The sequence below is a fragment of the Carassius auratus genome, chromosome 9 (assembly GCF_003368295.1).
Source record: "Carassius auratus strain Wakin chromosome 9, ASM336829v1, whole genome shotgun sequence".
In the NCBI taxonomy this organism is placed as follows: domain Eukaryota; kingdom Metazoa; phylum Chordata; class Actinopteri; order Cypriniformes; family Cyprinidae; genus Carassius; species Carassius auratus.
In genome coordinates, this window is record NC_039251.1 from 30,277,173 (window position 1) to 30,349,261 (window position 72,089).

Sequence of the window (72,089 nt, forward strand, 5' to 3'; positions counted from 1 at the left end):
TTTTTCTTGTAAAATAATAATAAGTAAATAAACATCAAAATAACTTCGCTGAGAATGAAACACTACTTACCAGCTGCTGCGGTGTTGAAAATATCCTCTAGCAACTAATAAAATTTTATTTTACTACTATTAATAGTTAAAACTGGTTCGTATATAATAATTAATATGATCGTTATTAAGTTCTCTGTTGCACTTCTGTTATGGCTAGGCTATATCCCAAACTGTGAAACATTGTTGTAGTCCAAATTAGGCCTTTTGTTGTAGGCCCATGTTATGCGCTAAAAAGCGCATCACTCGATTGTTTTAAATAAATCGCCCCCTGAATGTACAGAGGTAATGAGATGCTAAAACAACAAGCCGCACGCGAGTAAACAGATGAACTAGGGGCGTGGCGCGTCACTGAAACACGCCCCGCCCCCTCCTCCCCCGAGAGAACGTCAGTCGATTATGACGTCACACGGTATAAACTGTATACCCGCGCGCTCTGAAGATCACTTCAGTTCATTGAGACTTCAAGCAGAAGCGAAGACGTTCACCTGAGCAGAGACTCGAAGTGGATCCAGGCTGATAGTTCACAAAAATTCAGCAAGTTTGACAGCGATATACAGTCAACACGCGTTTCTCCTGCGTTAGAGTCAGAGGAGCTCTACTTCAGCAGCTCAGTGTCAGCAGATGTTCAGCTGATGTTGAGTGAGTCTCCACAGATAACTGGAGGAAAAAGCTCTTCAGAACAACAGGCTTCTCCCACAGCAGCCGCTATGGAGAACCGCCCAACAGGTTAGGAATAACGATAGTATAAAATATAAATGAAAACTCTAGTCTAAATATATAGAATAGTAAAAACTGTTGGAAAAACAGACTTGTACATATAGTAATTCCATATAATACAGCACACCTGTAAGTGTCACACTTCATTAACTTTGTTGTATTCATCCAGTGTTTTTCTTTCTATGGTTTATGCCTCAGAATTTGTCTTCCATTTTCTGGTAACATAGTAATTTCTTTTTACCCTTTTATTTCTTTGTTTCTTCTTGTCTTAGAAAAACAAACCAGAAAGAGGAAGACAAAATGCATCCATGCATTCTTCCAGCGAATTGGGAAGACTTTAAAGCTTTGCACCCTACACTGCTACAGGGAAGAAATATTGTCCCCATTTCCATCCGATGATCCAGCAGATCTCCAGCCAGGTTTATCTGGCCTTGAATGGGCGTTATCAATCGATCCATGTCCATCTGGTTTGGAGCTGACAGTTAACACCAATCCGGCTGATCCTGATGGGTCATTGGTCTCAGAACCATCCAGTCTTGAGGTGATATCTGACAGTGATCAGGCTGATCCAGAGCCATCACCTGTCCCAGGTCCATCCAGCCTCGATTTAAAGTTAACACTGGATCCAGGTCTATCCAAACTGGTTTCTGAGACAATGAATGTCCCAGGACTATCTAGTCTTGATGTAACACCTGTACCAAGTCTATCCAGTATTGAGATGAAACCGGACATGGATCTAACCGAGCCCAAGCCATCATCTGTCCCAGGTCCATCTGGTTTTGAGGCAGCTGTTGGTAAGTCTACTGTCATTTTTCGTCTCCATTTGGGATTTTCATTTCACCTACTTGTCTGCTCTTTTACACTTATGCCCAATTAATAATATGCTCCTAACTTAATGTATAATACCTTTTATACTATTCAACATGTAGCATGGGGAATTGATGGATATAGTTCTAGTTTAATTCTAGTTTAGGATGTGGTTTTACTAGTATTCAGTATATTTATCTTGTATTGTACTTTTAAAGGACAAGTGAAATTTAGTGTCAAGATTGCACGAATAACCACAAGTTTTTTTTGCATCATCCCTTGTAATTTAGATTGAACTTTATGTATATTCTTTCATTATGAGAAAGTCACAAGATGATTAATCACACAGTACATGTCCATTTTAGCAGTTGTCTCATCTAACATCTGTATTTACCCAGTGTTCTTCCTTCTTCATGATGTCTATACTCAGTATTTGACTTACGGTTTCTAATTTTCATTTACGTTTCTATTTCTTTCTTCTTCTTTTTTTTTGTTTAATTTTTTATTTGTTGTAGAACAACAATCAACAAAGAGGAAGAAGAAAGGCATCTGTGCATTCTTCCGCCGAACATGGAGGGCTGTTAAGTGTGCTGCTCTCTGTGGCCAAAGAGACAACAAAGTGGCTCCAGATCCATTTGCCATTGACCCAGTGGCTCAACAGGAAAATTCAGATCACCAGCCAGATTTATTCAGCCTTGAGAGGCTGACACTTAATGCTGAGCCAACATATCTGGAGCCATCACCTGTCCCAGGCCCATCCAAACTGAATAATGAGCCAATGCCTGCCCCACATCAGTCTGGTTATGAGCCACCTGTTGGTAAGTCTACTGTCATTATTAGTCTACTGTCTACTTGTATTTTTACTAGTGCTGTCAAATGATTAATCGCAATAAATCACAACCAAAATAAAAGTTTTTGTTTACATAATATAATATATGTATGTAGTGTACACTGTGTATATCATGTATACAAACACAAGCATGTATATATTCAAGAAAAATGTTGTTTATATATTAAATGTATTTATATAAAATAAGAATATACATGTATATATATGGACATATTTTCAAAATACATACTGTATGTGTGTGTATTTATATATACATAATTAATATACACAGTACACAAACATATACTATGTAAATATATATATACATATTGGATGTGATTAATCGTTTGACAGCACTTATTTGTAACTTTTTTTTTTTTCTGTCAAATCTTACAAATTTTTCCATTTCTGTCTAGTTTGTATTTATGTTCATGAAATTGATCAGTATTTGCATGTACAGTAGGATGTGAGGATCTAGTACTGCTTTTATAATTAAATTAATAGAGCCTGATGTTTATTTCTAAGGGACAAAATACAAAAACATAGTATGACATGCCACCAATGTCAGAGCTTAAACATCCCATACAAGTTTAGAATTAATTTAATGTGGATCTTTAGCAAAATGATCGAGTTAAAGTGTACAACTTTACCAAGGTTCCCACCGAACTTTATTCACCCAGTGTTCTTCTTTGTTCATGATGTCTAACCTCAGTAATGGACGTACAGTTTCTGGTGGAAATTTCTTGTTCTTTTTCTTTTTTCTTTGTATTCAGAAAAACAAAGAAAAATCAGGATGAAGAAAGAGATTCAAGCATTCTTTCAGCGAACATGGAGGACTGTTAAGTTTCCCTCCTTGGCCCCAGATTCATGTCGAGTTGAGCCAGTAGTTCATTGGGATCAAGTGGACCTCAAGCCAGGTCTATCTGGTCCCTTGTGGTTGTCAAGGAATGATCCAGGTCCATCTTGTTTCGAGGTGACAGTCATGGCCAACCAAAATCCACCTGATTCTAAGCCAGATCCATTCAGCCTTCAGTCACACTCAACACTTGACCCAGGCCCAGCTGGTCTTGTAGTAGAGTTGACGTCTGTCCCGGGACCATCCAGTCAGGAGATAATGCCAGTCTATGGGTCTGACATGGGTCTGGATGTTCCTGGGCTAAAACCCATTCCAGGTTCCAGTCTCGTTCTGACAGCTGCTGTGGATCTGATTGATCCCGAGCCGTCATCTGCCTCTGGTTCATCCAGCTGCAGGCGGACACCTGACACTGATCTGGACAATTCTAAACAAAAACATGTCCCAGTCCTATCTGGTTTTTGGCCAACTGCAGGTGAGTCTACTGTCATTACTTCTATAATAGCTGTAGTTTTATTTGTTGTATTTTTGTAAAATTTTTATTTTCCATTACTTTTTCATATTTGTTCCTACTGAACGTATAAATTATTTATGCTCCTGACATGTATCTTAATTCCTTGTTTGGTATTCAAAATTAATCCTGTGGCATTCTAGTGGACAGAGTTTGTTTTGAACCACATACTTCGTTGTATGTCATTATTTTCCTGGTTCCCTGATTGCCTTTATAGTCTGCTCTTAGCTAATGCATGGAATACAGTTTATAAAAGCCACATTATCTGAATAACTTCTCTGTCTGCTGAGTTAGTGTAAGATAATCAAAACAAAGTAGTTCTCATCTTTTCTTTCTGCATGTTTTCTTTTTCAGCATCATTTTCCTCCCGTTATGATATGGGAGTGAAGTTGGGACAGGGAGCCTTTGGTTCTGTGTATAAGGGGACTCACAGATTTAGTGGCCAGAAGGTAAACTACTCCTGATTTTTTTTTTTTTTTTTTACCATTTTGTGTATTTTAGTTTTGTCTTTGTCTCTTTACTTCATCTTTATTTTGTACTCATTTTATATTCCATATTTTTATTTTTAAGGAAAAATTAACAGAGATAATTGCAGATTATTTTGATCAAACATGTTTAAAACGATTTTGTCTCTTTGCAGGTTGCTATCAAATGCATACGTAAGAAGCCATGGAACAGCTTTATTAATGTGGTAAGTTGGCAAGACAATATATTAATAAGTACTGTATACTTACATTTATTGCACATTTGGGTTAAAAAACTCTGTGAACAGATTGAAACAAATTTTTTTTTTTGAAAAACTGTTGACTATAGTGTAGTTTATAATGGGAAATAGTGACAAGAAGAAGCATTTTCAATGGTGTTCTCAGACTTTTAGACTCTGCTGTATCTCAATGTGAATATTACACACAGAAGTGAAAGGTCAAGCTAACTTTTTGTCAAAATTCGTTTTTCCAGCCTGGATCTACAGAACGTCTGCTGTCAGAAGTGGTTATGAATGTGATGGTGTGCGCACCTCCGAAAAGCCCCTACATTGTACAAATGATCGAGTGGTTTGATCAGCCACATCAGTTCATCATAGTTATGGAATATCCACATCCATGTCAGACCTTGCTGGAATTTACCATGTGCCATGAAAGACATCTGGATGAATCTGTGGCACGTGGTTTAATGCGGCAAGCGGTGCTTGCAGCCAAACACTGCATTGAACGGGGCATCTTACACAATGACATCAAGACGGACAACATGCTGGTCAACACAGAGACACTGCAGCTCAAACTAATAGACTTCAGCTGTAGCAAACGTATTAACATGTCTTGCTCTGAAGGTGAGTTGATGTAATGCTATAATATGTCAAAAAATGTGATTCAAAGCTTATTATCTCAAAGTAGACTAATTGCTCATAGCAAATGAAATGACAGAGCTCTGTTAATCTCTTGCTTCCTATACAGATTATCAAGAGGCGGTTGAATCAACAGTCTGGTCTTTGGCTATGGTACTTTTGGAGATAGTTAGCAGAGACCAGCCCATAAGTGTTTTTCTCTCCAAATCACGTCATCCTTTGATACCAAGTTTCTCCAGTGGTGAGACAACAGCACACAACAATAATACACACATAAATTCTTGGCACCATATCAGGGTGTTCAACTTCTCAGCTACTAAATATTAAAGGGAAAACTGATAGATAGAATACCTAAAAATTTGTATTTAAAGTGCAAAAAGTGTAACACACAGGAGATTGTCCCTGCTTAGAATTGAATACAGTATGAAATACTATGTTTTTCAGAAGCTTTTCATACATGACTACATGCCTTTGCTATGTTTTCATAAAGAGCATACATGACTAACCAGCTTTTTCCTCTTTGAAAACTTGTACAGAGTTTCAAGATCTGATAGAGCAGTGTCTGGTCTGGCATCAAACTAAGAGACCAACGTTAGAGCAGATTTTAGAACATCAGTGGTTTAAGCTGGACTGAGGGAAGCCAGAGGCTCAGGAGGCAGGTTGTGTAACAGATTGAGGGAAGGCAGATACTAATCACCTCTTCATTAAAAAACAACAACAGATCATTCATCTGTAGAGAATAGCTGGCAGACAGCACTTTACTGCAGACCGGACTTTCACCTTTCACCCATGGCATTGAATATTAAACCTACTATGTAGACTATACTATACATGTTGCCAAGACAAATTTTTCAAGATTCTAGTATTTGGTTTTTCTCAAAAATCATAGATAATTGTGCACTTTGGAGAAAAACTAAATCGAGAATAAGAGAATCTAGCAGTCTAGAGACAAATAGGCCTAATACTGAAGGTTCGGGGTGAATCCTTAGGGGCCTTTTGCCACAGATGAAATAATCCAGGCATAGCTTAATTTAAACAGTAATTTAAAGGAATTTGACAGAAAATTTCGAGGGAGGACCCAGTAAACATTTTACAGTATATTACTGGCCACCAGATGTACATTAGTTTAGGTGCTGACATTAGATCAGGTACTGAGGGTGGAGTCATTTTATTACAATAGACCACTTACCCAACAATTATTATCTTAAATATTTTGGATTCATAAACCCATGATTCTTCACATTATAAAAAGAAAAAACCTCTAGACCAACAAATCTAAACAGTATAATATATATATTAAAATTATACATGTTTAATAAAATATAATAATATTTACATTGTATTATTGTTTTAATGACTTTCCTGTGTTAAAAAATACAATGTTTTTGACTTAAACCAGAATATCATTCTCACCTAATTATCTGAAGTACAGTGAGGAGTATAAATGACAATAGATGATGAGATCTACCCACTTAGCTTATTTTGTATTGACAACTGTTTATCATTTGTGCTTGTGGGGTATGGGTAAAGATAACGAATAATCAAAATAATGTAAATGGTATGGGAATGGGAGTGTAGAGATTTGTTTCTAAATTTCTTACCGCAAGTTAGTCCTTAATCTGATTATTAGAAATAATCGCATTGTTGGTATACAAAATGCTGTTTAACATTAAACAGACTACATGAATGCACAGTATCATACTTTTTGTGTGTTTACACTATAGTGCAGTTGTAAATCAACAAGAATACCTAGAGCTAAACAATTTGTCAGTTACACTGGGCAAGGATATTTCACACATTGTGAGTAATATAATAATAAAAGGACATCAGAATTAAAAGTTCGCCACATAACACTCAGGCTATGTCAGTGTTAAGTGGGGGTACACCTCTAGGGGTCACGATGACCACAGGTCCGATGATGTGCCAGTGGTGGTAAATCACAACTTAAAACACATTTTCATAAAAAAAGTAAAAGAACCTTCTTTCACCTTATATCACAGTAAAAACTAGTAGTTGAAGACATTTTTTTGAAGTTTGAAATGTTGTTTGCCTTCAACCTTCAACCCAAAAAAAAAAAAAAAAAAAAGAGGCCCACAGCAAAGAATTGGTAATTTGAAATGAAACTGAGATGTAAACAATCTTGTTGGTTTTGTGGTCCAGGGTCACATATGGCATAAATCGGGAGTTTTTAATTCTGGTTCTACAGACCAAAATTACATATATTTATTGGGTATATGTTGTTATGTTGGTGTTTTACTACCCTGGAATGGGCAAGAAGGAGCTTTTTCTCATTATTTTCAGTGCTGAAAAAGACTTTCTCTGTCCCAGATGTTAAAAGTGAGCTATCATTTCTATTTTCAGTGTATATGAAATGCTATTTAAGTTATTTTTTTCTTTCAGAATTTTTAAAAAGTTTTTCTCATTTAGGGCCATGAACATGTCTAAATAAGTTGTGTTCCAAATTTGAAGGTGATATATAAAAAAAATGAGGTTCATATAATTTATTTTAGGCGTTATACCAAAACTAGCTGCCAGGTGCCACTCAGCAACATTGATTTTTTAATGCAATTTTCGAGTCGACAATATCAATGGATATTAAAGGGTTAGTTCACCGAAAAATGAAAATTATGTAATTAATAACTCATGTTGTTCCAAACCCGTAAAACCTCCGTTCATCTTCGGAACACAGATTAAGATATTTTAGATTTAGTCCGAGAGCTCTCAGTCCCTCCATTGAAACTGTGTGCACGGTATACTGTCCAAGTCCAGAAAGATAATAAAAACATCTTCAAAGTAGTCCATGTGACATCAGAGGGTCAGTTAGAATTTTATGAAGCATCCCAAATACATTTTGGTACAAAAATAGCAAAAACTACGACTTTATTCAGCATTGTCTTCTCTTCCATGTCTGTTGTGAGCGAGTTCAAAACACAACAGTTCAATGATATCCGGTTTGCGAACGAATCACTCGATGTAACCGGATCTTTCTTGAACCAGTTCACCAAATCAAACTGAATCGTCTGAAATGGTTCTCGTCTCCATTAAGCATTAATCCACAAATGACTTAAGCTGTTAACTGAACGAGTCAGTCTGCTTCAGAGTGCTTCAGTGCCACTGAAAGAGCTTTGTCTTTTCTGTGGTAAAGATGTCATTTCACCTGTGTGTCGATATTTGGCTCTTCGTGACGGCCATGATCGCTGTGTCACGTGTCTGGGCTTTCAGCACGCTGAGACTGTGTTCATGGATAACTCATGTTCACATTGTGGGGACATGACCATCTCTGCATTAAGATCAGGACTTGATTACCTTAAAAAGGTATAGAGTTCCCTCTACCACACCCTGCTAGCTCCTCTTCTCGTTAGAAGGCTATTTCGGCTGGTGGCCAGGGTGATCTGAGTGTTACCGTGTGGGCTTCCCCAATGAGCCAGGCTCCTCGGGCCACACCCCCTCACACGTCACAGCCCCTTGAGTTTCCTGATGAGTTTGCTAGACCCTCTCAGGCTCCTGACATCTCATTCGGGGCTTGGTAGGAAGACCTAATGTCCATCGCCACATCACAAGCCAGGCTTGAGTCCTCGAGAGATTGTTGCCCAAGTCTCGAGCTGACAGCTGCGCTTTCCTGGGCAGCAAAGAGAATCTAGCTTAAGTGGAATCCTCCACCCTGTGTCGAGCACTCAAGGCTGGATGATTGGTTCCTGGGTTCTAACCCTCTGGTTTCTTTCTTCCCGGAGGTGCACCAGGAAGTGAACAGTTCATAACTGCATGAGACCGTTCTGGTGCTTCCTTCGCCTTCACTGCCCTCGATGGCGGAGCGGCCAATGGGTATGCTGGGATACCCCCAGTTGAGCGTTCTGCTGCGATGCAACTGTGTCCACAGAGCACCTCCACATGGTGTGGTGGCCCCAAGCTTCCCTTCAAGGCCTGTAAGTTCTCATCCATGTTTGTGGCCAAGGCTTCCAGAGCTGTGGGTCAGGCCACTTCTGCCCTGCATCCATGGCCACCCTTCAGGTCTACCAGGTCAAGGTGGTGAATGAGCTCTATTGGGGCAGTGCTGACCCAGGGGTTTTGCAAGAGGCACACTCTGCTTCCGACCTCGCTCTCCGGCGACGAAGGTTACTGCGCGCTCCTTGGGTCAGGTGATGTCCACTTTGGTGGTTCAGATGCGCCACCAATGGCTAAACCTGGCAGACATGAGGGAGTCTGATCGAACTCCCAGGCTGGCCTCTTCGGCTATATGGGGGAAATTTTTGCCCAGCAGTTCTCTGCCGCTCAGAACCAGTCTGAGGCCATCAAGCAACTGGTTTTCGGGACAACTGGGAAAAGAGCAAACTCCCCTGTGCAGAGGATCTCTTTTCTCGTTATGGAAATAGACTCGGTTGCCATGTTCAGGCAGCTTACGAATTAGCATGCGCTCCACTGAAACTGTTTTTAGAGACTCCTGGGGCATATGGCATCCGCAGCGGCAGTTATATCACTTGGGTTGCTCCATAATAGACCGCTTCAGCAATAGCTTCACGACCGAGTCCTGAGATGGGCATGGCAACAATGCACGATCTGAGTGTCTGTCACTCTGGTCTGCATCCGAACCTTCACCCCATGGTTGGACCTCTCATTTCTACGGGCTGGTGTTCCCCTAGAACCAGTGTCCAGACATGTTGTGGTGTCAACAGATGCCTTTGCCACAGGCTGGGGTGCCATGTGCAACGGGCATGCTGCGTCGGGTTCCTGGACTGGCCTGCTGTGGGCCGCAAGTATGCATTTCCCCAGTGAGCCTTCTTGCACAGACATTGTGCAAGATCAGGGAGGATGAGAAGCAGGTCCACATGGTTGTGCCTTTTTGGCCCGGCCCGAACTGGTTCCCCTAGGGCTGGGTATTGTTCAAAATCTTTCGATCTGGTACCAAGTTCGATACCTCAGTTGTTTCGATACTGGTTCCTAACAATACTTTTTTTCTATACCATATGTTTTAAAATCCATTTCAACATCAACACAAATACATTAAACACAAAACTTTTATTTTTCACCTTAATTAAAAACTCACTCAGGATCAGTGATGTGGGTAACGCGTTACAAAGTAACGCGTTAGAGTACTCTAATTACTTTTTTCCTGAAATGTGTAACTTAACGCGTTAGTTTCGTGCGTAAGTAATCAGTAACTTCGTTATTTTTTTAAAAAAGTAATCCGTTATTTTAAGGAAAGGAAAATCCCGACTGCAGCCTGCTTTTTGTCAGACAGTATGCCTAGGTCTACTGTGCCACCTGCGGATGTATCAGTGGAGCCGAAGCTCTGTGATCGTAAAGTCAATGGCTGTGATGCGTCTGTGCCCTGCGCCTGACCCTGTGTGTGTCGAACTCCCGGCAAGATAGCAGAGAGGACAGCGTTTGGTTTATGGAAGTACGCACATTATTTTCAATGTGTCAACGAAAGAGAAAAGAACATAACGGTAAAATGCACACTCTGCTTTGGTGAAAAGCTTCTGTCGACCGCCAAAAATTCTACCTCAAATTTAACGCTACGTTTTAGTCACTACTTTGAAGAGTAAATGTAAGAGGACTGTGTTAAAGCGAATTTAGGCTTGTGACTGTGAGTGACACTTTAATAATAATTAGTTCAGCTATTAAGCGATTTGTCATTTGCCTGTGTGGCAGTGAAGGATTTAATTCGGTTTGTTATCATTTTTGTTTGACAGGCAGCTGTTAATTTCTGTTAGATCATTGGCTGGCTGGTTGTTCATCATTTCTAAATGGATTTAAATCTGCAAGCCTGTTTAAGGTTGTGTTTACAAGTAAGCATACGTGTACTTTGATAACTGCATTATTTAAAGTTAAAGAAAAATCAGGAGTTATCTTGGGGTGCTCATAATATACAGTAGCCTAGGCTACCCGGGCTGGGTAACGTTAGGTGCGAATTTTGATTAATAATATGTTCTGTGATAATAAATAAATAAAACGCCATGTGGAATAGCCGATTGCTGACTGTCTTTCCTGTTATTGTTATCCTGCAGTGTTAATTTAGTCGGATGACTGACGTTATTCATTGTCGGGAGTCACGACTTCTAGGTGCATTTAAAGGGGCCAGGGGCTGTGTCTGTCGTGTGTCATGTGTGAGCCGCTGCAAACGGCTTTTAATTTTTGGTAACGCATGAGTACTCTAACGCGTTACTTTTATGAATAGGTAACGCTGTATCATAACTGATTACTTTTAATTGATGGTAACGTTGTAACCTAACTAACTACTTTCCAAAGTAACTATACCCAACACTGCTCAGGATAACATTATTAATACAACTGGTTGTGTTTTTTGGATAGGGGTGCGCCATTCAGGGGCGGACTGGGACCAAAAAGTTGCCCTTGATTTTCTGTCCCTGGGCCTATTGTGTTTTCCAGTCCAATGGGCTATCGTGAGTAGTGATGTAAAATTCCTAAGTGGATTCGCGTTGTTCACTCGTTTGATTGGGTGAAACGGATCGTAGCTGATTGTTTGCATTTGTTTCTAAATATTGCTGATTCAAGCGTTTTAAACAATTTGCGCGCATTCAGAGCTTGCGCTCACTCATTCAAAGTTGTTGTGTGACTGCGAGTATCTTCAGAAATCCTCCCCGTCACGTCAAGTGATGGTGGACAGCCAATCACGGCGAATTTAGGTCCTTAAATGCACGTATGCTACAAGCTCACACAGACACAGCCGCTTGACAAAAAAAAAAACACGCCCGCTTGGCTTTTGCAACCGAAAGATAAATAATTTTTCGATACTCATAGTATCGAAGTTTTTCGTTCTATACCATAAAGGCATCGAAGTTCGGTACCCAGCCCTAGGTTCCCCAAACTTGTTATTCTCGCAACAGCCCCTCCCTATCCAATTCCATTGAGGAAAAACCTTCTTTCTGAAACTTCTACCCTGAGGGCTGGGTACCTCTGAATTCATGTGTATCACCACATCTCGGTTGATACCTGCCTTTATTAAGTCCTCCTATGAGCAGGCAGCCTGCTAGCATACGTCCAGCTCGAATATGCGGTGATCTTAATTTAGAAACGCATCAACTGTAACTCAGTGATTACGCAACGAAGAGACATGAGAGATATATCTATAGAAAGCTTGACGTCCACTTTTAAACTAAATAAGTGCTACCGAAAACAAATATTCTGTGATAAAGTAATCCATATGAAAACAATGTGATGTCCGTCTTTCACGTCTCCCTTCAATATATCTAATGCGACCACACCCACGCTCTGAACGCGGTATTGAGATTATAATATTTCACTTGAAGCTTGCGGCTTGTAAAGGCCCATACAGAAAACAAAGCAGCGAGACCGTTCTTCAAGTTTTTTATTTTATTTTACAGTTTGCTTAGCGCTGAGATGAATAAGACATAATTCATCCAAAGAAGAAGTGCTGAGGATTACCTCAGGATTTGAGTTTTGGATTTCCTCAGAAAAAAGAATGAAGTGCTTTATTCAGCAGAGATCATAAACATGAGTATGTCTCTTTTTATTTATTTATTTATATTCTTGTACTTGTTTTCACATAACGTGTAAACATTTTACTAGTTAGACATTTTCCAAACTATAATTCATGACTAAATGTATAATCAAGTGAAACTTGAAGGTTCAAGAACAATATACTCGATACCATTCAAAAGCTTGATGTAAATATAAATGTAATAAATAAATGTAAATATAACAAATGTAACAAACAATGCTGTTCTTTAAATTTATATGAAAAAAAAAACTAAAAAAAATATTATCTTCTCTTTTCAACATTAATATTGTTTTATTTATTTTTTTAGTAGAAAATCTAAATATTAGAAGAATTTCTGAAGGATCGTGTGACTGGAGTAATGAAGCTAAAAATTCAGCTTTGGTTGTTCCTAATAAACAGTTTAACTGCACTTGCAAGTGAATATTAAATTATTTTGTGGGATAATTAAATATATTCTAAATAAACTACAAACATAAAAATATATAGATTTATTTTGTCCTCACATTTTTTCTTATAACTCTCCCCTCTCAGTCACACACCTGACTGAAAGGCTCATTATGCATCTCATTATGTGGGCCTTTGTCTTCTCAGATGTAAATCACAATATAATGCATGATAGTTCACCCCCTCTCGCATAGACCCTTTCTACACAAAAAAAAAAGTGTAGAAAACTAGAAAAATTGTTTTCTGTGAGTGAGTAAAAAAGATTTTCACATCATTTAGAAAGAAAAATTCTAGGCTACAATATCCAGTTCTCAAAAGTCCCGTGAACCAATTTTCTGTATGTGTTTTATGGCCTTATTCAAGTGATTCAAGTTGCTATTCACGCATAAACATTGTTGTCTCAAAAACACGATCATGTATATACATGCTGGTCACAAATTATTATAGCAATATTTAGATAACAGTAATATTAGACTTAAACCATTTAGATGTTTATAAGCCACAGAAAAAAGCACAAATGTCAGGGCATGACAAACCCCCTTAGACCTCAGAGGGTTAAGTTAGAGATTTTAAACTTTATATGACGTTCTTTACATGGTTTGTTTGAGCCTAACAGCTTTTAAGTTTTAAATATTTTAAAAATCTATTAGCCAGTATACGATGTTGCTTACAGTACCAAAACTGAAACATGTTTGAGAAAGCTAACAAATTTACAAACATTAAATGTTATATTTTGCTGTTTTTACAGTGACTGATGAGGATGTACGAATATTTATTTGCCTAAGGGTAGCGCACAAACGACTGCTTACTGGCAGCCGCAATAACGCCAGAGATGGCTGAAAGTAACATTATCAATAAACAACCATATTTACAGTAATTAAAGTCTGCTTGCATTTTTTAGGAATGTTGAGGTTTGTTAACCATGGCAAAAACGTCATCTTGACATCTTCCACAATTTCATACCCGTTTTAGTCCAAGCTGATAATTTTAGTGTGATTTTTATCTGAGTGATTGCAATATGTTTATATATGGGTCATTATACGAAAACGTGCCATTTCCCACTTTTAATGTTTGATTTTCAAAGTACTGTTTTGTAAATCTTTAAGCCTCTTTTTGGATGAAGTAGATCCTTACCTCTCAGTAAAATGTGCCGTGCCATCTCAGGCTAAATTATTATTATTATTATTATTTTTACATATAACTAATTTAAATGTGTGTGCTTGGTCAACCCTGTTAGCGACATATTCATTACTTTCTGAAAAGGTTTTAAATACATATATAGAACAAATCTGATATACTGTGAAAGATAACCCCCCCCCCCCTTGTTACATTAAGAGTGTTTGTGAATTGAGAATATTGAAAGTTTTATTGTTTTTTAGTGGATGAATACGTTCATTTCCAAATGACACTCTCCCAGGATCTTCTGTTTTAAGAAAAATGTATGTAAACAAAAATAAAACACCTCAATTCAATTTTGAGTGGATTATTAGCCTCTCTAACTAAACATTTACAATTAGTTGATTACATTTTTATTTTTTAAATTATATTAGAATATTAGAATATACAAGAAACAGGGTTGACACATCAGTAACAGGGTTGACAACAGTTACCGTATTGTTTATACTGCTTGTTTGAGTTACAGTTATGGTTGTAATGGAGTCTTAATTGGACATTCATAAACCTTTAATTCAGCATGACTAATCAGCATATTTTGTAGACGGCTCTATTGAGATATTTTAGCATATAAATGATGAAAAACCAAAACTTGTCTATTAAAATCTGTTTGCATGAACTTTAACTTTAAAATGGATGTGAAAAAAATGAAGTGACGTGACTTTCAGCCAAGTATGGTGACACACACAGAGCAGTGAGCAGTGAACACACACACACACACGCACTTGCTGCTTTGGCTGTTCTGCTTTTCACTTGTGCTGCTCTCCAGTTCCACTCCGCTCTCCCTTCTCTCTCATTTAGTTCACTAACTGACTGCTTTTTCCCTGTGTCTCTGTCCTTTCTCCATTTTGCCCTCACATTTCCTAAATATGCTTCTCATCTCTCAGGATCAGCATCTCTACGTTGTCTGTTTCTCAGCTGAAGAAAGAGGCATCCTAACAAAATCAAATCAAATAAAAATACAAAAAACACTTTAACAGCAACCTTGTTAATTTATTGACTTCATGATGTAAATACTATTACTGTAGTAAGAAAAGTACGTCTGTTAAAATTCTCAGTCATCCAGGTCAAAGTAATCCAAGAAGGGTTGGCTCAGGGGTGACAACCCCACAGAGGTTAAATACCTGGCATCCCCCATCAGTCATTTAAAACTGAAGAAAGCCCTTGGATGAGAGGAAATATCTTCAAATATGTAAGTAACAAGTCCAGTTGCCTTTGATTTAACCCTTCTTGGGTATACAAGACAAAAACACTTGAACGAGCTGTGTTCAACCAAGTCTCTACATTTCTCACACACAAGAACCTCCTTGACAGCAACCAATCTGGCTTCAGAGGTGGACATTCAACTGACACGGCCTTGCTCTCCTATCAAACCTTTGCAATTAATTCAGAACGCGGCAGCTAGATAAATTTTTAATGAGCCAAAAAGAAGACACGTCACACCTCTGTTTATCATTTTTATCAATTTGCACTGGCTTCCAATAGCTGCTCGCATAAAATTCAAGGCATTGATGTTTTGCCTACAAAACTACCACTGGCTCTGCACCAATTTACCTAAATTTGTTACTTCAGACTTATGTGCCCTCTAGAAGTTTGCGTTCTGCAAGTGAACGTTGCTTGAAAGTCACTTTTACAGACTTTTAAATTAAATGTTCCCTCCTGGTGGAATGACTTCCCCAAATCAATCCGAGCAGCTGAGTCCTTAGCCATCTTCAAGAATCGGCTTAAAACTCATCTCTTCCATCTTTATTTGACCCTCTAACTTTAACACTCACTATTCTAATTCTATTCTTAAAAGAAAAATCTAACTACCTTTTCTAATCTTTTTGTATTCTATTTTCTTTTCATTTATTATGCTATTGTATATGTGTTCGTGTGTATGTGTAAAGACCTCTAACACTAGCTTGCTCTATTTTTTTTACTCTATCTGTTTTCTTTTTATTTATTATATTATTTAAAATCCCATGCTACGTGTACTGTGTTAACCTAACTGAGACTTGTTATAGCACTTATATATCATTGCTCTTTTTGTTGTTTTTGATTGCTTCAACTGTCTTCATCTGGAAGTCGCTTTGGATAAAAGCGTCTGTTAAATGAATAAATCTAAATGTATACAACATGGGTAAGACACACAAAAGCATACGTGCGTCATCCCTGTTACCCTGGAATGGTAACAGGGTTGACGAAAAAGGTTATTGGCAGCCATTACTAGCCATGAGGTATCGGTAAAGACACCACATTATGTGCCTTAATGAGAGGCTTAAACATTGTTATATATGTAAATTTTTAGATATGTCCAAATTACTTTTTAACTTATACTTTTCTGGTAACAGGGCTGACACAATGAGCATGTCCCTGTCTTTTAGACATTACATAAACTCAAAGAAAATTCATTAAAAAGAAGAGAACACTTGTCTTCTACCATCAACTTCATGAAAGGCAGATGATGTCACTTCCTGGAACTGATGTAACTTTTGGAACAGTCCATTATCTTTAAAGAGGTGTTTTCATAAAAAGTAACAGGGTTGACGAGAACCTAGGGACCCGACTAAATTGTTTTTTTGTTTTTTTTGACACATGTGAAGAATAAAATCCATTCATGGCTAATGAACTGACATTTAAGGCTTTATACTACTATATATTTTTTTATGATGGTTTGACTTTTTTGGCCCTGATAGCAAGTAGAATTAAAAAAAATCATACTAAGGGACAGGCCATTTTCAACATTTCTGCAAGATGCTTTGCACAAAAATGTGATTAAAATCCTTTAAAAACAAAAGAAACAGAAATTAATTTATTCTTATATTATGAGACATATTATGGAAACTAAATTATAAAAGATTTTATTTGTTTTATGGTTTATTAAGATTTACAGAGCTTTTTTTTCTGAGGGACACAAAATGGCATGTTTTCGTATAATGACCCATATATATAAACACTTTCGTTATTGTTTTTACAACCTTCAATTAGAAAACTGAGAAAATAACAAACTTTGAAACTTAACCTATGATAAGTCACAATGTTTTTCAAAGGAATTGAAAACTCCCCAATCTGGAGTATCCACGGAGGAATGAGGTGACACAGCGATCTCATGGAAGTGGTTTGCTGACACGCATGAGGCAATTTGGTCTAAACCCTCAATAACATCTTTAATTTTAATTGCCTCATGCATTTCAGAGAACCCTTCTGTGGCAGGAAGAAAGCAGCCAGGGTCATCACCAGAGCAGCCAGGGTCATCAGATGAAAGCAGGTAGGGCTGTGCGATATAGGGAAAATATCTAATTGCGTTTTTTTTTTTGACAGATATTGCGATTTGATTTGTGATTTTTATATTTACAAAGTCAATCTTCAGCTTAATATTGTCAATAATGTGCAGCACAGTATGATTACACAGTATGATTATCATTACCCTGCTGAAAAAATTAATTCTTACATTTTCCATGAAATGCCAACCATTAAAGTTTCCATGAAATGCCAACCATTACAAAATTAGGAATGCAATAGGAATTACTGTTGATCTACCCAATACTAATTTTCGTTTTAAACGAGAGCCAGGGGCGAACCTGCATCGAGCCTCATCCATACTGCCAGATGCGCTCGTGGAGATTTGCGTGGCAGGGCCACGCGAGAATATAACAGAGCGTTACAAAACTGACTGCGTGATGGCGGCAAGTGTGAACGGCTTGTCCGTGACACGGGATTCGTGCAGCGAAGGAAAGAGAGGGGCGAGTATGAGAAGCATTCAGAGACACAGTGAATTCTCTTCTGAATTGGGAATTAAGTGAATGCAATGTTTTATTTTAACATAAAACTAATTTATTTTTATGTTAAAATAAAACATTGCATTCACTTAATTTTTGTGTCAATCTGAATGGAATAAAATGTGCCTTCATGTGCTATTGACATTTTCATAAATACAACTTCAGGAGGCATCCAGGTGCATCTTCAGAGTAGGAACTGTGATTGAGAAACTTGGGGATAACTTGAATACCAGAGTTTACAAATCTAAAGAACTTTTAACATGGCCTAAAGGAGAATGCATTCGGTAGTGCATTTACATTTATTTGTTTAGCGGACACGTATATGAAATTACTTATTATGAGAATAACAATCAATCAAACCAACAAAAATTCATCAATTTGTTAGTGCTATGACAAGTCCTAGTTAGCCTAAAACAGTATATGTAGCAAGGCTGAGCTGAATATATATATATATAACACACACACACTAACACACACACAGGTCCTTCTCAAAAAATTAGCATATTGTGAAAAAGTTCATTATTTTCCATAATGTAAGGATAAAAATTAAACTTTCATATATTTTATACTCATTGCACACCAACTGAAATATTTCAGGTCTTTTATTGTTTAAATACTGATGATTTTGGCATACAGCTCATGAAAACCCAAAATTCCTATTTCAAAAAATTAGTATATTTCATCCAAACAATAAAAGAAAAGGGTTTTTAAATACAAAAAAAAAAAAAAGTCAACCTTCAAATAATTATGTTTGGTTATGCACTCAATACTTGGTCGGGAATCCTTTTTCAATGCAGCGTGGCATGGAGGCAATCAGCCTGTGGCACTGCTGAGGTGTTATGGATGCCCAGGATGCTTTGATATAGCGGCCTTAAGCTCATCCAGAGTGTTGGGTCTCTCAACTTTCTCTTCACAATATCCCACAGATTCTCTATGGGGTTCAGGTCAGGAGAGTTGGCAGGCCAATTAAGCACAGTAATACCATGGTCAGTAAACCATTTACCAGTGGTTTTGGCACTGTGAGCAGGTGCCAGGTTGTGCTGAAAAACGAAATCTTCATCTCCATAAAGCTTTTCAGCAGATGGAAGCATGAAGTGCTCCAAAATCTCCCGGTAACTAGCTGCATTGACCCTGCCCTTGATAAAACACAGTGGACCAACACCAGCAGCTGACATGGCACCCCAGACCATCACTGACTGTGGGTACTTGACACTGGACTTCAGGCATTTTGGCATTTCCTTCTCCCCAGACTTCCTCCAGACTCTGGCACCTTGATTTCCGAATGACATGCAAAATTTGCTTTTATCCGAAAAAAGTACTTTGGACCACTGAGCAACAGTCCAGTGTTGCTTCTCTGTAGCCCAGGTCAGGCACTTCTGCCGCTTTTTCTGGTTCAAAAGTGGCTTGACCTGGGGAATGCGGCACCTGTAGCCCATTTCCTGCACACGCCTGTGCACGGTGGCTCTGGATGTTTCTACTCCAGACTCAGTCCACAATCTTCCTCAGGGTCCTGTCACCTCTTCTCGTTGTGCAGCGTTTTTTTGCCACACTTTTTCCTTCCCACAGACTTCCCACTGAGGTGCCTTGATACAGCACTCTGGGAACAGCCTATTCGTTCAGAAATTTCTTTCTGTGTCTTACCCTCTCTCTTGAGGGTGTCAATGATGGCCTTCTGGACAGCAGTCAGGTCGGCAGTCTTACCTATGATTGCGGTTTTGAGTAATGAACCAGGCTGGGAGTTTTTAAAAGCCTCAGGAATCTTTTGCAGGTGTTTAGAGTTAATTAGTTGATTCAGATGATTAGGTTAATAGCTCGTTTAGAGAACCTTTTCATGATATGCAAATTTTTTGAGATAGGAATTTGGGGTTTTCTAGAGCTGTATGCCAAAATCATCAGTATTAAAACAATAAAAGACCTGAAATATTTCATTTGGTGTGCAATGAATCTAAAATATATGAAAGTTAAATTTTTATCATTACGGAAAATAATTAACTTTTTCACAATATGCTAATTTTTTGAGAAGGACATATACACACACACACACACACACACACATATATATATTTATATATATATATATATTTATATATATATATATATATATATATATATATATATATATATATATATATATATATTAGGGGTGTAACGATACGCGTATTCGTATTGAACCGTTCGGTACGACGCTTTCGGTTCGGTACGCGGTACGCATTATGTATACCGAACGGTTCGTTGGAGTAATTAATTATATTTGAAAAACAAAAAAAAAAAAAAGAGAGAGAGAAATATAATGATATGCGTTCAACAAGGTAGCCCAATAACCCAAACAACGTAACAGGCAACGCCCCTGACACTCCCGAAGAAGAAAAAAACACCATCTTATATGTTTATGTTAGGCTACTCAGCAGGCGCTCGCTCACTCAGTACGCGCTGAGCTCGTTGCAAAATAGCCAATGCGTTTAACAGACTAGAAATGAGAAGATCCTCCAATAACCAACAGGTCTGGTGTTTGGGTGCACTTTGGATTCCCTTTAAGCTATAATGGTGATGGCAAGAGAGTGGTGGATAAAAAAACAACGGTATGTCGCATCTGCAACATGACAGGGTACACTTATATTTCTGGTCTGTTAAATGCATTCGACATTTTGCAACAAGCCTTCAGCGCGTGCTGAGTGAGCGAGCGGGGGCCGTTCACATATCGTGCCTAAAAACGCATGGAAAACGCTAAGCGCGTCTTTCTCCTCCTTTCCAAAGCGCTCGGGCAGAAGCGCTCATGAGGCGTCTGTCTTTGCTAAGCAACAATGACGTGCTCTCTCCATGAGACGCGGAAATTTCAGCGAAGGATAAATGGATTTGCAGCTCTAAAAATCGCTTGCAGTAGCTCTGCTACTAAATTTATTTCAAAATTGCAATCCATATACAACTATGATCAGCTGATCCTTCATCTTGGCTGAGCTCTCAACGTTGTTACGGGAAAGGATGAAGCTGATTGGTTGGTTCTTGTCACATGACCCGCGGGGCGCTTGCGGCATTCTGAAAAGTTGAGATGTTTTTACATTTTGCTGTATCTAAAACGTATCGAACCGAACCGAACCGAACCGTGACATCAGTGTATCGTATCGAACCGAACCGTGAATTTTGTGAACCGTTACACCCCTAATATATATATATATATATATATATATATATATATATATATATATATAGAAAAAGAAAAACAGACCGAATAGAAAGTAATTGTAATAACAGGTCAAGTGTTTATGAAAACCATGTGTCTTTGTTTCTTTAAAATGGATTATTGGTTTTATTATTTTTTCAAATACAGCTATTTTGTTAGTGTCAAGCCCTTCTCTTGTTCAAGTTCCAAAGGACACATGGGTGACTCAAATTTTCAGCTCAATCGGTTTTATTTTTATTTTGGCTTTGTCAGTTGATTGGTCTGTTCATTAAATTAGCTTGTAAACCTTTAAAAACAGAAAACGTCTCAGGTTACGAATGTAACCATGGTTCCCTGAGGGGGAACAAGACACTGCGTCCTCTGAAGGGACACTATGGGGAACACCTCATCGTGACCCGTGTCTGAAGCATACTTTGAAAAACGGCAACGTGTTGGCCGGCGACAGCCTCTGACGTCGATACCGGCGCAACTATAAATACACACCCGTAGGACCCGTCACTTATCTTCTTCGTGAAGCTTGCGTCCGAAGCATGGCAGGGAGCTAGAGGATGCAGTGTCTCGTTCCCTCTCAGGGAACCATGGTTACATTCGTAACCTGAGACGTTCCCTGTCAAGGGAACTTCGAACTGCATCCTCTGAAGGGACACTATGGGGAACAGTATACCCACACCGCCATGCTGAGGGGAGTGCAGGCCAGAATCATGGCAAACACTAAGTACCAACTCTACCATTTCACCGGGAGTCGCCCCTGGGACGGTTCGATGGCTGTCCATAACATTATCCCTTATGGCCAAAGGCCTAAGCTACATAGCCAACTTACCTGCAGCTCGTAAATGGAATGGCCCGGGAGAAGAGCAATTGGAGGACGGAACGTACAGATGAAGCCTCGGCCACGCCTGTACCAAAACTGTGCCGCAAAACTGATCCATCCAAATCTGGCCAACCTTTCCAACTCTGGTTCAACACCTTGGTGCGGATGCGCCATTCCCGAGCCTCAGCCCCTGCCTCAGCAGGATGCCTGCTCTCACAGTGCGTCTCAAAACAGTATGTAGTACTGGAGTGATCCGATGAAAAAAACGAGAATTCAGTCTCCCGCTGAGAGGAGGAGTCTGAGCTCCGAGTAGCATGCTCATAGGCGACCCTTTCAGAAAAGGGGAGCGCTGCTAACTACCACGAGAATTGCCCACACAGCCCCCCATGTTGAGGGGTAGTGCTTGAGGTGTATAACAAATACACACTGGTTGAATGAAACCCAAGGAACCTCGGGGCTAATCATCTTAAGAAAGGGAACGAAGCGGAGCGCGTAACCCTTACAGTACAGGATTCCAGAAAGTGTGCAGAGCCTTGCGTGCACACTTACCACTTATGTGGATTTCAGAAAGTGTGCAAAGCATTAACGTGCACACTGACCACCATGTGGTTTTGAGAAAGTACACAGGCTTAGCGTGTGTACTGAAAGGTTACCTGACAACCACAGTATGTGGGAGCTCACCTTCAGAGAGACCTATGAAGCCTACTATCTGATAACCACAATATGTGGGAGTTCACCTACAGAGAGGCCTAGAGCGGCCTACTACCTGTTACCAGATAACCACCTCAGTGGAAGGTAATATGGAACTCGACTCCAGGGAGGCCTGGTAAGGCCTACTACCTGACAACCACAAACCGTAGGAGCTCGTTTTTAAGTGGAAACGCACAGTATGTGGGAGCTAAATCTCCAGGGAGGCCTGGTGAGGCCTACTACCAGACAACCACAGTATGTGGGAGCTCACCATCTGAGAGCCCTGATGAAGCCTACTACCTGATAACCACAATATGTGGGAGTCCACACAGCCCCTCATGTTGAGGGAAGGGATGCTTGGGGTGTATAACAAATACACACTGGTTGAATGAAGCCCATGGACCCCAGGGCTAATCATCTTCAGAAAGGGAACGTAGCAGAGGGCGTAACCCCTACCGTACAGGATTTTAGAAAGTGCACAGAGCCTTGCGTGCCCCCTTACGTGGATTTGAGACCTGGGTCGCACGGGAGAGGCGAGCTCCAACCCTCAAGGGGAGCATCACCTGAGACAGTACATACAGAAGGACTCCGTAACTACCATCTCCCCGGATGCGCCAAGCGGCCAGGCGGCCCCTCAGGGTGACCTGGCCGGACATCCATGAAATTCCCTGCAGTGCTGTGCCAGTTCTGACAATCAGCCAGGCTCCTCGGGAGGGGGTGTGGGATGAGCAACCGCAGAGCGCTTGGTTCCCACACGCGGGACTCGCTCCGCAGTGGGTGTCGCGCCCGAACCCATGTACCACGGCCGCCTGCCGAAAGCCTGTGATCATGGCCAGAGCACAAGGCTGGAACTGAGCACTGTAAAGGAAAGTCCCAGAGTTTGTTAGTAGACATATAACCACCAGCAACATAACACCCATAAGCAGAAAGGTTTACATACTCACCCACCTCACGTCCCCTTTTGGTCCGTACCGTCAGTAAGGTGGTCACTATGAAAATAGGATCGACCAAAACATAACAGGTCCAGGATAGGAGACTGTTATGTGAGAAACTTTCCACCTAACCCCGATCAGGGGGAGCACTGGTGGCTACAGGGGAATTAGGCAGGGGAGAAATAAAACAGAAGTTAAAAACATCCAACAGGAAGTGACTAACTCCTAGGTATCGCTCCGATCCGGAAGAGAACGCTGCCTCGTCTGAATCACATCCCTCAGACCTTGCTTACCTCTTCTTGACCCGTGATTCCTCTTGCCTCTTGCCTGACACTAGCCTTCTGCGCCCGTCTTCGATCCTCAGATCGAGATGGGCCAGGACCCCTTTGTTGTTCGGGCTCTGCTGCTGCGTATGATTTACCATTTAAGCGGGATGTATCCTGGAAGGGCTTAGATGGCAAAGAGGGAGATTTTAGAGAGGATTTTCCCCCACTGAGAGATAGCTATCTAGCATCTCTTCTACAGGGGGCATCCTCTCATAGCCGTTCTTGTGCATGCCATCGATATCAGCATATGTCGTATGCTGAAACCGATGGATGCGGGAGAAAAACAGCCTCTTCCATTCCTTTTCGACTTCTGCCTGTAGGTCAGGCAAGAATGGAAGGCTCACCTGGGCTGGCGGGCTACGGTCAGACAAATAACGCTCATCGAGGCGACCTCGCGATGTTACCTTTCTGGCACGCTTCCATGGCAAGCTTTTTTTTTTTTTTTGCCATGGCGCGATCCTTAACCTCTAGCAGCTCCCCATACACAGAGCAGAAGAAAAGAGCTGCTCAGCCTCAGCTTCTTCGCCACTCTCAAATATCTCCTTTTTTTCTGGGTAGAACCCAGCAGAGCACTAACTTCAGTGTCAGAATGGGTTAATGACAACGCATCTTCCTCCCGAAGTTCGCTCTCGTTTGCCGCCGGAGAGTGTGAGAGGAAAAGTCCCTCTCTACACTCCTCAGCGAGATCCACCTGTGATCCCCACGAGCTCATTCTCCTCCGTGCCTCGGCAATGGTGGGTCCTGAGCCGCGAGATCCAGATGGCTGTCCCTCTTTCCACGAAAAAAGTGAGACAAACGAGAGCGGAGCTTTTTCATAGAAAAACGCTCGCAGTGTGCACAGATTGCCCCCTCAAGGACATCGCGTGCCTGCTCTTCGCCCAAACAAGAGATGCAACGACTGTGTGTGTGTCATCAGGTGTCAAATATCGATGACATGGATGCACACACTGTTTAAACGCCTTGCTAGTAGGGATGTGCAACAGTGATCGAGTACTCGACCGCGACAGCGATGATCGATCTCATAAACGATGAACGAAATTATTATTATTTTTTTTATTATTGGTTATGGCAGCACGTTGGGCGGCGCCCTGATCTCTGATTGGTTAGCTTCCCACTTGATACCTCAAAAGACGTTAGAAGACAGATAATCATGGCCTCAAAATCACGTAAGTGATGGCTGGTTTCCCTTTGAGAAGAACGATGAAAATACAGTTCAGGGTAAGCTGTGCAGCGCCAAGCTGTCACACACATCTACAACAAATATAATCCGCTATCATCTAAAATGTGTACATAAAATATTTGGCGATAACAGAGCGGCAACTCAGACGAGCATTGAATCACTTGCCGTAAGACCTAAATGCAACGCAGGCAGAACCGAGAAGACGACAAAGCTGTTCGCTGAAATGGTGGTGAAAGATTTGCTGCCCATTAGTTTCAGGGACAGAGAAGGTTTACTTGTCCAGTGGTACCTGGCTGTTCCTGCAACATCTGTTCCAGCGGAGCGAATTTATTCCACTAAATGTGAACAGGCTGTGCACTCGGCTCTCATCGGAGCACGTAGACCGACTTATCTTTTTGAATAGACATTTTAATGTTTCACCGGTCGTGGTAAATATAATATCCATTTTTTTTAAATAATATTATTATTTTAGTTTTGAGCTTTAGCCATAGTTAAAATATCTAGGCTATTGGTCTCTGTTTTATACCTTATAATAGTTGTTTGGTTAAACTTGGTGAACTTTTTTCTTTATTTTTTAAAAACTACGTTTCACCGCTGGATCAAAATATGCTGCTAAAGTTATATTGGAAGACAATGTTTTGTTAAAAAAAAAATGCAGTTGAATAAAGTACCAAAAAAAAAAAAAGTATCTTTGTGTGTTAATTTTTAAATCACAGACAAATAATGAAATGGTCTTTATAAAATAAAAATGCACTGGATATATTTGTACCCTAATTACATTAAACATATTCGTAGAGATGACGAAAATTATTTGTTTTTAATAGTTTTTATCTTAAATATATTTTAAATCTTATTCAATCCCAGTTTCACTTTTGGTCAATTTCACATCTGCATCGGCGAATTTCTTTTTTTCAGATAAAAGTTGCAAGAGCTAGTCTATATCTGATTAATTAACATTAACAATTATGCTGAAATCGCTGCATATCAGCGATTCGTTTCATGCTCATATAAGCAATGCACGATAATGATATTGCTCTTAAATGTTTTTTTTTCTAATATTATTGTTATTATTTTATTACTGATGTTATAATAATGCAGCTGAGCTTTTTTTCCGTCATATTTGTATGGAATAAAATCACTTTCAAAAATAATCGTACGTAATTCAAAACATTTGTGTGTAATTTTAATATACTCGTGCGTAATTTAAAACTATTGTACGTAATTCTGTTTTTTGTCAGAGTTGGATTCCAAAATTTACGGCCATGACAGTTTGCAGATACGCGATTTTGTGTGTTTTTTAGAGTACAACTTTAAAATGTACGACTGTGACATTTTACAGACACGGCGCTTTTTTTCACAATAGCTCTGTTGCACACACAACATGCGAAATTACGACCACGAAATGCAGTGTGCGAAACGGCTGTCAAAAATACATCATCAAGGTCACAGGCATTAATCCGAGGGAAGATGAATCGATTCAACGAAGTGCGCATGCGCCCCACCAAAGTTTTAAACTACTGACGCCGAAATGGCGGATCAGCAGCCAAGCGCTCACACCCAGGCGGCAAGGAACTCGACCGGAAGTTGAAGTCAGGTGGGGGCTGCCATCTTTTAGCAGAAATTCACTTGCGTTAGCATTCCCATTGACTCCCATTCATTTCGGCGTCACTTTGACAGCGAATAACTTTACATCTGAGGCGTTTAAAGACTCCGTTTGTCCGTTATTTCTTTCTAAAGATACACGACAATGTATAAAGGGCTCCATTACCTTCTATGTTACATTATGGCCCCATATAAACAGTTTTTGTAAAAAAATAGGCTAACGATTGCGTCATAACCACTTGACTCTCTGTCGCATTACCGTACAGACAGGAGGAGAAGCTCGCAGGCAATTAACTTAATATGGCGTACTGGCGTTACATTTGAAAATACTATACAAAATAATTAATCAGAATACTTACTCCTGCTCACTCACACCAAAGAACTCCCCGCTCAAGCTCGCCGTCTCTGCAAGATTAACGATGGCAGTTTGCACGCACAGCCAATTAGAAGATTTACATCCGTCAGACAGGTTGCTGACGTTGTCAAGCTTCGTCTGAGTCTGCGCGTCAGAAACGGAAGTGCTAAAAAACGCTAAAAATGGGCTTCACTTGTCTCAATTGAGTTCCAATGGGGTCGCTGTGTCCATTTCTTTTACTGTCTATGGGACCGAACTTGGACTGAACTTGACGACCCCTGTGTTTAAGGGTTAACGTTAGTTATAACTAATAACAGAGAGTATCAATATTACAGAGATAGTAATCGTTTGTTAACATGGACAAATGGTGCATGGTCTAATTAAATATGTGCTAATTTGCATAAATACCACAACAGATCTAAACATTGGGTTTAGCCAGGTGAAAATGTCTTGTTAAATTTTGTTGACAAATAACAGTAAAATACTTAATATTAAGATCTGAGTGGAACCCATTTAGGCTACCCATGAGCATTAATACAGAGAGGCAGGAAGAAGTACTTTGGTTCCTACTTAGGCTGGTTCCTTTATTAATTTTTAAGTAGGGGTTCGTTAATGCGCATCTCGTCAGTAAAGCCGGTTCTCTAATCAGCGGTTAATTCCATCAGGTGCGTGATTTCACATAGAGCAGCTGTTACTACACAGAGCCGTTGTTAACTGCAAAGATGCACCAAAAAACGCTGAAAATTAACGTGATTTGCGCATCTTCTCTATTAACAACGGCTCTGTGTAGTAACAGCTGCACTATGTGAAATCACGCACCTGATGGAATTAACCGCTGATTAGAAAACCGGCTTTACTGACGAGATGCGCATAACGATCGGCCCATCGTGATCGGAGCACCCCTATTTTTAAGAGATTATATTTGGGGCTGTTTCTGGGGGACGAGTCTGAGGCAAGAACATGAGACAATAGTAAGGAGAATGCAAAAGACAAAAGGTAGGCAAAATAAAAAGTAAATTTCCAGAAACAGTCCCACGGACCAAACTAATAAAGGCTGGTTTCTACTTCTTCTAAGTACTTCTTCCTGCCTCTCTGTATTAATGCTCATGGGTAGCCTAAACTGGTTCCATTCAAACCTTAATATTAAGTATTTTACTGTTATCAACAAGATCGAACAAGACATTTTAACCTGGCTATACCCAATGTTTAGATCTGTTGTGGTATTTATGCAAATTAGCACATAAATACAGAAAGAAATTACTGTGTAAGTTAAATTGTTTTTAAACCATTGATTTATCTCTATCAACATAATCACACACAATATTGTAGTAACAAGATGTTGTAGTCTTTATTTGCTGGAAAATGACAATCAGTAAAGTTTGTGTTTTAAGCACATCTGACACATCCCTACACCTGAAATGTAAAGCAGAACGAGCTCCACTTGCAGGTTATTGTAGAATATGTAAGCACACTGCCATATGCATAATTTATTTTTGCACTGTTAATCAATTTTACATTTTCACTTAGTGCAGGTTAATGTAAGGAAGATAATGTACTACAGATATTTAAATCCTTTTTGTATGTACTCCACTTCTTCACTGCCAGACCATCATCTTAATGTTTATGCAGTTCAATGTTTTTATTATTTTTTTATATCTAAAGAACCTTGTTCAGTAAGTATTTAGATGTTTTTCATATCTGTCACGGTCTAAGCATGATCTGTTTCTGTTGTTCTGATGAAGGAAACTTGTGTTGGGGAGGATTCAATGTCTGCTGAGGCACATGTGAATGTGTTATAAAGTGAGTATCAGAAAACACATCCCATACACATGGACTGTCAAAGACCACGCAACAGGAACATGCTCCTGGAGACGCTGAGAAAGCATTGAAGGAATCTCTGTGGAGGATGTACTCAAAAAATACACATACTTTAGGACACCTGCTGAGTGACTCGTCAACTGTAAAATATCTTGTTTCAAATCTTTTCAGGTAATATTCTTCTGTACCATTTTAGCCCATCTGTTAAAAATTAAAAGCAATAGTTTTAGAAAACAATGTAAGATTTATCAGTCTAGACAAGAACATGAAAAGCATCGTATATTGTGAACCTTATACATTAGCTTCTGATTATTGCTACAGTTCTGCAGTGTATGTAGCTCCACTGTCTGAGCCAAAGAGGATGCAACAGAATCTGATGAATCTGAAAAGTGTTTTCTTTTTTTCTCTTTATTTTTGTTGTTATTATTGTTGTTATTATTCTTTTTATTTATTTTATGAAAGGGGGACCCGTCTACACCTTTCCTACCATACACCTGATGGATACTGACTGTAAAATGGCAATCACAGGAGGAGGGCTCAGTGTGGTGACAGAGACTTGTTATAGCTCTTATATGTCATTGCTCTTTTTGTTTTTTGATTGCTTCAACTCTGTCCTCATTTGTAAGTCGATTTGAACAAAAGCATCTACTAAATGATTAAATGTAAATATTAGTATAACCTGTGGTATAGATGAGTGCCAGTCAACTTATTCCTGATTCCGTTCTTTTAGAAACCATGCACAGGAAGCACATGTACTTTTGTTACTCAGTGAATAGTCAGTAGTACAGTTGTATTATAATATAATGGAGAAGGGTCTGGCTGCAGACTTGCACTTTCAGACACTTGCGCTTCTATTTTTTATTGGATATTTTATTCTACTTACTGGTTACTTATTGTTTGAATCTCTCAACATTTGTTTTTCTCTTGTGTAGGTATGGTTGACTGGAAGTGTGTCAGTCCAGATGTGAGGAAGACACAGAGTGGAGCTGGAGCTCATCAGATGTGTGATGGGGTAGATACTGTGGTCTTGGAAAGAAGGGCATCTTCACAGCTTTCTATTCAAAGAGTTTGCTGGATTCTGTTCTATGGACTGCTACTACAGAATGAATTAATGAAGGAGTTCAATTCAATTCAAGTTTATTTGTATAGTGCTTTTTATAATACAAATCGTTACACTGCAAAAAACGCCCCCCTTGAAACAAGCAATATGTGCTTAAATCCAGTCAAAGTGTACTAAAATCAAGCAAAAAAATCTGCCAATGGGGTAAGCAAAACTGACTTGATAAGAATTCTTGAAAATAGCATACATTTCTAGTCACTAATAAATGCAATTGGATCTTAAAACTAGACAAAAATGCTTAAAGCTATGCAGTATTTTCTTTTTATAAGAATCTAATAATGAATAAATTTAGTCAAAATTGCATTAAAACTAGAATATTGTACTTAAATCTAGTCACTAAAAATAATGTTAGATCTTATAACTAGACAAACATGCTTATAATTATGTAACTTTCACTTTTTATAAGCACTGAATAAGAAGTACATTAAGTGCAGATTTCATTAAAACTAGAAAAAGTTGTCTCAAATCTAGTCACTAAAAATACTGTTAGGTCTTATAACTAGACAAACATGCTTATAATTATGCAAATTTCACTTTTTATAAGAACTGAATAAGTAATATTAATGCAGATATTTAACCTTAAATTCATCTTATTTTGATTTTTTAACAATGCTCAATAACCTGAAAATAGATAAAAAATTCTTGAAACACCCCAATAAAGAAACTTAAAATGTACTAAATGAATAAACAAACAACTTACATTTGCTGAACATTTATTAAAAAAACTCGTCTTAAACAAATGGAGCATATAAGCAGGATGAACTGATTCCAAGGCTATTCAACTGACACATTTACACACACACACACACACACACACACACACACACATCAACAGCAAATGTTCTGCACAAAGAGATAGCATCAGTCTATAACCTGCATTCACTATAACCTCAAACAGCAATTACTCAATGAATGTATTGCATTTATGGCAAATTCAATAAACAGTACTGAAAACTGGGAGAAACTAAAAAATAGCACAATTAAAGTGCAAAACAAATAATAAAAAATAAATAAAAAAACCTGCGGCTCTCACTGCCTTAGCCATACAACATGTTAGAAAAGAAATTACTCAACAAACATTTTCCATTCATGAATGGCCTTCTTGTACGAGGAGGTTGCATCCTGCTCGTGGATGACATCTCCAAGTACTTGTGTTTGTAACACAGACAAGAGTGTGGCAATACACTTGGGATATGTCAGGTGAAATGCATAGTAATAGGCCAGGAGGTAGAGAGGTCCCTCGTAGAGCAAATCTTTCTCAAAAGTTACAACTGGAGTTGTACCTACAACCACAATGCAGTTCTGCTCACCAATCAGCAAGACAGGACTAGAAAGCACACGCCGGTGGATGTAGGTATCAGGATCCTCAGAGGGCTAGAAAACCAAATAAATACAAAATTTAGACTACAAACACAGCAAAAAAAAGCAAAGTAAGTAATGTTTGTGTTTCATATGTTGTTGGGTGGACACGGTTAATGAGGAAAAGGAAACATCTTTTTCAAGTTTGAAGCTCTTCCCGGGTAAAAATGCATCTAATATAAAACATATAAATAAAGCTCAATTAAACTTAACAGGATTTACACCCTTCTAAATGACTGGTTATTATGGGTATTTTTTCTACCAAAGGCGGGGTCAAGGTAATTTTATTATTATTATTATTATTATTTGTTTCATGGCCAGTTTTTTGAGTAGCCCAATTAGGACGTTTTTTTTTTTACCAAGTATTTTATTGACAGTGTAGGCATCTTAGGCACCTGCTAAGTTATCACTACTGAAGTTAAACTTACCGTGAGGACGTGGAAAAGAGCCTCACTGATTGGGACCAGTTTCTTGGGTGCTGCAGAGCCAGATGGGAAGAGCAGTGGCAGGGCAGTAAAAACTGCAATGGCATGTTCAACTAAAAAAAACAAGAAAAAAAAAAAACAAGAGAGGAAATCGATATTGATATGCACTTAGGAATTAGGTTAACACTTTATTATAAAGCATACAAGAATAAAGTACATCAAAATCATTAACAAACTATTCGTTTATAGTTAATTCGTAGTTAATATACATATATTAATATACAAATAGTGAGTACACTGTCACAACAATTAGTTATTATTGTTTAATTAGCTCGTAGTAAAGGAATTGTTAATTAACTAGGAATAAATAGATTAATTCAGTTCAACTCACATTCATTTATATAGCGCTTTTCACAATACATAGTTTTAAAACAGATTTACAGAGAATGCATGTCAACATTACAATTTAGAATGATCTGTTATCAAATGGCTGTCCACTTTACAACATTAAAGTTGAATCACTGAACTCACTTGAGCTGTTTTAAATATGTCTTTAGTACCTTTATGGATCTCAAGAGGTTATAAAAAGTATAAAAAGTTTAACCCCTGTAGTCACATGAACTGTTTCTGAATCTTGAGAGGTGCAGTGTCATTACAGCTGGCAATAGAGGCCTCTCTGAGCCATCATATTTCATCAAAAATATCTTAAATTTGTGTTCTGAAGATGAAGGTCTTATGGGTGTACAACAACATGAGGGGGAGTGATAGATTACACCTTTTTTTGTTTTTGGGTGAACTAACCCTTTAAGTTGTAAACAAATCATAATAAATATTAACTAAGTTATTACTTATGAGCTAATTAAACAACAATAACTGTTAATTCCACTGAAAATGAATGAAGACTAATTGCATATAGCCTATTAATGTATTACCAATGTAGATACTACAATATAATAACTATGAATTAAATATAAACCAGTAAGTACTATAATGGTAAGTACTTTATTACTGTATACTTATAAATTATTACTGAAATCAGGTAGGTCAATCAATGAAATACATCTTTACCTCCATTTAATGTCCTTGGAGGCTTCATGACTTTCTTCATGACGCCATAAAACTGAACCTTGGAGTAGAAGTTCTCCCACCTGCCTTTCACCTCAGAAGTGTATTGGCTATTGTTTGGCTCAATGACTCTCCGCAGTTCATCCATTACCTGAGAGAAATATTGAAAGTTATAAAAATCATTAATCTGTATGTCTGCAGTTAGGCAGATGATATGGGACATTTGTCACTGAGTCTAAAGTATGTTTCAATGTGTATACCCACATGGTCCAGTTCTTTGAAGCACGGGTATGCCTGTAAAATTTTTGTGGGTCGGTCTTGCTCCTTCAAAGCATTTGAGTCAATGAAATTTCTTCTGGACTGGAACTCCAGGTCTAATAGATGAGTTACAGCAGCTTTGTTTGGCTTCTTTGCTTTGTACATTTCTTGTAGAGTCCTGTAATGTCGTGCCTGTGTTTTCTGGCTGTCAAGGCTGTTGTCTGGACCGTCGGCTATAATTCAGGCATTCAATATAATTAGAACAAGAATGTATGCCATGCCACATAAAAATAAATAAGGCAGAATTAGGATTACATATATTACCAAATATTATGTTATTACTTACTGCAAATACTATACTTGTGAATTTTCTTGTAAATGGTAATGTACATACATGCTTCATCAATGCTGTCATTTTCTTGCTGTGGGGTGCTTGATCTTGAAGGTGGTGACAGATGAACTGTTGATGCACTGGAATCAGCATCATAGTCACTTGCCACTGCAGCAGATGGTACTTCATTCAGACGTACTCTCTTGGATGGAGGGTGTTTGGCCTTCACAGGACTTCGGATATTTGAAAGTCGCTTCAAGAGCTTTTTGGCAACAGTGTCCTGTAAAAAAGAAGGAAGCATCAATGAATAGTTTTGAAACAATGTTAGCAGGAAAACATGTTTTTACTATAAATATTCAAGCAAATGAAGTCTCTCACCCACTCATGACTTGATCCAGTTGACTTATCTTTTATCATAGGGTAGTATTCCACTAACCGCTTTGCCATGGCAATAACTTCATGTTTAGTGGGATATTTGTAGTCATCTGAAGAGGCTCTTGCAATAGATATCATATTTGTCATGGTATTTCGGATGAGTCGGCAGAAGAGCTCCTTTGATAAGGTGACTTCACCCTCTTTTCCAAGACGTTGCTGCTCGAAGTATGCACGTCTCACATGTTGTAGTTCACTATCAGTGAAGAGAACGTATTCTGGGCTGGGTAACTTCAAAAACTTTGAAGTGCTGGGGTCATCTCTTTTTGGACTTCCATTATGTTCATCATCAGCTGATGAACCTTGGGGTTCAACAGGAATGGTGTGCTCCTAAAATACAAAATGTATACATTAATCAAATAAGAAAAGTAACTTATCATTTTATTCCAGAGGGTCACACTTGAATGTATAAGTGTTCATCTTTAACCACACCAATTTACATATAAATCCTCTGTGCTGAAAATGTAATTACCGATAACCGGTAAAAAACATCCAAAACACAAATATTTTAACCTTAACTGTCACTATCCCACTGATGGGACACTTGACACTCTTCTTATATATTGCCTTTTTTCATATCACATATTTTATTAATCAACACCACAATTAGGTCCGACCTATGAAAACCTTTTTAAATCGATGTGGTGTTACCATGGAAATGGTACTTTCATTTCTTTTAGTGAGCTCCTACCCTAGCAGGTGATGTCATGTTACAAATTACAATATTTAGTTTAGCTACTTTATGGTCAAATCTTGAAAAAACAAATAATGTTGGAAAAGTCTGAGTCTCACGGTTCAATATTTGCCAACTGTTTTGATATTTGGACAGACATTTATAAATTTGTAATAGTCATATAAAAATAATAGTAAAATGTATCAATAGTTAAAAAAAAAAAAAAAAATTAACAATGTCTGTGACATCCAGGGGCTTTTTTTTTTACATCAACTTCAACTGCAACTTGGATAGACATATTGCTTTCATTTGATAGCAATTTTAGAGTAAAATATATTTGATAAAATATGCATTTAATATAAAATAAATGCTTAGTACAGTACATTTGATTTACAGTAAATTTAAACTTTTATAAGTTTTTCATACTTTTCATACTTTTAAACATTTAGGTTTGGATTGGATTCATGTCTAATCTCAAAAATGGCGTGACAGTTAAGGGTTTAAGTAAAAATACCTGTTCTTCCTTATGAACAATAAGCCAAATGGCTTTGCGTCGCAGGAAGTGCTCAGGACCAGGAAAGAGATCTCGTATATCATCCCGTGTGAGAGTTGGTAAAATGTCTTCCCCAATGTTAGCAGCTTAGAACACATGTAAATATGTTAGTTAGCATAGCTCAGGTGCATTATACATTGTATACATAACTTTTTCAGATATTGTGAAAATGCATTCACTTGATTATAGCTATTTAATAAGAGAAATATAGACATTTTTGTTTTATAACATGGTCCTAACATGGCAGAAATATTAAATCTATGAAATGGCTTAATGAAGTGAAATAAACCGGCAATAATGATAAAATATTCTTAACACTTGACAAAAAGGTTATTTTTGTCAGCATCAGTAAATGCATTAGGTATTATGAAAAAGCAATAAACAGTTTTAGAGCATTTAAAACTATTGGTATATGGTTGTACAAATGTTCATTGTATGTTCATTATGAAATAACTAATGTTGTGGTATGCACATTTAAAATATATATATATATATATATTTGTCCATGTAACACAAGGATCAATAAGTGCTGCAAAACAAATGTTGTAAAACAGCTGACTATTGTCACTGAATACAAATTTATTATAAAGTGTTAACGATAAAACAACAGAAGTGATAGTTTAATTGAATTTGCCTCAGGGTGACGTCACAAAACAAATCGAGGTCATATTTGGATATAAGCCGCTTTTAATAAATTAAGTATTATTTAACTTGTACTAACTAGTACAACTAAAAAGATGGAAAGCAAAACGGGACAGGCTGAAATTTCAGACAAAAGATGTAACGTTACGTTAAGTTACTGAACATCTCAAGAAAAAGACTGAATGATCAGCTTTATTCAGTTACAGGAGGGCTGTTTCTGGTAGGAATAATTTTAGATTACAATTCAACTTCAAATACACAGAATGGCCAATAGAATTAACTGATTTTCAAAAAAAAAAAGTATAAATTACTAACCTTTTAGAGTACAAATCGCAACTTCATCGAGTCCGTCCATCGTGAGAAACTGGCGGGAGGAAGTGCATTCGTTTCCTTGCTGCACTTTTGCGCGCTGATTGCGCATGCGTATTTCAAAACGTTAACACGTCACAGGATCGACGCACTGTTGCGCATGCACGCTCGCGCGTTTTTCTTATTTCCTGTGTTGTACGTTTTTAATTTGGCACGTTAAGAACGTTACAGTAGTTATTAAGGCTTTAACGTAGTTAATTGGTTACCGTTGAAAGATACATTTGACATTAGTTTTAAACTCAACATCTCTTCTGTTTTATTTGAGGTCGCTACAAAAGCTTGCTTTGATTTTACCGGAGAAAATGATTTGGCGCTGCATAATTTGTTATGTGTTTGTGGCTCTTACTCTCAAATCTTTATTGAGTCACATAAATTCTGCACATAGTCGAAGTCCAGATTTCCGTCTGGTTTGTGGAATAGATGGGTGCACTAAAGAGTACCGAGTCTACAACTCTTTTTGGTATCACATCAGACGAACACACTCACAATATCTAGACGGCGTGAGTAGCAGCAGATCACATCGGAGAGAGAGATCAGCACAACACGAGGCATCCGGTGAACCTAGAAAAACGGACAGCAACAACTTGTGGACATATAGTGAACGAACGCTGGAGGCTCAGGATACTTGGAAGTCAAGTGACAGTCCGGATAATGAAAAGACACTGGAAAATAGTGTGGATTTGCAAACCTCTCTTCTTGTTCCTGTGGAACATTTTGGTGATTTTGATGCTTTTGACACTGGTGAATCAGTTTTCTCTGGCTTAAGCAGTAACACCGTTTTGCGGTCTCATCCGAACCTGGAAGCACAGGATGTCCTACTAAATGAAACTTCAGATTCGATTCCCACTCTACCTATTCCAAACAGGCCTTCTGATGACTCAAGTTCCTCATGCCTCCACCAAGAAACCATGGTAAATTAATAACTTAGTTCATGTTGATTATGTCATAGCATAGTCTATTATTTACCCTAATTATTATACATTCAAGTATATAATATTTTTACTATTTTCTTCATGTTTAGAATGACGAATTATCAAGTGATGATGTGCTATCCAGACATGCCACTGCTATTGTGATGACTGCTAGAGAGAAACATCATCTCTCACAGGTTAGTATCAGTAAAATGAAGTTGCGTTGCAATACATAACACAAACGGTCTCATTCGTTAACATTAGCTAATGTATCACGAACTGACAATACAGTTTTTAGTTACAGTATTTATTCATCTTTGTTAATGTCCGTTAATATTAATACAGCTATTCATTGTTTGTTCATAGTGCATTAACTAAAGTTTAAAAACTACAGAATTTGATTTTAATTATGTATTAGTAAATGTTGAAATTAAGATTAATAAATGCTGTATAATTGTTGTTAATTCTTAATTTATGTTATCTGTAGTAGTTAACTAATGTGGTAAAACTTTAGTATAGGAAACATATTTACTATTAACTATGACTTTTCTTTGAAACAAAAAAAAATCCTAATTTACTGCTTATTAATAATTAATATGTTTGTTTTTAACGTTAGGTATTGGGTAGGATGAGGAATATAGAATAAGGTCATGCAGAATAAGGCATTAATATGTGCTTAATAATAATAATAATTAATTAATTATTAATAATAATAAAATAAAGTGTTACCTCTAATGTAAACTAATAAAACCTTATTGTGAAGTGTTTTTTGTTGTAATCTGAAATCTAAAAGAACAGCATTTATTTAAAATAGAAATAATTTGTGACAATGTACACTACCATTCAAAGTTTGAAGTCATTTAGTTTACTTTTTTTTAACAATTGATACTTTTAATTAGCAAGGTTGTGTTAAATTAATTTAAAAAAGGAACAGTAAAGACATTGTTGGAATATATTTATATTTTGAATACATTCTGTTCTTTACTATTTTTATTCATCAATGAATCCTGGAAATTTTTTAAAAATTTTATATTATCACAAGATATTAGCATTGCAACTGTTTCCAACACCGATAATAACAGAGTATAAAATCAGCATATTTTCATGATTTCTGAAGATCATGTGACACTGAAGACTGGAGGAATGATGCTGAAAATACAGCTGTGTATCACAGAAATAAATTACACTTTAACACAGATTCACACAGAAAACAGATGTTTTAAATTGTAATATTTCAAAATATATATTTTTTTCTGTATTTTTGATAAATAAATGCAGGCTTTGCGCATATGAGATGTCTATCAAAACCATTAAAAATGATAATATTTCCAAATTTTACCTCACAACCTCAAAAGTACACCTCTAAAATTAGTATTTGTCACTATAAATCTTGGCAAAAACTTTGTTCCTGAGTCACGTTAATGATCTATCAATGTTCTCATTCAGTGATGTTTGTAACGCTGTAACATATATTTCCCTGCTAATTAATGTTTTGTTTTTATTTTTTTCAGAGTGGTGTGAATGATGTTGTGGCTGAGGTTCAGGCGTATCAAGCTCAGTTACTGAACAGCTTGAGGAGTCAGCTACAAACAGTATTCAACAGACATGCAGGAAGTGAACTTCAGCGAGAAGCTTTGGGACTCTTTGACTCCTTTAAAGATCCATTTGCTGCAGTTTCAACATCATATAGACAGGACAGTGTCATAAAAGAAAAATTCAATTTTGTGGAAGCAGAAGAGGTTTCAGTCGGATTAGCAGTATGTCGTCAGAAAAGAAAAAAACAAAGAGACCTCGCAATAAAAAAAAAAATGTTTCCATTATATACCCCTGATAAAGAGTTTAGAACAATTAATGTCTCATCCAAAAATCTTTGCCATGATAAATGGTGGATCTCAGAAATGCAGCAGTGGATATTTTTATGACATCATAGATGGTGAACTAATGCTTTCACACCCTTTATTTTCTTCTAGACCCTCTGCTTTACAGATAATTCTTTATTCAGATGAAATCGAAATTTGCAATCCACTTGGGTCTCAAGCTTCAAAGAATAAGTTGCTCATGTTTTACTACACTTTGGGAAACATTAATCCAAAGTACAGGTCAAAATTAGCTTCAATCCGCCTTCTTGCTATTGCAAAGCAAAGTGAACTCTCAGAATGTGGAGTTGATGCCATATTGGCAAGATTGCATGAGGACTTGGTAAAGCTATATAATGGCGTGAAGATTCATCTTCCATGTGGTGAACATGAGATATATGGAGCAGTGGTTTCCGTATGTGGAGATACTTTAGCTCAACATGAGTTATGTGGATTTAAAGAGGGTGTGGGCTTTGCATACAGTAAATGCCGACATTGTGAATGTTCTTTTGAAGACATGCAAATGTTTTTTAATGATGAAAACTTTGAGCAAAGAACACTGGAAAGACATATTCGACAGTGTAGTGACATTGAGAAAGCCAGTACTGAATATCTCAGGAACAGCCTTAAAACTACATATGGAATAAACCGAAGGAGCAAAGTAATGGATTTCCCTGCCTTTAATTTAATCCATCAAACTCCTCAAGATATAATGCATGTAATTTTTGAGGGCATTGCTCCTTTGGAAATTAAGTGTATCCTGAAACAATTGGTTCTTTTGGGACAACTGGACCTTGATGCTTTCAATGCTGATATAATTGGATTCCCATACACTCCACAAGATACTAGAGATAGGCCTAGCCCTATTGCGTTCAGTACATTAGCTTCCAATGACAACAAACTGAAGCAGTCATCGGGTCAAATGCTTGTTTTACTCAAAATAGTGCCCTTTCTATTGGATGTGATTAAAGGTACTGCATATTTTTCCTTCATTCTTGAGCTTCTGGAGATTGTTCAAATTTTGTTTTCACCTGTTATTAGCCTTGAGACTACTGATAAGTTGAAAGTACTTATTGAACAGCATCTTAAACATTTTAAGGATCTTTTCTCAGAAAACAACATTACACCTAAACAGCATTACTTGATTCATGTTCCATCCCAGATTAAAATGTTGGGACCAATGCTCCGTCATATGTGCATGAGGTTCGAATCCAAACATTGCTTTTTTTAAAAATGGGTTTCAAAAGTAAATTTCAAAAATGTCTGTAAGTCCTTAATTAAGCACAACCAAATGTTTGAATGTTGTCAGAATGTAAACCGTTCCAACCACCCGATTTTTGGCAGTGAATGTGTATTGGGACCAGTATCAGAAGTAAAAAACATGGCGTATTTGAAAGGAAAAGTAAGGGACTACTTTGGAGTTGATCAGATAGACCATGCAGTGTCTGTTAAGTGGATTACTTTAAATGGAAACAAATACATTAGTGAAAAAACATTAGTAGTGTGTATGGCAAATGGTAGTAGTCTACCAGAATTTGGACTTGTGAGGAACATATTTGTCATAAATTCATCTTTGTATTGTTTTGAATGTCAGATGTACAGTACAGTCTGTTTTGACAGAGACTACATGTCTTATAAAATTGAGGTTCCCAACCTGGCAGAGGCAACTGAACTAGTAAATGCAGACAACCTTGTTGACTTCACACCGTATTACATTTTAAGTCACAGGGACATTACATACGTCCCTGTGAAATATTACCTCGGAGATGTGATTGAATTACATAAAGCCTCAAGTGTGTGAGAATTTATAGGTGTGTTCTAGATTGAATACGTTTTTAATTATTCTGGATGTATAACAATTTCAAACAAAATAATTGTTTAATTTGCCATTGGGATATTTTGGAATAATCTGCGTTCAATACAAGTTGAGTTCATCGACATTGTTTTGATAGCCCCAGGATTAAATGAATCTGTGTTACTTTGTAAATGTGATTGTTCTACATACAATGAAATACAGTAAATCAGATTTAAACCACTTTTTGACCAAGTGTTTTTGTTCACACAAGCAATTTGTATTAATTTAATTTTCAAATACATGAACAGACACAAACAGAAAAATATATTTATAGATTTGAACTTTTTTAATTTTCTTGAAAATAGAATTTTTAGGAGTGGTATTATTCTTAAAATTAGCACAACAATCTAATTGAACATCCACCAAAACTCGCACTTTATAGCTGTCACTTGTTTCTGGTAAAATCTACCTCAAAATGAGTTAAAATTTACTTATCAAGACAGAATAAGACTAATTTTCTTAAATTAAGATTAATGAACTAGTACGCAATGTATTTTATAAGAATTTTGGTCTTTTATGGCAAAATACAAGATGTATTTTCTAGAAATAAGATTTTTTTTACTTTCTTAGATTTCTGTTTTTGCAGTGTACAAAGCAACTTTACAGAAAATTATGTTTCTACAATATTTAGTAGTAGCTAGTATAGTTTGTGAACGTTTGAGTGGTCTATCTATCCATCTATCTATCTATCTATCTATCTATCTATCTATCTATCTATCTATCTATCTATCTTTTTGCTTGAATTGGGGACTGAAACTGAAAGCTAAATAAATGTTTTAGTGGATAAACCTGTGTCTGTTTGCTTAATTGGTTAATGTCACTTAAAACAAGGTAACTAAACTCTTCTGACTAATTTTTAAATTTATTAGTTTTTTTTTTTTTTTTTTTACAAATTTTTCTCTATCAGGAAAAAACCTAGTTTTCTAGTGTAACACTTTACAATAAAGTTTCATTTGTTGACTGATGTATTAACTAACATTAACTATGAATAATGCATTTGATACAGTATTTATTAAACTTTGTTAGTTTATAAAAATACAGCTGTACGTTGTTCTTCTTAGTTCACTAATGTTAACAAATACAGCTGACTTTAAATGACTTTAACTTAAGAACATCAAGTGCGACTAACCAATAAAAATAATTGTAATCTGTTTTTGATTATTGATAAACTAAGACCTAAAAGTGCGGTGGTGTTTACGTCAGTAAGCCGTTTTGAAGGTACTTTCGAAAGTAACACTGCATTTCGTGGTCGTAATTTCGCATGTCGTGTGTGTAACAGAGCTATTGTGAAAAAAAGCGCCGTGTCTGTAAACTGTCACAGTCGTACATTTTAAAGTTGTACTCTAAAAAACACACAAAATTGCGTATCTGTAAACTGTCGTGGCCGTAGATTTCTCTGACAACTCTGACAAAAAACAGAATTACGTACAATAGTTTTAAATTACGCACGAGTATATTAAAATTACACACAAATGTTTTGAATTACGTACGATTCTTTTTGAAAGTGATTTTATTCCATATATTTGTGGGCATAATTCAATTCATATGGCTTCGAAAACGCGCAGGTTTATGGAAAATAAAACTTAACTTAAAAATACAGCTTTATTACAACTATTACACTTAATAACGTAGATGAAAATATAGCACAAATCTGCCATACATTTATAATGAGAACTTTATAGGCATTTATAGTAAAATCTGTCCTTGCCCATCTTTCAGCACGCTGTCATGAAAACGCATCAGAGGGAGCTCGCGCGCGCTTTCTCTCTCTCTCTCTCTCTCTCTCTCTCTCTGTCTAACGTATAACTTATCATCCTATTGTGCTGATACAAGTAGTAATGTTACGTCTGATATGTTATGTGATTTACCATAGAATGTGTCATAGAATTAGCTTCCGTTTATTGGTACACTCTTCACCCCAGGCAGATATTTCGTGGTCCTTTATTAGTAACATTGTTTCATCATAATCATAATCTAACCTGTCCTAATCATGTGTTGGTGTTCACACTGTAAAAAAATTATTTAGCAGTTTAGTTGTTTCAATGAATTTTTTTATGTTGACACAACTTGCAGTTACTGAATTTGTTCATTCAACTAAAAATGTTAAGTTTTCAGTGTCTCAACTAGTTTGAAAGTTGACTGAACTAGGTTATTTGTCCTCATAACTTAAAAAAAATTGTTGACTCAATTCAATAGCAATATCATGTTCACAACATCACTTATCGCGAGATCTCGTCATTCTCCTGAAGGCTGTTGAAGACAGAAGAAGGTCGTCAGCCATTCTAGTCAGTTTCTCCTCAAAGTTTGGACATTTTACTAGAATACAACTTTGGTAAGTAAAATATTTGTATTCACTGGCTTAATGTGTAAAATTACATTTGTTGTCTCAAAAGAGTAAGTATGGTTTAAAGAGTCGTATATTCTGTATGTAACTTAAAGGAACACTCCACCGTTTTTTGAAATAGGGCTTATTCACATTATTTCCTACATTTAGATAGGTGGGCAAATGCATTTTTGTGTCAGTGCATGCATTGTTTTAGTTTGACTGGGGCGGCGTTAGCTTAGCTTAGCACAATGAATGGAATCCTTTGTTGCCAGCTAGCATGGCCTGAGTAAAAGTGATCGAAAAAAAACAAAAAAAACACCTAATTACTTCTTGTGGCCTGCGTATTCACAACGAGTACAAATAGCGATCCAGATTAACACTAGGCGATTTCCTAGGCAGATATTGACTTGGGACTATATTATGGGGAAGCACAGGCGAAGCACTGCTACTTCGGCGCAGAGAACTCTATGTGAATACAGGTATAATATGGGTCGATCTATACATGCGTCATGATTAAAATAATCACTTACTCTGTGGACAGCTGTCCATTTGGTCCATTCGGCGTGGGGCGTTTTTTCCAGTTCACTTTGTCACACCGGAAAAAAAAAATCGAGTACTGCAGAATGGATCAGCGCCGTGAAATCCTCTGTAGATGTGACACAACTTCGGGCACGCTCATCTTGATCTGACGTGTTGAGCCTGGTCATCAATGGCAAAAACATGTCCCACTCTCTACAGCACAGACACTCTATTTCCGTCGGTTATAGATTGGCATATTCCCCCACATTCACACCACCAGTTCATGTTGGCTCTCATCCTTACGTCCTCAGGCTGTTGAGCGAACGCAACCTCCTCCTCCTGTCATTCTATTTCCAAAGCACGCAGCTCGTCTTCTGTAAACTCTGGTTCAAATAGGTATGGTTCTGGTTCTTGACTGTCTGAGAAGTCACCCTCTTCGTCTCTCTCAAAATCAGCCATGTTCATCGCCATTCGTGTACTGTAAGGAAAATAGCCAGGCAGCTACTATTCACGCCGGTGTGTTGACGGAAGTCGTGGGATTTCATGTGTTGCGTGATATCTCTGCGCCGAAGTAGCAGTGCTTCGCCTAAGCAGCAGCGCTTCGCCTGTGCTTCCCCATAATATAGTCCCAAGTCAATATCTGCCTAGGAAATCGCCTAGTGTTAATCTGGATCGCTATTTGTACTCGTTGTGAATACGCAGGCCACAAGAAGTAATTAGGTGGGGGTTTTTTATTTTTTTGATCACTTTTACTCAGGCCATGCTAGCTGGCAACAAAGGATTCCATTCATTGTGCTAAGCTAAGCTAACGCCGACCCAGTCAAACTAAAACAATGCATGCACTGACACAAAAATGCATTTGCCCACCTATCTAAATGTAGGAAATAATGTGAATAAGCCCTATTTCAAAAAACGGTGGAGTGTTCCTTTAAGTTACTATATGTAAATGTTCCTTTCGCGGCACTCTGAAGCCTCAAAATACAGGTGGTTCCACAGTATTTTCCTTATAAATATCAAAACAGATATTCTCCCATGGAGCTGAACTTATGTGGAGAACGATAAAAATATAGTTTGTATGTATTATTTGAGCCCAGGGCTGCGTTAGAGACCGTTCAAACAGAGCGCGAGAGCTCAAAGGATCACTGTATGGATTAAGAACGGCGGGAATAAAAAAAAAAGGAACTGCTCTAAACCTGACAGCGTAAGACATCTGTCAGAATATACATCGATGAAAAATTAGGGGAAAAGAAGAAGATTACTACTCGAACGGTGTCTTTTCTGCATGTTATAAGGGAAACGAATGAGCAGCATAGATGAGCACCTCCCTCAGAGTTCTTCTGGAGCGCGTAACATTTGATATCGCTGAAATAAGCTTAGTTCTGATGATTTTTTTTACAGTCTACGGTTCAGATGAAGTTCTGAAGGTAGCGTTACAAACTCTTCTTTCAGTTTTCTGAAGTAACGTTAGTCATTCAAGTGCCTCACTAGAACCTAGAACCCAGTGTAATGCTGCGTGAATATCTGTTTTTATACAGTCTATGGTGAATATACGGTCATAAGTAAATTGCATACGTTCAAATCTATATATTTTAGAATAAAAGTAATAATAGCATATATCTTGTATAAATAGAGATACAATAACGATCGACACAAATGTGTTAAATTTCCTTTTATTGTGTTATAATTCTGTGTTTTGTCATTTAAAAGCATCATCTGGATGGTATAGTTTGTCTTTGGCATTTAAAACAAACTTGTCAATACATTTGACTTTCTCTGTAAATATTTATTTATATATGTATGTTTATTATTTTACAGTGTTTTAACATGTTTTTGTATTTTTCATGTTTATGATATTTTGGAATGACTGAAGATTCAGCGCAGAATTCAGTAATCCTGTGGATGGACCGCAGCGAGTCCTTTTGCAGTTATCCATCAAAATGCTTTGCAGACATAATGGAAATGGCATTTACATTGTAGAGCTTGGACAAAGTTGTAAGTAAATGTATTTATTTATAAATGCACATCTATTGGAGTCTATATGCTTTACGATTGTAAGGCCCTGTTTAATGCATCCCTTTGTTTTTATTAAAGCACACAGGCTCTGTGCAGGAATTCATCAAGGACATGACTGCTGGGACTACGCTTGTGGATGACCAATCTGAGCACCATCAGTCTGCAGTGATGTGGTCCAGGTAATAGAAGAAGAAATCTGGGTGATCTGGGGTTGTAACATGTTGTGGGGTTGTGTACTGTGTTAGACTATCTGGGACTGGGACTAACAGAAATAAACTAATTCAGGTTTAAAACAACTTGAGGTTTAGTAAATGACAATTTTCTTTCTTTTTCTTTTTTGGGTGGACCCTTTACGAAAATGTAGATATTTGCATTGGAAAACAGCTTCAAATTTTAGTGAACATAATTTGACATTATTTTCCCTTCAGTTTTATTCCGTGAATAAAGTGTTGAATTGATCTTCATAAAACCACCAGAAACCCTGTTTATGGACATAGCCATTCTTTATTATTTTGCTGAATACTGTTTTGAATCCTGAAAAATGTTCAGTGCTAGCATATTGGCCATTAGCAACTTTGCTTAAAGGATTATTTCACCAAAAAATTAAAATTATTCCATGTTTTACTCATTCTCAAGGCACCCTATTTGTATATGATTTTCTTCTTTCAGACGAATCTGATCTGAGTTAAATTAAAAATTGTCCTGGCTCTTTAAAGTTATTTAATGGCAGTAGACAGATGTTTTTTCCATTTTCGGAATGGCTCTCACGAAAGTGAGAGAAAAGTGTTTAAATATGTTTTGAATAACATTTTAAATATGTATATTTTTTTACAAAAACACATGAATTCGCTACAGGAGGACCTTATTCACCTCTCAGAGCCATGTGAGGTACTTTTTATTATGAATTGATGCACATTATTTGACTACTTTTGGACTGTTGAAAAAACACCCACCTATTGCCATAAATATTTTTTTTATATAATCCGTCTGGATTTGTCTCAAAGAAGAAAGTCATACACTCTTACAATGCCATGAGGGTGAGTAAAACATACATTGGTTAACCAACCCTTTAAGAGTCATGCTTTACTCTGAACATGCAGTGCAACAGACTATTATTTAAAAGGAATACCTATTTACACCAATATATTTTCTGATCATTGTATAAATTGTGTGACAGATTAGACACTTAGAATTGGATTAAAAAAAAAACCTGAATATGTTGTATTGGTTTGTCACATTTTATGTCATTCAGAAATCATGTAGAATACCAGTGAATAAAATAATTTCCCCCCATTTTCAGCATAGTTGGTTCTGGGGGTGTATTTTACACTTATCTTCCCATGGGATTTTAAACTCTTTGTGTTCAGCAGAACAAAGAAATTTGTACAGGCTTTTAACAGTTTAATACAGGAAGTTATTTTGAATGTTTCTAAATGAAACCGTTGAGGAGCACCATTTAAAGTTGACTTTCATTTTTGGTTAAATGTTTCAAAATATCTTACACTTGAAGGTGAATTACAATTTGCATTTATTGGTAGCTGTGCTTTTAACAGAACACACAACTTTAATAGTGTATGTACATATGTGTGTTCATTTGTTATAAATTTATTAAGTAATGTAATATTTTTTTCTTTTCCCAGCCATCCAGTGACATTAAGGATGTTGAGAAAGAAATTGAAGAGGGCATTCTGATTGTAACTGAAGAACAGCAACGTGATGTGCTTCCCATGGAATAACCAACATTGGTCTCATTTGGACCTCCTTTCATCACTGACATCTCCCATGTCTCCAAGGCATTTGGACTCCTAATGGGTCTGTATGCAGTGAACATCCACCACCTCCAGCGCATTAAATACACCATCGAGGCTCTGCAAAAACTTGTGAAGATCAGCTGCTCCCACCATGTGCTCGCTACCGCGGCAGGAACTGTAGGTGTGGGGGAGTGAATGTCCAGCGCCCTCTCCACCCTCAACACCACAAATAAGGTGTCCTTGAGCAAGGCACAACTTCTCCCCGGGCGCTGCAGCATAAATGGCTGCCCACTGCTCTGGGTGTGTGTTCACGGTGTGTGTTCACTGCTGTGTGTGTGCACTTTGGATGGGTTAAATGAAGAGCACAAATGTATGTCATGTCACTTTCACTTTTCAGTGATCATGATGTGTCCATCGGCTCCACAGCACTCTTTCTTAAAAAGTAGTGTTTTTTTTTTTGTTTTTTTTTTTAAGGAAATTTAGGTTCTTTTGTGCCTTTCACTACATTTTGGAATGTACATTAAAGTTTATCATGTCATGACTTGGAATATGCATGTTCTCATGTAAACAAATGTTGTTTCTCCTCTCATTTTCTTAAACAGTATGTACACATTTTCAGTATGTAGCATTATGATCGGGGACGAGTTTGGAAACTTTCAAGATCCTTCTGATGTTAACACCTCTGTCTGGTCATGTTGTGCTATGAAATTTAGAATCTGACTTTAGATATTTGTGCTTCCATGTGCATTCATTCCATTTATATCTTATTATACAGAAGTACAGTACATTCATTCTTTGTAACTAATTGTGATGTTATATACATATATCTTGGTTTCTCATTTTGACCATGACTTGCATTATGGTGGGGGGAGTGCATGTGAACTTGTGCAGGGTTAATATGCAGAGTTCAACCTTCTGATTTTCATATTGAGTTATGAAATTAAAAACAATCCCTGTGGTTTTGATCTGATGAATTGAAATGCAACTATTTGTTTCTCAATCCCATGCAAATGTTATTTATTATACATCACACTTTCAAGTGTCGGTTCAGATCTTTAGACGTGTTTGTATTTTGCATTTTTTGTTTTGTTTATCAATTATCAGTTGATGTGTTGACAGCAAATTGCTTGTTCAATTTAAATGTGAATGAAAGTGTTGTCTCTATCATTAAATAAATTACATAAAAAAGTATTTTGTCATCTTTATTTAAACATTTAAGGCAGTGGGATAACATTTGTTTATGATTATTGATCGAAGTAAAAAAAAAAAAAAAAAAAAATCCCTGTTGAGACAACATGATTTAGTTGACTGGACTAGAAAATAATAGTCAAGTCAACTTAAAAAAATTTGTTACCTGGACTAACTCCACTCTAATTTGAAGTTGTTTCAACAAGAAATTTTTTGTCAAGATAACAAAAAATTTTTAGGCAGCGGGGTAACAAAATATTTTTAGTTGACTCAACAAATTCTTTTTTACAGTGCATGTTTTCATAGACAGATTTTCATGTCAGATTTTAATTTTTAATTTTTTCATTTTCATAACAATCTTCAGATTTTTTCATTATATACATTATGGCCATGCCCCGCCCCCTCACATTAAGCCCCACCCCCGATTAATCGATGAATCGTTTTTGAAACCTATCGATTATCGAAATGAGAAATTTCCCAAAATGCCCACCCCTACTTGCTAGTGGATGCCATGATAACAATAATAGATCGCTCTTACCGTTCTGGTCATTTCTCAGATGCACGCTTCAAACAAAATAGTCAATGAAGATGAAGAAGATAAGTGACGGGTGGAGGTACGGCGAGATGGCGTCGAGGTAACATCACTCTTGCTCTGCAATGTGAAGAAGCAAACCTCGTGTTTTTTGAATTATTAAAACAAACTGAGGGCTTTCAAATGCCATCCTAACACTTGACAAATTGGAGACTTTTTGAAGAAGATATTTATCTACGTGTTTCCTTATTTTTTCGGCTTTACAAACGGACTGTCACTTCTTCTACTCGACCAGTTGCACTCAGTTGACCCTTATATTTTTTGAGAAATGGACAAAGAGGAAGATATTAGCAGCATTATGCACTCATATGCCAAGAAGACTCCGCAGCATGAAGAAGGTGAGATGGAGGTAACTTTGCCGGAGCAGGAGGGCTCGGACTCGACGCAACCGCTGCAAAATGCGCTGAAGCTGCGAGCCGCCAAAAGAAGTAAAACAGTTGATGATAATGAAGGTCAGTCTTTACCCAATTCTGTTCTGCTATTAGTAATGGAGAGGGTTGAAAAAATGCAAGAAGAGTCGCTGAGGAGGTTGCAGTCATTGGAGGCGACAGTTAAAGATAATAGGCTACTTACTCCATAAAAAGTGTCACTGAAGCTATGGAATATATGGGGAAACAAATAAAAGAAGCAACAGACAAAGTTGAAACCCTAGAGAAAAAAGTTGGATACCTGGAGAAAGAAAACGGCGTGCTCCGTGACAGGTGCAATGAACTTGATAATTACAAGAGGAGATGGAATCTATGCGTCGCCGGGGTAAAGGAACAAGCGGGAGAAAATGTGAAAAAAATGATGGTGGACCTATTCAGCCAGGTCTCACCAGATATCGCAAACCAACTGGCCTTTTCCGTGGACATCGCTCACAGACTGGGACCCCGCTCGGGAGAGGCACGTTCCAACCGCCGTATCATTGTGCAGTTTCCATCGCGAACCCACAGGGACAAGATTTGGAAAGACGCCAGAACATCGACCATACTCAAGGAAAGAAAAATCAAAATCTTCGAAGACCTGACACAAGATGCCAAGGATGTCAGGAACAAATTGTGGCCGCTGGTGGAACAGGCGAGGAAGGAGGGGAAGAAAGCAGGTTTCAGAGGGCATTTCGCGCATATTGATGGTAAAAGGGTCACGGTGAATGATATGTGAGCCAGGCCTCTCAACTGCTCTATATGCCTTAGGCTTGCACATGTAAATCTGAACTAAGATATGAGCAGGTTTGTTTGGATAACATATTTTCAGTTGAAATGACTTTAAATTTTGTCTGCTCTACTGCTGGATGGATTATTAATCTCAGGATTAACATTAAAAAAAAAAAAAAAAAATCCTTCCTTCCAAGTTCTACAGTAAATATTAAACTACAGCCAAAATGTGATCCAAAAAATAATAAATAATAATAATAAAAAAATTATATAAAAGGATTTACAAAAAAGTATTTTCAAAGGGTTATCAAATGTATTTACAAAGTCACCCAATGTATTTATTTTCTACTTTTGCTAGTGTGAATAATTCACATAGTACCTCTGTTGTAGAGCTGCTAGAACCTACTAGGAGTCATATAAATGGTAGCAACTTCCTACTGATTGGATGACTTTAATATGGTTCCTCAGTAGATGGATATAAAACCGTTTTATTTTCAAATATAGACATGATCTCAATGCTGAATATCATCTTTTGTTAAGGACTACAGAAAAGGTGGGTAGAACAAAACATGTAAGGGTACAGATAAAAAGCACCAGATAAAAAATCAGTTCATTGTAAGGTTAATACGACTCTTATATAGCCTACATGGAGAGAAAATATCTTTAAAAGTTTTCTTCAAAGGACATAGCTTTATTTTTGGGGTAGATTTATCACATGTATACAGAATTTACATGCCCATTGTCTTTTGCTTGGGTTTTTTTTTTTTTTTTGTATTGCAGAGTTTACAACAACTTTCTAATTAATTGTTTAGAGAGAATCTTGTGTATTTTTTTTTTTTTTTCAGCTTTTAGGTTATATTATTTTATGTCTTTGTCTTTAATGTCTATTAATGCCAGGGGTCTTAAAAATAGTGTGAAACGCAAGGCTTTGTTTTTGTTTGCAAAGAAAAATAAGACAGATTTTAGCTTTTTTCAAGAATGTCACTCAACAGCCAATGACTGTAATTTTTGAGAAAAATTAGACACTATTATAGATGAATCACAATCTGGGTTCATGAGGAAACGACATATTGCAAACAACATTAGATTAGTGCTAGATTTATTAGATTATAATTATCTTATCAATGACAACAGCTTCATTCTGTTCCTTGATTTTAATAAGGCATTTGACTCGCTTGAACATGGTTTTATCCTGCAAGCACTAAAAAAATGTGGATTTGGAGAAGTATTTTGCAGAACTGTCAGGACCCTGTATACAAATGGTAGTAGTGCAATACAATTGAAATTTGGTACTTCCCCTAGATTCAAAGTGTCACGTGGAATAAAACAAGGGTGCCCAATCTCTCCCTACTTGTTTTTGATCGCCTCTCAACTCTTAGCTCTACATGTCTCTAACAGTGCCTTGGAAGGGATAACATTGCCTGAAAGAAGTATCATCCTTAGTCAGCTAGCTGATGACACCACCATCTTCCTGAGAAATGCCTCTCAGATTCCCCTCGCGATAGAGTTGATCAGAGGATTTTCACAAGCTTCAGGTCTCAAATTAAACTTAAAAAAATGTGAACTATTGGCAGTTAAAGATTGTGATGTTTCAAATATATATGACATTCCTGTGAAGGATCAGGTAACATACTCGGGAACAATAATTACTAAAGACCAAAATATAAGAAGTCCATTAAATTTTAGCCCTATCATTGAAAAAACAAAAAAAAAGTTAAACTCTTGGCTACAAAGAGATTTATCCTTGAGAGGAAGAGTGTTACTGACAAAAGCGGAGGGAATTTCCAGACTTGCTTATTTGGCGGCCTCTTTAGATGTTGATTGTGGGGTATCGAAAAGAATGGATGATATGTTGCTTAATTTCGTGTGGAAAAACAAAACTCATTATGTCAAAAAGTTTGTAATAATGAACACAAATCAGTGTGGGGGCTTAAATTTTTTGGACTTTACAACTTTAAGCAATACCTTCAAAATCAACTGGCTCAGACAATTTATTAACAACCCAACATCACTTTGGAACTTTATTCCAAACTATATTTTCTCTAAAATTGGTGGCTTAAAATTTCTGTTATTATGCAATTATAATATTAGCAAAATCCCAAATCTTTATTTTTTGAAAATTGGTACAGGAATAATATTATACTTGTTGGCCAACTCTATGACACAAATGGCAGATTGTACAGTTATTCAGATTTTTTGCAGAAATTTCAAATTCCTGTTTCGGTTAAGGAGTATGCAATTGTCTTTGATGCAAATTTCTTCTGGTATCAGAATGCTGCTGGGAGGCATTAATTTCCCATGGCCACTGACTCACAATATTGATTTATCTGATACTGCTGTGGGGAGTTTATGCTTTTCTGCGGTGCACCAGATGAAAAATAAAACTATTAGGAATTTATACCAAAAAGACATTGTTACTATACCTTATATAATCCCATATTGGAAACAGGTTAATAGAGAATGTCCCTTGGAAAAATGTTTGGTCTTTACCTTTCAAATATATGCTTACTAATAAAGTGAGAGAAGTTACGTTTAAATTAATTCACAGATTCTACCCAGCAAAGTGTGTGCTGAAGTATAAACCAGATATTGAATCTAAATGCTCTTTCTGTAAAAGGTCAGATGAGGATATTTATCATTTATTTTGGAAATGTTCATACACAGAAAAATTCTGGTCAGATGTCCTTGAATTTATCCAAACCTTTTTCATTATGGATTTTTCATTTTGCTTTAAAGATGTTTTCTTTGGTGTGGTTGACCTTGAGACAGACAAGGAAGGAAAGTATTTCATTATTAATCTTTTATTTCTACTCGCTAAATACCACATCCATAAATGTAAGTTCAGGGGCTCTAAACCATTCTTTCTTGTGTTTGAGAGTGAAATCGATGAATACTTGGACTCCATAAGATATTCAAAGAACTGTAAAGCTATAAAGATTGTGCAGATATACTCAAAATTTGAATTGGACTGCTTGTTAATTAGCCTTGCTGGACTTTGCAGACCCCATTGAATATGTTTAATTTATGTATGTACTTTATTTATTTGTGTATAATTTATTTATGTGTATGATTTGTAAGTTTTGTTTGTAACTGCTAATGCTATCAATAATAATAATAAAAAAAAAAAATAAAAAATAAAAAAAATGAAACTTTTGAGGAAAATTACAATACATAGAAGTTACATACAGCACAATTTTTAAGACCCAGATATCAAAATTCAAGACTTTTTAAAGTCTTTTTAAGGTATTATTTCCAAATTAATAAATTCAATGCTTTTAAGGCTTTTTAAGACCCCGCGGGAACCCTGTTACAAAACTATTCAGGTATTCAAGGGCAGGCTCTAAGATGGCTTAGATCCTACCTGTCCGATCGCTACCATTTTGTTTACTAAAATGGGGAGTCATCTCATTTATCATCAGTAAAATATGGAGTGCCACAAGGATCCGTCCTAGGTCCCCTTCTATTTTCAATATACATGTTCCCCTTGGTAATATAATTAGAAAATACGGAATTAGCTTCCACTGTTATGCTGATGATACTCAGCTATATATTTCAACAAGACCAGATGAAACCTCTAAATTATCTAAGCTAACAGAGTGTATTAAAAATTTAAAAGATTGGATGACCAATACGTTTCTCCTATTAAATTCGGAAAAGACAGAGATACTTATTGGACCAAAAAAACAGTACACAGAATCTTGTAGATTACAATTTGCAGCTAGAGGGATGTAATGTTACTTACTCTACAGTCAAATACCTAGGTATTATATTAGACACCAAATTATCTTTTAAAAATCATATTTCCCATGTTACAAAAACAAAATTTTTCCATTTTCAAAACATTGCCAAGGTACGAAACATGTTACATGTTTCTGATACAGAAAATGTAGTTCATGCATTCATGATCTCTAGAATGGACTATTGTTATGCACTGCTGTGGGGTTGTCCTGCATCTTCAATAAAAAGGGTTCTTACCAGGCCAAGAAAATATGATCATATTACCCCAATTTTACAGTCTCTGCACTGGCTACCTATTACACTTAGTCTAGATGGAAATAGGGGTCCACGCTGTATATGAGGTTCGACTTAATACACTCATGTTGTCGCACCTTGGAGAATGTGAGTTCATGAGAGATGTCTTTGTCTCCCTGTAACTGTCTTGCCAATTTCTCACTGCGGTATTAAGGATTAGGAAAACCTTCCATTTGGATTTTCCAATGTCTTACATTAAGATTTTCCAATGTCTTCATGTACAAGTTGCACATGGATCTTAGCTGGACAACCTCTTTGCATTCAATCACATTCCTAAGAATGTAATACTTTATAACACACACAATTTGACTTGTTATGTGCTGCTATCTTCTGTGCCTGCAGGCTGTCAGTGTTGTCTGCAGCCTTTTCTACTCTCTCCCTTCCACGCTCATGGGTTTGGTACTCTGTGTTGAAGTTGTTTCTGCATGATGGATGATACTTAGCTTCCATTACAAATAGGTCCTTGCCCTGCACCTTGCGATAAAGAGCCTCTTTCTTTAATTCCTGTGCCCTAGGTTCAATAACTTTCCCACCTGATTCCTTGTGTTTCCAACTCTGAAACTTTGTAAGCTCTTCAGTCTTCCCCTTGAACTTGGACTTTGCTTTGTCAAAGAAAATGCACTGATTGGGAAACAAGAAGGAACATCTTCTTGGAGCTCCTTCAGATTGAACTGACCATGATTTGACATGGCGCAGAGAGTCCCTTTTCAATGATAATGATTCACCAGATGTAGAAGCCTTTGACACTTGTAAACGAATTATTTTCCCTGTAAAGCTTTTATAGCAATATTGGTGATAGCCAATTGTATCCAAAGACAAGTCCTCTAATTTCAATGGAATCTGTTCACAAATATCCCTCATGTGGTATGGTGAACTGACGTCTTCACAGTCTCATATCTCATATCCCCCACCCAACTAAGCTACCAACACTGCTAGTCAAGAATACAGATTCTATTTAATTGATGTTGATAGTGTTGAAATTATTCAGCCAAGTGATGATATCTCAGATCATTATTTAGTTCTGTGCAAACTTCATATAGCCAAAATTGTAAATTCTACTTCTTGTTACAAGTATCGAAGAACCATCACTTCTACCACAAAAGACTGCTTTTTAAGTTATCTTCCTGATGTATCCAAATTCCTTAGCATATCCAAAACCTCAGAACGACTTGATGATGTAACAGAAACTATGGACTCTCTCTTTTCTAGCACTTTAAATACAGTTGCTCCTTTACGCTTAAGGAAGGTTAAGGAAAACAGTTTGACACCATGGTATAATGAGCATACTCGCACCCTAAAGAGAGTAGCCCGAAAAATGGAGCGCAGCTTGAGGAAAACAAAACTAGAGGTATTTCGTATTGCTTGGCGGGAAAGTAGCATATCCTACAGAAAAGCATTATAAACTGCTAGATCTGATTACTTTTCTTCTCTTTTAAAAGAAAACAAACATAACCCCAGTTATTTATTCAATACAGTGGCTAAATTAACGAAAAATAAAGCCTCAACAAGTGTTAACATTTCCCAACACCACAACAGTAATGACTTTATGAACTACTTTACTTCTAAAATCGATACTATTAGAGATACAATTGCAACCATTCAGCCGTCAGCTACAGTATCACATCAGAAACTGCACTATAGATCCCCTGAGGAACAGTTCCACTCATTCTCTACTATAGGAGAGGAAGAATTGTATAAACTTGTTAAATCATCTAAACCAACAACATGTATGTTAGACCCTATACCATCTAAGTTCCTAAAAGAGGTGCTTCCAGAAGTCATAGGTCCTCTTCTGACTATTATTAATTCCTCATTGTCATTAGGATATGTCCCCAAAACCTTCAAACTGGCTGTTATTAAGCCTCTCATCAAAAAACCACAACTTGACCCCAAAGAACTTGTTAATTATAGACCAATCTCGAATCTCCCTTTTCTGTCCAAGATACTAGAAAAGGTGGTATCCTCACAATTATATTCCTTCTTAGAGAAAAATGGTATATGTGAGGATTTCCAGTCAGGATTTAGAACGTATCATAGTACTGAGACTGCTCTCCTTAGAGTTACAAATGATCTGCTCTTATCATCTGATCGTGGGTGTATCTCTCTATTAGTTTTATTGGATCTTAGTGCTGCGTTTGACACAATTGACCACAGCATTCTTTTGCATAGACTTGAACACTTTGTTTGCATCAGTGGAAGTTCATTAGCATGGTTTAAATCGTACTTATATGACCGCCATCAGTTCGTAGCAGTGAATGAAGATGTATCATATTGATCACAAGTGCAGTATGGAGTACCTCAAGGCTCAGTACTAGGGCCGCTACTCTTCACGCTTTATATGTTACCCTTGGGAGATATCATCAGGAAACATGGTGTTAGCTTTCACTGTTATGCTGATGATACTCAGCTCTATATTTCTTCATGGCCCGGTGAAACACACCAATTTGAAAAACTAATGGAATGCATAGTCGATATAAAAAATTGGATGACTTATGAGTAATTTCTTACTGCTAAATTCAGAAAAAACAGAGGTGTTAATTGTAGGGCCTAAAAACTCTGCTTGTAATAACCTAGAACACTGTCTAAAATTTGATGGTTGCTCTGTCAATTCTTCGTCATCAGTTAGGAACCTAGGTGTACTACTTGATCGCAATCTTTCCTTAGAAAGCCACGTTTCTAGCATTTGTAAAACTGCATTTTTCCATCTCAAAAATATATCTAAATTACGGCCTATGCTCTCAATGTCAAATGCAGAAATGTTAATCCATGCATTTATATCTTCAAGGTTAGACTATTGTAATGCTTTATTGGGTGGTTGTTCTGCACGCTTAGTAAACAAACTACAGCTAGTCCAAAATGCAGCAGCAAGAGTTCTTAACAGAACCAGGAAGTATGACCATATTAGCCCGGTCCTGTCCACACTGCACTGGCTCCCTATCAAACATCGTATAGATTTTAAAATATTGCTTAATACTTATAAAGCCCTGAATGGTTTAGCACCTCAGTATTTGAATGAGCTCCTTTTACATTATACTCCTCTACGTCCGCTACGTTCTCAAAACTCAGGCAATTTGATAATACCTAGAATATCAAAATCAACTGCGGGCGGCAGATCCTTTTCCTATTTGGCGCCTAAACTCTGGAATAACCTACCTAACATTGTTCGGGAGGCAGACACACTCTTGCAGTTTAAATCTAGATTAAAGACCCATCTCTTTAACCTGGCATACACATAACATACTAATATGCTTTTAATATCCAAATCTGTTAAAGGATTTTTAGGCTGCATTAATTAGGTAAACCGGAACCGGAAACAGTTCACATAACATGTACCTTCTACATCATTAGAAGAATGGCATCTACGCTAATATTTGTCTGTTTCTCTCTTGTTCCGAGGTCACCGTGGCCACCAGATCCAGTCTGTATCCAGATCAGAGGGTCACTGCAGTCACCGGATCCAGTACGTATCCAGACCAGATGGTGGATCGGCACCTAGAAAGGACCTCTACTGCCCAGAAAGACAGCGGAGACCAGGACAACTAGAGCCCCAGATACAGATTCCCTGTAAAGACCTTGTCTCAGAGGACCACCAGGACAAGACCACAGGAAACAGATGATTCTTCTGCACAATCTGACTTTGCTGCAGTCTGGAATTGAACTGCTGGTTTCGTCTGGTCAGAGGAGAACTGGCCCCCCAACTGAGCCTGGTTTCTCCCAAGGTTTTTTTCTCCATTCTGTCATCGATGGAGTTTCGGTTCCTTGCCGCTGTCACCTCTGGCTTGCTTAGTTGGGGTCACTTCATCTACAGCGATATCATTGACTTGATTGCAAATAAATGCACAGACACTATTTAACTGAACAGAGATGACATCACTAAATTCAATGATGAACTGCCTTAACTATCATTTTGCATTATTGAGATACTGTTTTCCAAATGAATGTTGTTCAGTGCTTTGACACAATGTATTTTGTTTAAAGCACTTTATAAATAAAGGTGATTGATTGATTGAATAAAAACGCTGTCGAATGAACTTTTTTTGCTTTTTTTTGACAACAGATGGTCAAAATGTTATAAAACATGACAAAAAACAATTTCTGGGGTCAGAATTGTATTGAAAAATGTGTCCATTTGTCTCTGTGAGTTGTTTACATCAAAAGTTATGCCACTTTAAATATTTAGATTTTTCGGGTTTGGTGCAAAGGGTTAAAAATCAAGCATTTTTGACATTATTTCAGATTGGTACCCAATTTAATCTTATAATAGACACTTAAATGATAAAGAAATAATATGTTGTGGGAAAAAAATCTCCCTATACGCTCGAGAAAACGAAAAAATAGTTGATCCTTTACACATCTTTGGCCATTATTTGCTATTTTTGTCCAGAAATAAGGTCAATATGTTGTCAAATGTCAAAAATAACCATTCCATTAAATTCCTGGGGTCAGAAATGTATGGGAAAATGTGTTCATTTGTCTCTGTATGTTGTTTACTTCTAATGTTACGCCACTTTCTATTTCACTTTTAGATTTTTCGGGTTCCGGTCGGGTACAGCAAAGGGTTAAAAAAGAACCCTTTGGGACATTATTTCAGCTTGGTACCTGGCAGATTATGAAAATAGACACTTTAAGGATTTAAAAAAATCAGGTGGCATAAAAAAACCGGGGGGGGTGTGTGGACCCCTATTTCCATATAGACTAACTGAACAAAAATCTAAACTTTTTTTTTTTTTTTTGCCCCCATTTTTCATTAACCGAACTCAAAGATCTAAGACTTTTTATAAGTACACAAAAGGCCTATTTCTCTCAAATATTGTTCACAAATCTGTCTAAATCTGTGTAAGTGAGCACTTCTCCTTTGCCGAGATAATCCATCCACCTCACAGGTGTGCAGTGGTGTCAAAAGTACTGGCATTCATTACTCAAGTAGAAGTATAGATACTAGGTTTTAAAAAGACTTTTGTAGAAGTTGAAGTATCAACTCAAGCTTTTTACTCAAGTAAAAGGGTAAAAGTACTGGTTTAAAAAACTACTTAAAGTATAAAAGTAAAAGTAATGTAAGGAAAAAAATGCCATTAAGAACAAAAGCTTGGGCCGTGCCACAGGGGCCTATTGTGCACTACCCCACCTCCTAAAAAAACATTTTTCTAAAGGCCATAATGACTATAATGTTATATTAAAATGTTCATGTTGGAAAGTTTGGGATGCACTAGGCTACCTGTTTCAGCCACATATATGCCCATTGAAAATGAACTCATTTTAGTACAATGCAAATACATTAAAGAGCTAGAGATATGATGACTAGTTGCCAATAAGTATTGTCATGGTGCAAAAAGTCAAACTTCAGAGGCATGTCATCAATAACCTTGAATGGAATGTAAATGTACATCCAAGCTTAGCTGCAGGACTCTGTGAGGGCAATGGACAAGAACATTGGTGCAGGCTAAGAAACAATTACTCTTGTGTGGTTGACTATTTACAATAAACATTATAGTGCTGTCAAAATGAATGATTAATCTAAGTGATTAATCAAAAACTAAAAATGAAAAATAACTCATGATCCTGATACCTTCTTGATTGATAGCTTCTTGTATTCGGTACATACGTCTGCTATGTCCAGTGTTCAGAGGGTAACGAGTTACAAAGTTGATATAGAGCTTCACAGTCCCACCCACAGCCCGAGAGAGCTCTGGTGCCGGAAGTAATTTTCCCATTCATTTCTCCCATTCACTTTCGGAAAAATCCGTATCTAAAGAGTTTTAGAGCATGTGTGAGGATAACCAGCTACGGCTGAACTCATAAGCATATAACATATCATTTCAAGTGAAAAAATTAAGACAAAATCCAAAATTCAAAAGGTACAAGACTGTGTACATATTTTCATTTCGAGCACAGGAACTACTCATCCCATAAACCACCGCGCCCCATTGAATTCGACTGAAGCCACAACTGAGAACGAGGCAACGAGCCTTTTGAGCGACATCCAAATCTGATGATGGCCGCTCGCGCGAACTTTTTCCTCCAGTGAATTTTATTTTATATAGTGAATGTGCAATAATTATATATTGTGTGCGTGTGTGAAAGTGGTTAACGATAAAGTCAGCAATGGTGCAGTTCTTTTGTATCTGACTGCAATCACCGCTCAGTTGTCAACACATGTCGTTGCCATTACACAAATGTTCAGTAAATGCACAAAAAGGTATGTCTAGGCTAAATATTGTTTTGACAGTGGCATTATAAAATGCTTGATATGACTCATTTCATATGGAGGCTACAGTAGCCTAGCTAAAGTGGACGATAATGCTAACTAACGTTGCCAACCTCCCTGCCAAACTCTCAATGGCAGCCAAGGAGATCATGATTGCACTGATAAGTCTACCGTGCAAAAACGCAACACAGGTTTTTATTTTATTTTATTTTTTTATTAATGATCTTCAATCTTCACGGACCTTCGAGGGGTTTAACCAGACGATTATACGAGCTCCACCAATCAGATGCATCACTGTGGGATTGTGGGATTGTTCAGGATTGTGGGTAATGAAGTACTTAGCCAAGACATCGCGAATAAAAGGCATTTAGATCAAAACAAGGTTAGTGCCCCATGATCTTTTTACGTTTATATGAGCATATACTGTCGCTTAGTACAGCCGTAGCTGGTTTTAAGTCTACCATGTATGGTTACATTTTAACGGCTTATACCCCAAATGTCAATGCAGAAATTGCATTGAATTTTTAGTTCCGGCACCAGCTGTGGGTGGGACTGTGATGCTCTATAGCCTAGATATCACAACATTGTCATTTGGGTCATCAATCGCAAACGATAATTTATTAAAACGTCTCACTACCCAACTACCTACAGTAGCTTAATTTGTGGAGGACGAAGAGAAAGCACCCATTTGGCAAATGAGCCAGTAGTGAGAAATAAATAATAACTTTTAAGTAGGGTCCAGTGCCTTTTCGATACTTTTAAAATGGTACTGGCGCCTCAACGTGCCTGAACCGATACTTAAAAAAAAAAAGAACTACAAAAAAAATATGGATAACATTAAAGAACATTACAAATATTTAAAATAAATCCATAGCTTTACCTTGGATGCTCTCATTTCCCAAGTTGTGCTTCCCTTAATCTAAGGCTAATAAATGTATTTCACAATCTGGGTCATTATTTAATACAAAACCACACATAATGTTTCTGCTGTATCTCTGTCAATCACTCTGATAATTAGTTAAGTTGAGTGCTGTCTGTCACTGTCTTAAATCAGTTCTGTGAATGACTGTATGCTCATTCTTTATAAAGTAGCAACAATCTCGTTTTTAAAATACAGTACTGTGCAAAAGTCTTATGGAAAAGAAAGAATAGTGTTTTCATCCCAAAAAAAGGGTTTTAAGCCAGTTATTTATATCTTTTGCTGCAATGTGTCAGTAGGACAGTAGTTTGCCATTAATTTTAATAATAATCTAGTGCAGTAATCAAGCAGTTTGACAATGGCAAAATGAATGTTTGGAAATGTAAACTGATATTTTATACTGACACTCTACAGCAAAATATATAAATAACTGTCCGAACACCATTCTTTTAAGTGAAAATACTGCCTAAGACTTTTGCACAGCAGTGTATGTATAAAGTAGGCCTACGTATGATTAAATTAAGTATATTTAAATAAGTGTAAGGAAACTTTACAGTAGATGATAAACCGACTGATCGTGACCTTTTGTAAACTGTATTTATGACAAAGAACTTCACAGATACAGATATTCTAACAATCTATCGGTAAACACACACCTTGTGTCCTCTGTCTCTGTTTGAGCTCGCGCTGCTCCACCGCGGTCCGCGGATTGAAGAGCACGCTGAAAGACGGGAGGAGACCGGACTGACGCCGGTTTCATTTGAAATTTAAGCGGACTGACTCTGAGGCGATCGGATACTACTGGTTCCAACCTACTTTTAAGAAATATATTTTTTGATAAACGAACCCAAAACTGTCTATGCAGTGTGATGTGACTTGTGTCATGTGCAGGTGGAATGGATCGCGTAGGGACCAATAGGGTGTCGGAATGGTATATGTGTATCTCATCCAACCACAATCAAATTCACTCCATCCTGATGGCGCGATTTATCTGGATAGGTTTTTTTTCTTTCTCTCTCTCTGAACGATAACAATCCGGAATGAAATAGCAGTAACGAATCTATTTTTTAAAATGTAAGGAGTAGAAAGTACAGATACTTGCGTGAAAATGTAAGGAGTAGAAGTAAAAAGTCGGCTGAAAAATAATTACTCAAGTAAAGTATAGATACCCCAAATTTCTACTTAAGTACAGTAACGAAGTATTTGTACTTCGTTACTTGACACCTCTGCAGGTGTGGCATATCAAGATGCTGATTAGACAGCATGATTATGGCACAGGTGTGCCTTAGGATGGCCACAATAAAAGGCCACTCTTAAATGTGCAGTTTTACTGTATAGATGGGTCTGGGGTGGGACGCAGTGCAACACATCTCCTTCGCATAAAGTTGATCAGGTTGTTGATTGTGGCCTGTGGAATGTTGGTCCACTCCTCTTCGATGGCTGTGCGAAGTTATTGGATATTGGCAGGTAGTGGAACATGCTATCATTTAAGCCGATCCAGAGCATCCTAAAAATGCTCAGTGGGTGACATGTCTCGTGAGTATACTGGCCATCCAAGAACTGGGTTGTTTTCAGTACGTTAACAATCGCAGCACTGCTGCAGACGATGCACCGCTCCTTGAACGCACTGACGGACCACAACCTTGTGCAGCTGGAATCCGTTAATACTTACTGCAGACGGACTATGTGTGAAACAGGTGTTATAATGTAACACCAGAGCACTGCTGTGTGTACCCTCACCACACCTCGCAGTCGCTGCTTAGAAGTGCAACATTGTAAAGGGTCTGTCTGAAACAGTGTCGCACGGCCGCGGTGCAGCATAACGCTCGTTCCGAAGGCTGAGTAATTAAATACACCGGTATGGCAGTATATTCAAAATTAACATCATAACGAAAATATAAACCGGTTTTCGGTGTGAACCGGTTTACCGCCCAACACTAATGCCATCTCATATTCTTGAACTGCAGTTATACCTGATCAAATGCACACTATTATTATTCTTTAGCTTGGGTTAAACAAATACATTTTAGTTGGTTGGAGCAGCAGCTACGCTAATTATGTCTATTTGTTTCTCTGTTTTGCCATGGGATAGGATTTAGAAAAGCTTCAGTTTGGATCCAGAACACTTGAAAAGAGATTATGTCAACCCCTCAGATGACCTCAGATGATGCCAACCCTGAAACAACATACAGGACCACCAAATTCTGCTATAAGTTTGATTACATCATAATACAGTAATTGCTGTTAATAGTGTTTGTCATCTGAGCGTTGTAATGCATTGTCTGTATGAGTGTAAAAATGTGCTGTTGCAGTGTTGGGAAATGTATAAAGCAACCCAGAACCAAAGCAAAATTGGAGAAATTAAAACAAGAACAGAGATAACCCAAAAATGAAAAGGAAAAAAAAATGCTGAAACACACACAAAGAAAACTCAAACAGCTCCAACCCAAGTCCCCCAACACTATCACATTAAACAGTCTCCTTTAAAATGAGTACACCAGACAGGTGCAGTCAATGAACCACCCATTAGGCTAATTCGTAGGCAGGGACGTGCACAGACATTTTGAGGGGCAGGGGCTCAAGTGAAATAAAGGGCACTTCTCATAAAAGTATATATATATTAACGCAACACTGACTTCCTTTTAAAAAAAATAAAAAAAGTTAATGAATTTTATCTTCCTCAAACTCTAATTTTCAAAAGATGTCCACAAAATAATCAGTTCACACAGAAACCATGGTCTCCTTAGTATTCACTAGGTTTATAGAGCAGCAAAGGAAACCATCCCACAATGTGCATGTTTTGAAAACATTTTCTATGCTACTAGTTTCAAGAATAACCAAAAAAACTGCATCAAGCAGAGGGGTGTGTTTTACTAATAATTTGTTTATTTTTTTGCACAAGGCACTACATCATTTTAATTATTTTGGTGTTATCAGAACACATAACACTTTTAAATCAACACAAATATTCACTCTAAAATGAAGAGGGTTGTTGCTGCTATTTTGTTAACTTTGCATTACGCTGCCTGCCTGGCCCTGCACTGCAAGCATGATTAAAATTAATTGTTTAATTTAAATCTTACTTGATTGTTTGAATTAAACTTACCAAAATAATTGAGTAAAAATTAAATAAAAGCCAATGTCATGTATGTATTTGCGGTTTTATGTAATACTATTTAATAAAGGTTTAGAGGAAATTAAAAAAAGTTCATAAATAAAAAGTTAATTTATAAATATTGTTATTTTTAATGTTTAATGTTAACTTATTTCTACTCAGTTTTATTTATTAATGTAAAGATGCAGTTACTCAGATTTACTACATTTTTTAGAGTGTAGCCTATCCTCCATCTGTTTGCATCTGTAGATTTCTTCTAGATTCACCAATTTAGATTTCTAAATTTCAGGGGGAAAGACTCTTGATGCAAGTCATTAACTAACTGGGGACGTTCTTATTTTATTAACTTATTAACTTTGGTTGGGGGTCAATGAGCGCTTCAGAACTCCTGACCTGATATTTAGATATACTATTCTTCAATAAATATATTTGTTTGACAGGGAAGCTGTGCGCAAACAGGAATATATATTATTTTTTCAAAAAAAGAAAAAAAAAGAAAGAAAAAAAAGGGCACTTTCTCTCCAGGAATAAAAAGGGCAGGTGCTCAAGCCCCCTTTGATGTCTATGTGTGCACGTGCCTGTTCGTAGGCACAGAAAACAATCACCACTCTCCCGGAAGTGCAGGGATCTTCACATTGATTACATCTTTAATTGATTTTTTCCCCATACATTTCTGCCATATTTACAGAGTCACCACTGAAAAGCTATTACTACATATTATAGAAACATAAATGTTCTGTGAAGTTGCTTTCCAACGATTTGTATTGTAAAATATTGTCGATATTGTAAAAAGTGCTATACAAATGAAATTTAATTGAATGTAAAGAAATGTAATGTTAACAACTGTTAAAAATTTAAATTAATAAACTGACATATATTGCAAATTAATATATTATAAATGTACTTACATATGTTTACAGGAAATAAATAGATTTAAATATTTCCAATAATATGTATTAACATGTTTAATATATGTGAAAAATATTAAAAAGTAACCAAAATCAAATATTTAAATATATTCCATATATTTCTAAATATATTTACATGAAAGTGACTTGACATTCAGCCAAGTATGGTTACCCATACTCAGAATTTGTGCTCTGCATTTAACCCATTCTAAGAGCACACACACAGAGCAGTGACCACACACACACACTGTGAACACACACACACACACATGCTGCGGCATAAATAACATCATGCGCTAAAAAGAGCATCACTCAATAGTATTAAATAATTGCCCCCTGAATGTACAGAGGTGTCGAAACGCTAAAACACCGTATAATAAGCCGAACACGAGTAAATAAACGACCTAGGGGCGTGGCGCGCTTCACTGAAACACGCCCCGCCCCCTCCTCCCCGAGAGAACGTCAGTATATTATGACGTCACATGGTATAAACTGTACACCCGCGCGCTCTGAAGATCACTTCAGTTCAGTGAGACTCCGAGCAGAAGCGAAGACGTTCACCTGAGCAGAGCCTCGAAGTCCATCCAGACGGACAGTTGACAAAAATTCAGCAAGTTTGACAGCGACACAGTCAACACGCGTTTCTCCTGCTTTTGAGTCAGTGGAGCTCTACTTCAGCAGCTCAGTGTCAGCAGATGTTCAGCTGATATTGAGTGACTCTCCACAGACAGCTGGAGGAAAAAGCTCTTCAGAACAACAGGCTTCTCCCACAGCAGCCGCTATGGAGAACCGCTCAACAGGTTAGGAATAACGGTAGAGCCCTTAAAAGTTTGTAAACGTTGCAACTTCTCCGGGTGGGCGGGGCTTAGTTGGAGACAAAAAGAGGCGCGGACGCAATGTTGACAAGCGTAAACTAGCACGTTTTAAGAGGGATTTATTAAACATGGATGCTGAATAAGGATCGAAACTGTCCGAATAAGTACAGTCCCTGACTCTGCGGGACCGTGACAGCTTTTTTTTTTATTGCTGATTTGCTAGATAAAACCAACACACCAGTTCATATTATGCATATATTATTTTACCTGATATGAAGTGTGCACTGCAAGCAGGAGCATTATTTATGATATTCTCCGTCCAACAAGTGCTGTTCCTTCTATTCTGGCAGACAAAAACCCAACAAGAAGACATTTTAAAGTCAAAACCTCAAACTTTTAGCGCACCTGCTATAAGTTCTGCCTTATTTTTTTATTTTTTTTCAATTGCATGAATAACAATTACAGAAAATGAACACACACACACAGAAAAATAATAAAAATAGAAATTAAAAATAGAAAATAAAATAAAATGCCAGGGTTAAAGATACACAAATGTAAAATACAAAAATTGAATAAAAATAAAACTCAATAGACCAAACAAAAAATTAAAGGCTTTGACATTTCACAAAATCTTAAAATTATTCAACAAATACATGGTTTTAACAGCTTTTTTGTTTGTACTGTCCTTAATGGAAACCATATAATTTTCTAAATCTTTCAATACCACAGAAAATAAAGGTTTCTGATTAGTAAATTTGCACCTATGAATATGAAACTTAACTAAAATAATCAAAAGATTAATAATATACGCTTCCTTTTCCATACTCTTTTCATATTGTAAAAAACCAAATATTACATGTTCGTATAACAAAAGAAAATTACAATCTAATTTGTTATTTATAAATTTAGAAACTTCCCACCACAGCCTTTTGGTATACCGACAGTGCCAGAAAATATGGGGTACAGTTTCTGGCTGCAAAAAACAAAATGAGCAATTTACATTAATGTCTTTGTTAAATTTGGATAGAAAATGTTTAGCAGGGTAAAATTTTTGCAGTATCTTGAACGAAATTTCCTTGACCTTATTTGTAAGAATATATTTATTAGGTAACAACCAGACCTTATTCCATTTAATAGTTCCAATAAACCTTGACCAATAGGAAATAACATGTGGTTTACTTACAAGTTCTTTTTGAAAAAGGGAACGTATAGCCTTATTATTTTTGCTTGTCGAAAAACAAACTTTTTCTGCCTTTATGTTTTGCCTCCAGCTAGAGCGGTGACGTCACAGTGACGTAGCCGATTAAGGGGTCTATAAAATATAAATGAAAACTCTATTCTAAATAAATAGAATTAATAATAGTAAAAACTGTGAAAAGAAATTCTGACATATAGTAATTTAATCTAATACAGTTCCATTAACTTCCATTGTATCCATCCATTGTTCTTCTTTCTATGGTTTATACCTCAGAATTTGGCTTGAATTTTCTGATAACGTAGTAATTTCTTCATACCTTTTTATGTATTTGTTTCTTCTTTTCTTTTAGAAAAACAAACCAGAAAGAGGAAGACAAAACGCATCCATGCATTCTTCCGCCGAATTGGGAAGACTTTAAAGCTTTGCACCCTACACTGCTACGGGGACGATATATTGTCCCCATTTCCATCCGATGATCCAGCAGATCTCCAGCCAGGTTTATCTGGCCTTGAATGGGCGTTATCAATCGATCCATGTCCATCTGGTTTGGAGCTGACAGTTAACACCAATCCGGCTGATCCTGATGGGTCATTGGTCTCAGAACCATCCAGTCTTGAGGTGATATCTGACAGTGATCAGGCTGATCCGGAGCCATCACCTGTCCCAGGTCAATCCAGCCTCGATTTAAAGTTAACACTGGATCCAGGTCTATCCAAACTGGTTTCTGAGACAATGAATGTCCCAGGACTATCTAGTCTTGATGTAACACCTGAACCAAGTCTATCCAGTATTGAGATGAAACCGGACATGGATCTAACCGAGCCCAAGCCATCATCTGTCCCAGGTCCATCTGGTTTTGAGGCAGCTATTGGTAAGTCTACTGTCATTTTTTATCTCCTTTTGGATTTTCATTTCACCTACTTGTCTGCTCTTTTACACTTATGCCCAATTAATAATATGCTCCTAACTTAATGATACCTTGTCAAGATTACATCAAAAAATGGCAGAACCACACATTTTTCTTTGCATTATCCCTTGTGATTTAGATTGAACTTAATCTATATTCTTTCATTATGAGAAAGTCACAAGATGATTAATCACACAGTACATGTCCATTTTACCAGTTGTCTCATCTAACATCTGTATTCACCCAGTGTTCTTCCTTCTTCGTGATGTTTAGACTCAGTATTTGACTTACAGTTTCTAATTTTTAATTATGTTTCTATTTCATTCTTCTTCTTCTTCTTTTTGTTGTAGAACAACAATCAACAAAGAGGAAGAAGAAAGGCATCTGTGCATTCTTCCGCCGAACATGGAGGGTTGTTAAGTGTGCTGCTCTCTGTTGCCAAAGGGGCAACAAAGTGGCTCCAGATCCATTTGCCATTGACCCAGTGGCTCAACAGGAAAATTCAGATCTCCAGCCAGATTTATTCAGCCTTGAGAGGCTGACACTTAATGCTGAGCCAACATATCTGGAGCCGTCACCTGTCCCAGGCCCATCCAAACTGAATAATGAGCCAATGCCTGCCCCACATCAGTCTGGTTATGAGCCACCTGTTGGTAAGTCTGCTGTCATTATTAGTCTACTGTCTACTTGTATTTTTACTAGTGCTGTCAAATGATTAATCGCATTCCAAAATAAAAGTTATTACAATATATATGGGTGTACACTCTGTATATTTATTATGTATATATAAATCTAAACACGTGCATTTATGTTTAAGAAAAATATGTTATGTTTATATATATAAAAAATATAGGAATCTAAATATATGCATGTATATACATGTAAATATAATTTTTTATTATATACTGTATATGTTTGTATTTAAATATATATACATAATTAATATACACAGTACACAAACATATATTATGTAACCAAAAACTTTTATTCTGGATGCGATTAATCGTTTGAATAGTTTTGTTTTGTCTTTTTGCTTTCTGTCAAATTAAAAAAAGAATTCCATTTGTGTCTAGTTTGTATTTATGTTCTTGAAATATATCAGTATTTGCATGTAGCATGTGAAGATCTAGTACTACTTTAATAATTAAATTAAATTAATTTAGCCCGATGTTTATTTCTAAGGGACAAAATACAAAAATGCCACCAATTTGTTTTTAGAAAAACAAAGAAAAATCAGGATGAAGAAAGACATCCAAGCATTCTTTCAGCGAACATGGAGAACTGTTGAGTTTCCCTCCTTGGCCCCAGATTCATGTCGAGTTGAGCCAGTAGCTCACTGGGATCAAGTGGACCTCCAGCCAGGTCTATCTGGTCCCTTGTGGTTGTCAAGGAATGATCCAGGTCCTTCTTGTTTCGAGGTGACAGTCATGGCCAACCAAAATCCACCTGATTCTAAGCCAGATCCATTCAGCCTCCAGTCACACTTAACACTTGACCCAGGCCCAGCTGGTCTTGTAGTTGAGTTGACGTCTGTCCCAGGACCATCCAGTCAGGAGATAATGCCAGTCTATGGGTCTGACATGGGTCTGGATGTTCCTGGGCTAAAACCCATTCCAGGTTCCAGTCTCGTTCTGACAGCTGCTGTGGATCTGATTGATCCCGAGCCGTCATCTGCCTCTGGTTCATGCAGCTGCAGGCGGACACCTGACACTGATCTGGACAATTCTAAACAAAAACATGTCCCAGTCCTATCTGGTTTTTGGCCAACTGCAGGTGAGTCTACTGTCACTACTTCTATAACAGCTGTAGTTTTATTTGTTGTATTTTTGTAACATTTTTTTTGTTTCATTACTTTTTATATTTGTTCCTACCGAACGTATAAATTATTTATGCTCCTGACATGTATCTTAATTCCTCGTTTGGTATTCAAAATGAATTCTGTGGTATTCTAGTGGACAGAGTTTGTTCTGAACCACATACTTCCTTGTATATCATTATTTTCCTGGTTCCCTGATTGCCTTTATAGTCTGCTCTTAGCTAATGCATGGAATACAGTTTATAAAAGCCACATTATCTGAATAACTCTTCTGTCTGCCTTTTGGAGTTCATGTAAGAGAATCAAAAGAAAGTAGTGCTCATCTGTTCTTTCTGCATGTTTTCTTTTTTCAGCAAAATTTTCCTCCCGTTATGATGTGGGACGGAAGTTGGGACAGGGAGGTTTTGGCTCTGTGTATAAGGGGACTCACAGATTTAGTGGACGGAAGGTAAACTACTCCTGCTTTATTTTAAAAAAAAGTTACTTTTAGTTTTGTCTTTGTTTCTTTTACTTTCATCAGTTCCGTACTATTTTTTATTTTTATGTAAAAATTAACATATAGATAATTGCAAACATGTTTAAAACAATTTGTCTCTTTGCAGGTTGCTATCAAATTTCTACCTAAGAATCTCTGGAACAGCTTAATTAATGTGGTAAGTTAATTTAGAAAAACTGTGTTGACTATAGTGTAGTTTATAATGGGAAATAGTGACAAGAAGAAGCATTTTCAATTGTGCTCTCAGACTTTTAGACTCTGCTGTATCTCAATGTCAATATTACACACAGAAGTGAAAGGTCAAGCTAACCTTTTGTCAAAATTTGTTTTTCCAGCCTGGATCTACAGAACCACTGCTGTCAGAAGTGGTTATAAATGTGATGGTGTGCGCACCTCCGAAAAGCCCCTACATTGTACAAATGATCGAGTGGTTTGATCAGCCACATCAGTTCATCATAGTTATGGAATATCCACATCCATGTCAGACCTTGCTGGAATTTACCATGTGCCATGGATGTTGTCTGGATGAATCTGTGGCACGTGGTTTAATGCGGCAAGCGGTGCTTGCAGCCAAACACTGCATTGAACGGGGCATCTTACACAATGACATCAAGACGGACAACATGCTGGTCAACACAGAGACACTGCAGCTCAAACTAATAGACTTCAGCTGTAGCAAACGTATTAACATGTCTTGCTCTGAAGGTGAGTTGATGTAATGCCATAATATGTCAAAAAATTTACATGATTCAAAGCTTATTATCTCAAAGTAGACTAACAGAGCTCTGTGATTTCATTTTCTAAAGACTTCTGTGAGCAATTAATCTCTTGCTTCCTATACAGATCATCAACAGGCGGTTGGATCAACAGTCTGGTCTTTAGCTATGGTACTTTTGGAGATAGTAAACGGAGACCAGCCCATGAGTGTTTTGCAGAAAGCACGTCATCCTTTGATACCAAATTTCTCCAGTGGTGAGACAACAGCACACAACAATAATACAAACATACATTTTTGGCACAATATCAGTGTTCAACTTCCCAGCTACTAAAAATAAAAGGGGAAACTGATTGATATAAAACATAATGATTGATATTTAAAGTACAGTAAGTGTAACACACAGGAGATTGTCCCTGTTTAAAATTGAATACAGTACAAAATACTATGTTTTTCAGAAGCTTTTCATACATGACAACATGCCTGTGCTATGCTCTCATAAAGAGCATACATGACTAACCAGCTTTTTCCACTTTGAAAACTTGTACAGAGTTTCAAGATCTGATAGAGCAGTGTCTGGTCAGGCCTCAAACCAAGACGTTAGAGCAGATCTTAGAACATCAGTGGTTTAAGCTGGACTGAGGGAAGCCAGAGGATCAGGAGGCAGGTTGTGTAACAGCTTGAGGGAAGGCAGATACTAACCAACTCTTCAGTAAAAAAATAAAATAA

At 37.3% G+C, this 72,089-nt stretch overlaps 3 protein-coding genes and 2 long non-coding RNA genes across 9 annotated transcripts in view; 4 read left to right on the forward strand and 1 right to left on the reverse strand.

The window, feature by feature from the left end:
- The first annotated feature begins 507 nt into the window (after positions 1–507).
- On the forward strand, positions 508–29,377 carry LOC113108998 (uncharacterized). The gene is made up of 10 exons (XM_026272454.1): positions 508–777; positions 1,041–1,562; positions 2,091–2,393; positions 3,178–3,732; positions 4,123–4,217; positions 4,409–4,459; positions 4,726–5,095; positions 5,220–5,351; positions 17,385–17,457; positions 28,785–29,377. The coding sequence occupies exons 1-10, from the start codon at positions 684–686 to the stop codon at positions 28,828–28,830; spliced, it is 2,241 nt and encodes a 746-aa protein (XP_026128239.1). The 5' UTR covers positions 508–683; the 3' UTR covers positions 28,831–29,377.
- A 1,264-nt stretch (positions 29,378–30,641) lies between these two features.
- Positions 30,642–36,919, reverse strand: LOC113109002 (uncharacterized). Of its 2 annotated transcripts, none has more exons than XM_026272462.1 (8): positions 36,034–36,919; positions 35,038–35,162; positions 33,797–34,180; positions 33,434–33,698; positions 33,094–33,320; positions 32,833–32,980; positions 31,768–31,877; positions 30,642–31,354 (listed from the first exon to the last, which is right to left on the reverse strand). In XM_026272462.1, the coding sequence occupies exons 1-8, from the start codon at positions 36,137–36,139 to the stop codon at positions 31,046–31,048; spliced, it is 1,674 nt and encodes a 557-aa protein (XP_026128247.1). In that variant the 5' UTR covers positions 36,140–36,919; the 3' UTR covers positions 30,642–31,045. The 2 variants fall into 2 exon arrangements, with proteins under 2 accessions (XP_026128247.1, XP_026128249.1); XM_026272464.1 differs by having other exon boundaries at positions 30,648–31,354; positions 33,482–33,698.
- A 9-nt stretch (positions 36,920–36,928) lies between these two features.
- LOC113109003 (uncharacterized) lies at positions 36,929–39,587 on the forward strand. Its single transcript, XR_003292835.1, has 3 exons — positions 36,929–36,998; positions 37,109–37,195; positions 38,510–39,587. It is a non-coding gene; the product is annotated as an uncharacterized LOC113109003 (long non-coding RNA).
- Positions 39,588–42,914: 3,327 nt separating this feature from the next.
- LOC113109391 (uncharacterized) lies at positions 42,915–45,785 on the forward strand. Its single transcript, XR_003292959.1, has 3 exons — positions 42,915–43,041; positions 45,425–45,546; positions 45,646–45,785. It is a non-coding gene; the product is annotated as an uncharacterized LOC113109391 (long non-coding RNA).
- Positions 45,786–65,849: 20,064 nt separating this feature from the next.
- LOC113109004 (uncharacterized) overlaps positions 65,850–72,089 on the forward strand; it is a 17,600-nt gene continuing 11,360 nt past the window's right edge. For 2 of the 4 annotated variants that reach the window (XM_026272465.1, XM_026272466.1), the window contains exons 1-8: positions 65,850–66,213; positions 67,776–68,297; positions 68,684–68,986; positions 69,552–70,106; positions 70,503–70,597; positions 70,752–70,802; positions 70,981–71,350; positions 71,489–71,617. In XM_026272465.1, the coding sequence (XP_026128250.1) occupies positions 66,195–66,213; positions 67,776–68,297; positions 68,684–68,986; positions 69,552–70,106; positions 70,503–70,597; positions 70,752–70,802; positions 70,981–71,350; positions 71,489–71,617 (2,044 nt within the window). In that variant the 5' untranslated portion in view covers positions 65,850–66,194. Of the gene's footprint in view, positions 66,214–67,775; positions 68,298–68,683; positions 68,987–69,551; positions 70,107–70,502; positions 70,598–70,751; positions 70,803–70,980; positions 71,351–71,488; positions 71,618–71,910 lie in introns of all 4 variants that reach the window. The other 2 variants (XM_026272467.1, XM_026272468.1) reach the window with 2 other exon arrangements.

Coding starts and splice junctions, on each gene's coding strand:
- LOC113109002 (XM_026272462.1), bottom strand. CDS start 36,139: ATGCGCAATCAGCGCGCAAAAGTGCAGCAAGGAAACGAATGCACTTCC. Junction 34,181..35,037: donor TTGTTCATAAGGAAGAACAG/GTATTTTTACTT, acceptor TTTGTATTTTAG/GAGCACACCATTCCTGTTGA. Junction 31,355..31,767: donor CTCTTTTCCACGTCCTCACG/GTAAGTTTAACT, acceptor TTGGTTTTCTAG/CCCTCTGAGGATCCTGATAC.
- LOC113108998 (XM_026272454.1), top strand. CDS start 684: ATGTTGAGTGAGTCTCCACAGATAACTGGAGGAAAAAGCTCTTCAGAA. Junction 1,563..2,090: donor TGGTTTTGAGGCAGCTGTTG/GTAAGTCTACTG, acceptor TATTTGTTGTAG/AACAACAATCAACAAAGAGG. Junction 5,352..17,384: donor GATACCAAGTTTCTCCAGTG/GTGAGACAACAG, acceptor CATGCATTTCAG/AGAACCCTTCTGTGGCAGGA.